This window comes from Schistocerca americana, chromosome 8 (genome assembly GCF_021461395.2).
Source record: "Schistocerca americana isolate TAMUIC-IGC-003095 chromosome 8, iqSchAmer2.1, whole genome shotgun sequence".
Lineage (NCBI taxonomy): Eukaryota > Metazoa > Arthropoda > Insecta > Orthoptera > Acrididae > Schistocerca > Schistocerca americana.
Window position 1 is genome coordinate 156,225,759 of NC_060126.1, and position 62,975 is coordinate 156,288,733.

General features: G+C 41.3%; 2 protein-coding genes across 2 annotated transcripts; both read right to left on the reverse strand.

The window, feature by feature from the left end:
- Positions 1 to 18,044: 18,044 nt before the first annotated feature.
- Positions 18,045 to 28,519, reverse strand: LOC124545649 (prisilkin-39-like). The gene is made up of 3 exons (XM_047124594.1): positions 28,499 to 28,519; positions 20,471 to 20,600; positions 18,045 to 18,238 (listed from the first exon to the last, which is right to left on the reverse strand). Exons 1-3 carry the CDS (start codon positions 28,517 to 28,519, stop codon positions 18,045 to 18,047), a joined length of 345 nt encoding a protein of 114 aa, XP_046980550.1.
- A 21,044-nt stretch (positions 28,520 to 49,563) lies between these two features.
- Positions 49,564 to 59,762, reverse strand: LOC124546016 (prisilkin-39-like). The gene is made up of 3 exons (XM_047124985.1): positions 59,730 to 59,762; positions 55,225 to 55,315; positions 49,564 to 50,047 (listed from the first exon to the last, which is right to left on the reverse strand). Exons 1-3 carry the CDS (start codon positions 59,748 to 59,750, stop codon positions 49,908 to 49,910), a joined length of 252 nt encoding a protein of 83 aa, XP_046980941.1. The 5' UTR covers positions 59,751 to 59,762; the 3' UTR covers positions 49,564 to 49,907.
- Positions 59,763 to 62,975: the final 3,213 nt, after the last annotated feature.

The following is a 62,975-nucleotide window of genomic DNA, read 5'->3' on the forward strand; positions in this document are numbered from 1 at the left end:
GTAATTTGTAGTTTAGTAATTGTAGTCTATATTGCATGTGTAGATTTGGTAATTGAACATTTGTAATTGTCTTGTCATTCTTCTAATGGTATTTTTGCAGAATTTAATTTTTGATGTCTTGTATACGCGTTTGACAATTTTGTGCAATTATGAAGATTTCAATTGTTCGTTAATCGTGTTGGAGGGAAGCATTTCGTGTGAATGGTATTGTTGGAGATAAAGTGTCATTGTGTGTAATTTTCGTATAGTGACGAGTTTTGTATGTTTTGTAAATGATTACGCGATCGATGAAAAAGGCAAAAATGATGGATAGTCAGAATGACGAAATTGTTGACATGGCGAACTCGCCAACACAGGAGAACAGTATTATGAATAATGAAGTTGAAAACAATTTAATAAGTCGGGATAATAGTCCGGAACCATTTCAAAACTTTTCACAATCAAAAAATTTTCAGAATACGAGATTAACGACAGAAGATTCTGGAATAGTATCGAACACAGATAGCTTTACAGCTATGACGAAGGAAGCTGGTTTTGCGGGAAATGTTAGGGGCGAAAAGAATTTGGAACCAGTTAATGTGGAGCAGTTGATGAGTGCAATATTAAATTTGGGATCTGAATTAAAAACAGTGGGATCACGGTTAGACTCACAAATAGGAACAATTAAAACTGAGATGGGAACAATGGAAACACGGTCAGACTCACTGGGATCACAGTTAGGATCTGAATTAAAAACAGAGATGGGAACATTGGCAACACGGTTAGAAACTGATATGGGAACAATGGAAACACGGTTAGACTCACGAATAGGAATATGTTTTAATAACATGAAAGATGAATTAAAAAAAGAAATTAGAGAAGAAGTACAACCGATTTTGAATGCTCACAATAATAGATTAACTTCAATAGAAATAAGACAAAAGGAACAGGATAGAGAGCAGGAAGAAAGAGATCGCGTGATAGTACAAAAATTTTCAGAGTTAAATTTACAATGTGCACACGATAAGGAAGAAATATTTGAAAGAATCGAGGAATCCGTACCAAATGACAGAATAAATAACCTAACACAACAGTACGAACAGTTAACTACTAAATGTGTCAATACTGAAAACCGCGTCGCGACACTTACGGAAGACTAAATAAACAGAAAGAAAAAATAGGTTACTTATCGGAAAGAGTTGAGGAGATTTCAGATAAATTGACAAATCTTAGTTTAAATGGGGACAGAGATTCAGATGATTCAGCTCCGTTGCAATTTGCAGAAACAGAAGAGTACCAGAACATATATAAACGTGTTGTAAATCAGGGAAAATTTAATGGAAGCATTAAAAGGGAATTTGAGGCGTTACGATAGCAAGTCAAACAAATTGAAAGCGAAATCGTAGGAAAGGACAGTAGAAGAAAATTAGAATCACAGATAGCAGAGGGCTTTAAAGAAAATAATTTATTTCATTTACGAGAAGTAACAAGAGAGCGCCAGGCGCGTGAACTTGACAATAATCGACATTGGGAATGGGACAGACGCGGTAGGTCTTTGTCGCCACGAGGCGAAAACTTTGACTATAAACACTTTTTAACTGTTCTGAAATTTAAGATCTTTCGCAATTCTAAGAATGACATACATCCATGTTCATGGTTAGATCAATTTATGTACGCACTTCCACCAAATTGGTCACTAAGTCACAAACTGGAATTTATGTGTGGATATTTAGAAAACGAACCGGCGACGCGGATGCGCGCACTTATTAAAGATTGTAATAATTTAAATGATTTTTATCATGCATTTCTATCGGCATATTGGTCCGAAAACACGCAAGACAGAGTCAAACACAGTCTTACTATGCAGCGTAATTTTAAACAGTCTGAGTTCCGCACGCCAGCAGAATACTTTGAAGACATGATTCGAAAGAATCAGTCCCTTTCCAACCCTTATAGCCCGACTGAATTAATTCGCATTTGCTTAACTAAGCTGCCACAATCGATAAGACAAATTGCTTTAGCCGGAAGATGTAAAGACGACATTGAAACTTTTAAGACTTAGCTACAGGAACTTGAGTATGACAACAACGAAGGAATTTCTTGTAATTTTTTCAGTAACGGTAATCACAATATATTTTCAGAGAAAAGGGATAATGACCGGAACGGACGTTATAGCGCTAATTTTGAAAATGACAGACGAAACAGACAGGACAACAGATACCAGCCTTATGACAAAGGAAAGCGTAGCGATTAGACAGTATTATTCAGTTCGCATTGATATTATTTTTAAACGAAAATCGGTTGACAACTCTGTTTGGTTAGTTTGCATTCCTGATGAGTGGGTTAATAAATTGATTTGGTATACACATTTCAGTTATGCACACTTTGGTCCCAGAAGATGCTTTCATAAATTACGAGAAAATTGCTACTTCAGTAATATGGAAAAACGTATTCGATTTGTTCTTGCCAAATGCAAATTATGTCAAAAGGCTAAGCCGCCAACTATTTCTCACAGAGCACCGTTGTTTCCTATCATTCCAGCGAAATTAAAGGAGATGGCTGCAGTCGATTTGTTCGGTCCAGTGGTTCGTTCTACTAATGGTTTTGCATACATTTTGGTAGCAGTGAAATTGACATCAAAATACGTGTGTTTTACACCTTTACGCGAAGCAACAGCTCGTTCAGTATGTAACGCTTTCATCAAACATTTTCTTAAAGAAGTGGGTCATGTTGATAAGGTTGTATCAGATAATGGATCACAGTTTCGCTCTAAAATTTGGCTTCGTACTCTACGGCGTCGTAAGATTAAACCAATTTTCATTTCACTTTTTCATCCTCAATCTAACGCTTCAGAGAGATGGATGAAGGAAATCAATAAATTGTGTCGACTTTATTGTCATCAGAATCACAGAACTTGGGATCAGTATCTTCATATTTTTCAAAACATTCTGAATGAACTCCCTAATGATTCAACTTCTTTACCGTCTATATTGATATTAAAAAATAAAGCACCGACAAATCGCATTTCTGAAATCGTTCCTTTTCCGCCTTCACGGAAACTGCGGCATTCTGAAGTTGTCAACCTGGCTCTACAAAATATTGCATCTGCGGCTACTAGAAGAGAGAAATCAGCTAAACGTCCTGGTCGTTTAAAAACCTTGTCAGTTGGTCAAAAGGTGTTAATTAAGTCTCATCGTTTGTCTCACAAATGAAAGGGCTTGTGTCGCAAATTTTTTCTGCTTTATAACGGTCCATATAGAGTTTGCAAAATTATTCATGATAACACTGTCGAAGTAGAAACTCTTAAATTCCGACGCTCTAAGGGAATACATCATATATCGAACGTTAAAATTTTTGTGGAATGACATACTTTTGAGAAATTAACAGTTATACGTAAACACACGAAGAATGCAAGGATACCGCGCCGTGTTCTGGCGGCGGCACATACACAAAGCAACAGTCAAGTCTGCGCGCCGCATAAGGCAGTCGTTGACCGCAAACGATTACTTCCTACGTCACGCGTACCTACAGCTGATTGAGAGCTCAGTGCGAATGCACTGACAGCCGTAAACAAATACACAGTCTAATTTCTCCGAATAAATTCAGTATAAAGCTATAGTGACTTGATAAATTATGTTATTAACGTTCAGCATTTTTCAGGATACGGTTGTATAAAATATTTAAGAACTGCAGGTAAATTCTGTGTGTGTCCTACGTTAAGAGGACTTGCTATCGAGAAATTTTCAGGAAGAATGTAATTTCGAAGAAGAAACTAATAAACTAAAAAGGTAACTATTAATTGAGTTTATTTTTCAGGTAACATATTTCCACTTAGGTACGTACTTTAGACGTAATTTGCTGCTCGCAGTTACGTGATTCATACTTTGTGCTAAATTTCATGTTCTATGAATTTACTTGTGAAGCGACGTGTTTGCGTCCATTAACTGATTCTGACAATGATTGATTAATGAACAGGGTCGTTACTTGTGTATATTATGCATCGTTTGGCTGCACTGCTTTTTCACTGATGTCACATTTTTTTTATTACGTGCCTGCTGTGCTTATTTTTTTAAATTATAATTGTCACCTGATTAGTCGTGCTGATATGGTTATGTATTTAGGTTATATTTTGTGGTGTATCTGCTTGCGCCTTCATGTTTACTTATTAAGATTACATATGAACATTTATTTGCTTATGCTGATATGATGCTAATGACCTGTTTATTATGTAAGATATATATTTGCTGCTTTGCGTATGGATTGCATATTTACACATTTCTGTTTTATTGTCATAACTACTCTTTTTTTGGTATATAGAAATGCTGATATACTGTGTACGAACATGGAGTTTAGGTCACACTATGGTATTAATTATAGATTGTTCGCTTGGCAGAGCCTGGCTGTAGGGATTGTGCTGCATCCACTTGTTGACATTCTATTCTCTACTGGTATATTTACTCGCTATTGCATGTTTTGCTTACGCTCAGTGCTTTACATTTTAAGATAAGAAAATGAACTGCTATAATTCTACGAACGACATTGGTACAAGAAACTTCACTGAAGTCACATGAGCTGGAGGTTTTATAGAAGTTGTATAAATTTGTGCTAATGGAAAGGAAGCTAACGACATTACATACCAACACTAGGTTTAAACCATTGACAGTTATTACATTGCATTCTTCGTGAGCAATTGAAATAGCAAGTGTCACTTGACACAAGAAATACTCCACATGTCTGCTTCTGTTTTGCCATGATTCTTGAAGTTGTGTACACACTGTGAAATATTACGATCATTCACACTCCGTACTCGTACCTACTTACTGAAAGTTATTCAAATTAAAGGTTGTTAGAGGTTATGTATGCATTTCTTTTATTTAATGGTGGGCAAGGTAACCAAAATGTATTTTATAATTCATAATGAGTAGAAGATTTGGGTCAGATGGATTACACAGAGGTTGTGTGTGGACATTGTGTCTTCGGATTGCATGGGATGATGAATTGAAGTTTGCACTAGGATTTTCTCTGTACTTGTTCGAGGAGACTGACTAGAGGAAAGAGTTGTTATGGAAGTGAAATGATATTGACGATAAGTTTTATATGTGTCGGCGTATTGAAGAGGTATTATTGAGGTATTGAGATTGTGTGAAGTTGATGATTATTGGAGTTTTGGTGGACAAGAGGTAAGGTAAATGATATTGATGATAAGGTTTATATGTATCGACGTAAGAGGTATTATTGAAGTATTACGTTTATGTGATGCTGATGATTATTGGAGTTTTGGTGGATAAGAGGTAAAGTAAGTGAGGAGCATATTTTTTTGTTGGTATATATGGAACAAGGAGGATGAAGATGCCAGACTAGAACACTCAAGTGGAAGGAAGATTGTCTACACACACACTTTGTTAAATCACTAAGCAGTATATACTTTCTTTTTGGAGAGAGGAAGCATTTGCATATCTTGGCACACTGACAGTTGTTCAGCAACCGTACATTTTGATTTGGCTTGGCAAACATTGGTCTTGACATGATGACTATGACATTGACTAACTATTATCGACTGTTATACATTGCTGCCACTACTACTTGATACACATGTTGAACATCAAATTTTGACAGAATTGCATTTACACAGTTAACACTATTCAATTACACAGTAGTACTTAATGTGGATGAAAGATGAGTGAGTGTGTTTTGTGTGTTTTCCTTTCCTAATCCCAAATAATTGGTACCGACCTATTTCCTAAATATTATTTTACTTGTTTGTTGTGGCTTGCACTGACACCCATAAATATTATAGGTTTACTGATATTTGTGTATTTGTAATAGTTAATATGACAATTATCTGATATCATTTATGTGTTTATTATAATTTGTATGTTTAGTGTAAGAGCATTGATAATAATTTTGTAAAAGCAATTGTGTGTGCGTTCAAACTGTTGTTCGTGCTTACACGTATTAACATTGGTGGGTGCCACTTGGAAATGTTTCATTACTGCTGATGAACTGTCTAATTAGTGATAGTGAGTATTATGGACTGTTACCTGCACTTGTTCAACATGATGGGTGCCACTGGGAAATGTTTAATTTCTGCAGATGAACTCTGATGAACTGTTTAATTAGTGATAGTGAATATTATGGACTGTTACCTGCACTTGTTCAACATTGATGGGTGCCAATTGGAAATGTTTAATTACTGGTGATGAACTCTGATGAACTGTCTAATTAGTGATAGTGAATATTTTGGACTGTTACCTGCACTTGCTTAACATTGCTGGGTGCCACTGATGGAACTGCTTCTACTGAAATAATGTCACTTGTTGGTGTCTGCACCTGATCAACATTGGTGGGTGCCACTGATGGAACCACTTCTACTGGCATAATGTCACTTGTTGCTGTCTGCACCTGCTCAACATTGCTGGGTGCCACTGATGCAACTGCTTCTACTGAGATAATGGCACTTGATGGTGTCTGCACCTGCTCAACATTGCTGGATGCCACTGATGGAACTGCTTCTACTGAAATAATGTCACTTGTTGCTGTCCACCTGTTCAACATTGCTGGGTGCCACTGATGCAACTGCTTCTACTGAGATAATGGCACTTGATGGTGTCTGCACCTGTTCAACATTGCTGGGTGCCACTGATGGAACTGCTTCTACTGAAATAATGTCACTTGTTGCTGTCCACCTGTTCAACATTGCTGGGTGCCACTGATGCAACTGCTGCTACTGAGATAATGGCACTTGATGGTGTCTGCACCTGCTCAACATTGCTGGATGCCACTGATGGAACTGCTTCTAGTGAAATGATGTCACTTGTTGGTGTCTGCACCTGTTCAACATTGCTGGGTGCCACTGATGGAACTGCTGCTACTGAGATAATGTCACTTGTTGGTGTCTGTGCCTGCTCGCCATTTCTGGGTGCCACTTTTGGAGCTGTTTAAATACTGGTGATGAAATGTTATGAGACTGCTATTTGCACCTGTTGACCATTTCTGGGTGGTACTGTTGGAACTGTCAACTACTCTGAGAAGTACTACTTGTTTATTGAACTATTGAAAAGATTTTATATGAACATTTGTATAAACTGATTTTTTGTGTATTTACTGTTTATGAAATGTTATGTGACGCTTACCTACACCTATTCGTCATTGCTGGTGCCATTGATTGAATGATAGTTGTGTAAACTATTATGTAAAATCACATGTATGCAAGCATTTGTATTCCTTACTGTATTTTATATATTAGGTTATTGAAGGGTCAGTGCAAAGCCAAAATTTATCTAGTTATGTGATATTTACTTATTAATATTGTCTTTTATTTTTGTCTGTATTTTTTTTTGACGAATTTGGTGGTATTTTCACCACCAATGCTGGCAAAAATACCATCAAATTCTAGCTGCACCAATATACAGTCGTAGTGGATATCATGTAACAGGGGCCGATGCGAACGCAAATTCGGTAATTTGGCACAGCAGAACGACAATGGAACGTGGTGTAATCCTACAAGACTTAAACTGAAGACTATACCAGACAGTGATCAAGAAAGAAGGGCAGACTAGTTCATTTGCTAGTGCCGCTGCACAGACAAATATAAAGATTACACTGACAAATCGGGCATTTGTTACTACTTTATATACTGAAGCTCCAAAGAAACTGGTATAGGCATTCGTATTCGAATACAGAGATATGTAAACAGGCGGAATACGGTGCTGCGGTTGGCAACGCCTGTATGAGACAGCCAGTGTCTGGCGCAGCTGTCAGATCGGTTACTACTGCTACAATGGCAGGTTATCAAGATTTAAGTGAGTTTCAACATGATGTTATAGTCGGCGCACGAGCAATGGAACACAGCAACTCCGAGGTAACGATGAAGCGGGAATTTTCCCGTACGACCATTTCACTTGTGTAGCGTGAATATCAGGAATCCGCTACGACATTAAAGCTTCGAGGCCGCTGCGGCCGGAAAAAGATCCTGCAAGAACGGGACCAACGACCACTGAAGAGAATCGTTTGACGTTACAGAAGTGCAACCCTTCCGCAAATTCATGCGGTTTTCGGTGTTGGGCCACCAACAAGTGTCGGCGTGCGAAACATTCAGCGGAACATCATCGATATGGGCTTTCGAAGCAGAAGGCCCACTCGTGTACACTTGATGACCGCACGACACAAAGCTTTACGCCTCGCCTGGGCCCGTCAACACCGACATTCGACTGTTGATGACTGGAAACATGTTGCTGGTCGGATGAGTCTCGTTTCAAATTGTATCAAGCGGATGGACTTGTACGGGTATGGAGACAACCTCGTGAATCCATGAACCCTGCATGTCAGCAGGGGGCTGTTCAAGCTGGTGGAGGTTCTATAATGGCGTGGGTCGTATGCGATTGGAGTGATATGAGGCTCCTGATACGTCTAGATACGACTCTGACAGGTGATACGTATTTAAGCATCCTGTCTGATCACCTACATCGATCCATGTCTATTGTGCATTCCGACGGACTTGAGCAAGTCCAGCAGGAAATTGTGACACTCCACAATTCCAGAATGGCGACATAATCGCTCCAGGGACACTCTTCAGAGTCTAAACCCTTCTGCTGGCCATCAAACTCCCCAGATATGAACAACTATTGAGCATATCTTGGATGCAACTTGCGGTTCAGAAGAGATCTCCACCCCCTGGTACTCTTACCGATTTATAGACAGCCCTGCAGGATTCATGGTGTCAGTCCCGTCCAGCACTACTTCAGACATTAGTGGAGTTCATGTTGCGGCACTTCTGCGTACTCGCGGGGGTCCTACGTGATATTAGACAGGTATACCACTTTCTTTGGCTCTTCAGTATATCTTAGGAGGTAAAAAACACATGACTTTTAACGACCACAGTCTCATAATCTCCGATACCCAAACAGTAACTAAAAATTCTAGAAATAGTAAAGGCCATATAAAATTGGAACGCTTGGTTTGAAGAGAGCAAATTCTAACGTACATATTGGTGACAGAGTTTCTTTCAACCTAGACCATTTACCTGGAAATTCTGACCTTCAGGCGCCTGATATTACCGAACATCTTTAGAAGGAGCAAGGAAAGCACAGCCCGGAAAAGGGCTGTTCTTAAGACAACTTGGAACAGATATCTGACACAGTTGCGCACAATTGTTCGTAACGCAAGGAGGAAAGGGACAGGCGTCAGAGATAGATGGCTAAATATGTACCAACATATTGAGACTAGATTTGAGACACTAAGAAGGATTACTGGGTGCGCTTAATATATTAACAACTGACGTGAGACTTTTGAGGTCAGCCGTAAGAGCTTCGTCCACCCTTCTGAAGACCGATGGAAAAATGACAAATGGCTGGAGGGCCTTCGTTAAATATTTACTAAACACACTTTTGACAGATAACTCTGCAAATGCAGACAACAACCATCAATCGGTGCTCTGTTGCCACATGAATTTTGAACATACTGAGAACCGTGTCCTGCTCTCGTTTGCAGCAGCGATAGCCATGGTAAAACGTGGAAAAGCACTGGGTGCAGATTGTATCTGTTCGGAGGTGATACAGGAAGTAGATCCAAACATAGTGGCATGTTTAACACGTTTGCTGAACGAGGCACTGAGAGAGGGTAGGATATCGAGAACTTGGAAATCTGAACTTGTAGATCCCGCGGACCCAAAGAGCTTGTAACCTCCCAACAGTAAAATTGTTTCCGTAACCTCGGAATAAAAATGTGACTATCCTTCCAATAAAATTGTGACTCATATATAACCTTCCAATAATTAGCTGACTGTGAATCTAAACTGGTAAATCTGGACGTCAGCAATGCTGCGTCATTCCCCTGAAAAGTCATTCTGAATAAACTGAAAATTCTTACCTCAATGAAGTCGCCGGATAACGCGTATATATCTGCTCCTATAAGAAATTTTTCTGGCACAGCCCAGTGCAATGCTGGCCACTAGATTTTGTTATGTATAAAAAAACAACTGATTTTATTTACGATAATTGGCATGACTATGTATAGGAGAAATTACTAAAAACTTTAAATTGAGATTAATGACTGTCAAAAGTTATCTTTATAGGAAAGATTATAATTGAAAAATTATTGAAAAATATTTACATGTGTCTTTGATATGACAATAGCACAAAATGAGTTGTTCCAAATTTAATATGCGAGCGGCAATAAATAATAATAATTTTTGCTTTTACCTTATATTATATCGCTCAGGCACCGTCATCGTTCTCCACGACCGGCCTTGGTAATTCCATATAGGATATAAGTGCTCTCTGTGAGCTATACTACTAGACAAATGCTCTTTAAGAGTGACCTGAGCCAACCGCCCGACTGGTCTGTGATTCTATTGTAGTTTACGTATCACAGGCAGCGCGAGAGCAATCCGTCGATGTTACATCTGCACGAGTGCGCTAGCAATCAATTCCTTAGTCATGGACTTCTTACAAACTGTAGAGCTATATATATTTAAAGAACAAGTTAGCAGAACTTCAGAAATGGGTACTCTGTAAGTGTCTTCAAGAGCACAGAGGACCTGAGGGTCTCAGCACATATTAGTTTGACTTCCGCAAACGAAAATCGATAGATGACGCCACTAATCCGGCTTTCCAAATAGTGGACAGGCTAAACAATAAATGTTGTGGCTTTCCAGCATGCTGGGATGACGGCTAGTTTCGGGTTTTTATTCATAACCCATTCTCTAATCTCCTTGACTCATCCCATTCTTAAATCATCGTGAGGAAACTTGGAAGGATTGTAGCTCTTCCACTGTAGGCCTATACGTGTGTTTTACGGGGGTTATTAGTTGCTGCTCACGAGGACAATTACTATTAATAAATTAAATTTATTTCCGAATATTTATTTCCGAGTACGAGTATGATTTTAGATTGGTTTTAGTTGACTGGTGTTTGTGATACAGCATTTTAGGGGAAATCACATTCTTGACGAACTACCAGCGCAGATAACGAGGTTCAAAAAATGGCTCTGAGCACTATGGGACTCAACTGCTGCGGTCATTAGTCCCCTAGAACTTAGAACTAGTTAAACCTAACTAACCTAAGGACATCACAAACATCCATGCCCGAAGCAGGATTCGAACCTGCGACCGTAGCGGTCTTGCGGTTCCAGACTGCAGCGCCTTTAACCGCACGGCCACTTCGGCCGGCGCAGATAACGAGGAGTATTTTTGAGTTAGTAACCTTTACGTATTTGTGCTGCAGTATACCGCCTAACTATTCTAGCTGTATCCGTTTCTCTCTTCTCTTCCCTCCTATTGTCATACCACTTTAGTACGTGGGGTAGCACCCCTACGTAATGATACGTGGTGACAGAGTAAAAAATTGTCTTCTTTTAGATATAGGCCAAAAGGATGCGACTAGGGGTGGAAAAATGTGTTAATTAATACGTTATAAGCCATGAAGAATTCAATATTTGTTAATGTTGTTAATGGTTCTTACTGTCATTTTCATTTTCAAACACAACGTCTTCTTCATTATGAAAAAATTAAATTTGGATTCATTAAAAAAAATCTGTTTTCAGACTACTTGTAATTTGTGATTCATTTTAAAACTTGTCGTGTTTTCATTGTAAAAGATTAAACTGGTTATATTATAAGGTTTTGTTTTATATATTTGTTTGGTCTGGCCTAACCTTGCTTGTAAAACATGGTTCATGTACTGCTTCGGTACACCAAGTGTGCCACTGTGCTTATTGTCTTATTCATAAATTAACTTCTTGTTTCGATTTAAGGAACTCTATATTAAGGGGTTCACCACCCTGGTGGAGCAAATGTAATCTCGATGTATTGCTCGCTTGTTAAAATGCCAATTCACAGGTAGTGCCTGAGACATAAAATATGTTTGCCCCTGGCAAAAGAGAGCTGCAATAGAGGCGCAGTTAAGAGCAGTCTCTGCGGCAGTTGCAGTCGCTCGCTACTACAGTGTAGTTGTAGTCTGTCGCTGGCACAGCGCAGTTTACAGTTAGTAGTTGTTAAGTCGCAGTGCAGAACAAATGTGTTTATGTGATTGCGGGAATTGGCGTCGGAATTTGCGGGCCACGGAGCCTGCAGCTCAATAACTTTTGTATGCGTAAGTAACAGAAGAAATATTGAGGACAATATTTTAAGATGATTCTCAAAAATTGTGCAACCAACGTGATTGCAGAACAGCACCGAAATCGGCGCCGCATCTAGGAATAAGGATAATTTCCCGTTAGCAGCGTGGCAACCAAAAGAATCCATGACATACAGTCGTTGTTAAATTTACAATATTTCTTGTCGGGCTCAGCAGGTTTAAACCTGTAGTTCCGTGGAGTAACTGATAATCACTCCTAGAAATGTGTGAGGAAACTACAGTGAATAAAAAGCCTATATACAAACTCCAGGAGGGGGCAAGTCCACACTCTTGCCCCGCCCCCCGACCTTGACCCTTGAGGAAGTCTGTGGTTCTATTTCAGAGTTCACTAGTTTTGTTGTCTAGTTTATATCCACTATCAGCAATTTTTTAATTACCTATGTGTTTCATTTTACCATTATTAACTGGCTGATGTTCTCCTGATTGGTACTAAGAATAAAAAATACGGGTGTAGAATAAAAAATATGGGTGTTAATAACGATAATGGAACGAATCAAGCTCCAAACATGCCACAGACACAGAGAAAGTTAAGCAAAGGAACTGCATAAAGGCAGAAATTTCAACCTAGCTGAATATCCAGCGTTCCCCAGGTATGTATTTCTACCAGTCTTCTAGTACTCTGTCTCTACTACCCCCTGTCTCTGTCCATGTCCTCCACCCCGCAGTTTCTGTCCATGTGGGCTGCATTTCCTGTTCCCACCTCCATCTGTCAAACTGCTCCCGCCCGCTCTGTCAATCTGCTCCCTTCCCCTCTGCCCATCTGCTCTCCTCCCTCTAATTTCATCCCCTCCTTCCCTTCTCTTTATCGGTCTCCTCCTCCAATCCACCTTCCCCTCTCCTGTGTCCACCTCCTTTCCCCCTTCCCTTTTCATCTGCTCCCCTTTCCTTTCTGTGTTCCTCCAAACTTCTCCCCTCTCTCTGTCCATCTTCTCCTCTTCCCTCCTCTGTTCTTTTCCCCCTCCCCTGACTCTATCTATCACCTTCTCCACCTATCTGTGCCTATTTCCTCCATCTCCCTAGCTGTCTGTTCACCTCCTCGTCCTCCTTTCTCTGTTCACGTTTCCTCACTTACCCCAACAGAAAGCTGGTGGTTGTTACCCCAACAGTATATCTTTCCAGATTGTAAAATCTACACCAGATTTGTTGAAATTGTTTCCGACGAGCTTCTTATCCGTGGCATTAATCCCATACGCACATGTCAAATGTACAGGCTATATGAAAAGAATCATCCGATTTACAGAAAATCATAACTATTATTTTATTTGAGATATGTGTGCGAACAATGTACTGTTGGAAAGAGCAAACTCTCGAGTTTTACATGGTTCCCGCATGTCACTGTATGTGACTATTTGTTGTGGGGACTTATAAAACACTCTGTATATGTGCCTCCATTATCAACAACGTTTGCAGCTCTTGGTCTAGGGGTTAGCATTGCTGCCTCTGGATCACGGGGTCCCGGGTTCGATTCCCGGCCGGGTTGGAGATTTTCTCGGCCCGGGGACAGGGTGTTTGTGTTGTCCTCATCATTTCATCATCATCATCATTTGTGAAAGTGACTAGATTGGATTGTGAAAAGAAAATGCACTCCGTAAAAATTGGGACTTCGTACGGGCGCTGACAAAAAAATGGTTCAAATGGCTCTGAGCACTATGGGACTTAACATCTGAGGTCATCAGTTCCCTAGAACTTAGAACTACTTCAGCCTAACTAACCTAAGGACATCACACACATCCATGCTCGAGGCAGGATTCGAACCTGCGACCGTAGCGGTCGCGCGGTTCCAGACTGAAGCGCCTAGAACCGCTCGGCCACGCTGGCCGGCGGGCGCTGACGACCGCGCATTTAAGCACCCCACAAATCAAACATCATCACCAACAATAATGAATGAAATGAGACATCGCATAGCGTCAGCTGTGAAAGCTGTAACCCAAGACATCCTGCAGTAATTTGAATACCGCTTGACATATGCCATGCACCTCAAAGGGGGCCTATTGGACACTTGTAAAAAGGTAAGAAAAAAATCTTTTGGAGTTTCCTGTTCACCAAAACACAAAATTCATTGTACATGTTTATTAGTTTCAGAAATATACAGTTCGAAATCCGATAATTCTTTTTGATACACCCTGTGTTTCACGCATGGCGTCGTATCTCCTGAACTGTACGTTGTACAATGATATAATTTTGCAGGTATATTCAGTGGTATATGAGCGTACTGTTGGCGAAATGTGTTATGAATAGAATTAGTAGCAACGAAGGAATAAATTAAACCATTACGCAAGATTCACTAGTTTCTCGCCGATCTCACTGATTATGCCGTAACATCTCCTGAGATAAGTGTCGGGAATGATATATTTTTCTAGGAAAAGTCAGCAGAATATGTGTATACTGTCCGTGTGCGTATTGTGTTGAGAATAGTTAGTACCAAAGAAGTAACAAATTAAGACGTCATGTATGATGCGGCAGTTTTTCAGCAGCTGAGAACTTGACGTCGTATCTCCTGACTATGTGTCATAGAATGATGTATTTTTGTAGGTACCTTCAGTGGAAAATGTGGATAGTGTCTGCGAAAAATATTGCCAATGGCGGCGGCAGCAAAGAGGTAATAAATTTAAGGATGCTGCATGATGGATAAATTTTTAAAGCATTCAGCGTCTATGACGTCATACTTCCTGAAGTGTCATGCTTCATGTGGCATTTTTACTGCATGAACATTGAAAATCTAGTAAGCAATAATTTTTTAGCTTTCATCTTTCAGCTTACTAAAGATCTGAAATTATGTGTAAAGTTTGTGACAGGTCTAAGTGCTCTCATTCTCAAACGCTGGGTGACCTGATTATGGGTATTCTCATGCTGTGGGTTACGTTGTTTGTTCACCCCCGCACTCACCCCTTTGATAGGTGGATGGTTCTTATCCCCACAGTGATTTTTTACAGACAGTAAATGATGTGTGTACCAAGTTTGTTTGAAATAGGTCCAATGGCTTTGGAGGAGACGCGCACCATTCCTACATACGTGCATCCACTTTTATAATTTGTGCGCACTATGGTGAACTGAGCAAGTTAAAATTTGTGTCAGTTGTGCACACACTATGTGATCAAAAGTATCCGGACACACCAAAAAACATACTTTTTTCATATCATGTGCATTGTGCTGCCACCTGCTGCCAGGTACTCCATATCAGCGACCTCAGTAGTCTTTAGACATCGTGAGAGAGCAGAATGGGACACTACACGGAACTCACGGACTTCGAATGTAGTCAGGTGATTGGGTATCACTTGTGTCATACGTCTGTACGAGAGATTTCCACACCCCTAAACATCCCTAGGTCCACTGTTTACGATGTGATGAGTGGAAACATGAAGGGACACGTAGAGCACAAAAGCATACAAGCTGACCTCGTCTGTTGACTGACAGAGAGCGCCGACAGTTGAAGAGGGTCGTAATGTGTAATAAGCAGACATCTATTCAGACAATCACACAGAAATTCCAAACTGCATCACGATCCACTGTAAGCACTATGACAGGTGGGAGGTGAGAAAACTTGGATTTCATGGTCGAGCGGCTGTTCATAAGCCTCACATCACGCCGGTAAATGCCAAACGACGCCTCGCTTGGTGTAAGGAGCGAAAACCTTGGACGATTGAACTGCGGAGAAACGTTGTGTGGAGTGACGAATCACGTTACACAATGTGGCGATCCGATGACAGGGTATGGGTAAGGCGAATGCCCGGTGAACGCCATCTGCCAACGTGTAGTGCCAAGAGTAAAATTCGGAGGCGGTGGTGTTATGGTGTGGTCATGTTTTTCATAGAGGGGGTTTGCACCACCTGTTGTTATGCGCGGCTCTATCACAGCACAGGCCTCCTACTACACTGATGTTTTAAGCATCTTCTTGCTTTCTGCTGTTGAAGAGGAATTCGGGGATGGCGACTGCATCTTTCAACACGATCGAACACTTGTTCATAATGCACGGCCTGTGGCTGAGTCGTTACACGATAATAACATCCCTGTAATGGTCTGGCGTGCACAGAGTCCTGACCTGAATCCTATAGAACACCTTTGCGATGTTTTGGAACGCCGACTTCGTGCCAGGCCTCACCGACCGACACCGATACCTCCCCTCAGTGCAGCACTCCGTGAAGAATGGGCTGTCATTCCCCAAGAAACCTTCCAGCACCTGACTGAACGGATGCTTGCGAGAGTGGAAGCTGTCATCAAGGTTAAGTGTGGGCCAACACCATATTGAATTCCAGTATTACCGATGGAGGCCGCAACGAACTTATAAGTCATTTTCAGCCAGGTATCCGGATACTTCTGATCACATAGTGTATATGTTTGAAAACACATAATAAAAGGAGAAGCTGGTTGCAGAGATGATGTACGAGGCGTGTTTTCTAAGTAAGGTGCGTTTGAACATAAGTACACAACGAAAGGTTATTTCAAAAAAGTAATTTTTTTTTTCAGAAAGAAAATACTTCACTCTCTTTTTCGACACAGTTGCCAAGTTTGTTGAAACACGTATCACCCCTGTCAACCAATTTTAAAATACCCTCTTCATAAAAATTTGCCGCCTGCTCCGATAACCAAGACTTCACTGCCGTTTTCACATCGTCGTCATCATTATAACGGCTGACATTGAGGTGCTGTTTGAGGTGGAGAGGTGGTCTAAAACTTCACAGCTAAGACTGTCCAATAAATCGCGGGTCTGACTTGCAGTGTGAGGTCTTGCATTGTCATGGAGAAGAACAATTCCCTTCGTCAGCATGCCGCGTCTTTTGTTTTGAATCGCTCTGTGCAGCTTTCTCAGGGTTTGGCAGTATGCATCTGCGTTGATAGCGGTTCCTCTTTGCATGATGTCGACCAACGAAACACCATACCTATCCCAAAATCACCGACGCCATGATTTTGCGCTGTAACAGAGTCTGTTTGGGCTTCACATTTACAGGCGAGTGTGTGTGTCTCCATTCCATACTCTGTTGCTTCGATTCTGGAGTGATATGCGATTTACGATCTGACTCAAGAAGCTGTCACCTTCTTCATGATAACGAGTCAAGAACTTCATCACACACTCAAATCTTTGGTTTTTGTTGTCCTCTGTAAGGGGTTTCTCGACCCAATGGGAGCACAGTTTCCTAAACTTTAGGTGTTCAGAAACAATGTTGTAAGCACTGATCTCGACATGTCAGGAAATTCGTTTTAGAGACCTGTTATTGTGAACCGCCTGTTCTCACGAATCCTCGCTTCAAATGAAGCCACCAAATCGTCTGTAATCAAAGAAGGGCCACCAAAGGGGTCCTCATCATGGACGTTGACACGGCCATCTTTGAATTCTCGTACCCCCTTACACACTTTACTTTCACTCATAACAGTATCACCATACACTTCGCAAATCTGTCGATGAATTTCTGCAGCAGACAGATTCCTTGCTGGCAAAAACTGTATCACTGAGCGAACCTCGCATGCGGCAAGCGAGTTGATAGTCTTAAACATTTTGAAAGAACAGAACAGAACCGTACAAGTTAGTAACATAGCTGAAACTGAGCACAGTTGTTCCTGAGGCATGCCAGTACACGACGCACGCGCTCGTTGCGGTATGTGCGCGATTTACTAGTGTCTACAACAGAACGGACCTTACTTGAAAAGCACCCCTCGTAGTAGAAGAGCAGAAAGTCATGTGGAGTGAATGGGGGACCAACGGAAGGAATAATAAAGGTAAATGACGAACATTAAAAATTAAAAACAAGCATTTCTTTGGACTTCAAGCATTTATTGAATGATTTAAGGTAGATGAACCAAATTACTGTCACTGTGAGTATAATGTGTCGGTTTCAGAACAACAAAAAGAGAGCTTCGCAGCAGTGTTGATTTGGTAATTCAGCAGTCATAGACGCAGTAATCATGAGTGGTGGACGCGGGATGAGACGCTTATCTTCACCAATGGCTGTGGCCATGGCCGTATCCAAGGCTATACCCGTGGTTGTAGCCATATCCATATCCTTGATGGCTGTACACGGGGTAACTGTAGTGACTACCATAGCCGTGAGCTGGGTAACTGTAGTGGCTATTATAGCCACGAACAGGGTATCCATGGCCAGCGTAACCATAGGAACCATAGCCATGTTTACCTGAAACACAATTCATATGAATGATTTATTTATCATAAATAGCCGTTAGTGCATCATTTTGGAATGACGCATTATGTTAAAAAATGGTTCAAATGGCTCTGAGCACTATGGGACTTAACTTCTATGGTCAGCAGTCCCCTAGAACTTAGAACTACTTAAACCTAACTAACCTAAGGACATCACACAACACCCAGCCATCACGAGGCAGAGAAAATCCCTGACCCCGCCGGGAATCGAACCCGGGAACCCGGGAAGCGAGAACGCTACCACACGACCACGAGACGCGGGCACGCATTATGTTACGTGAATATAGTAGGCAACTGTAAATTTACTTCCAGAACTGTTTTGAAGAACACAGAATCATTGACCAGTAACACAGAAGCAAAAATTCGAACCTAAGGCTGCTAACACGTTTCACATACATTATTCAAAGCATGTACTTCATGAGAAAAGTAGAGTTATGAAACATTACATGCATGCAGTTGTATCCTTGATTCCAAGGACTTGTGTGATACAGATCTCTTCACTAGTCTGTTCTGTGCAAATCTCTTTATCGTTCTATAAGTACTGTGACCTACATTCAATTTCACCTATTTCTGTCTCCAAGCGTTGGTTTTCTTCCTTTTACAGCCCTCTTCACGCCTCTTCATATCTTCCTCCATTCCCATTCCATTTTCACTATGCTTAATCAAGTTATCCCGTTCAAATTGCAATTCTCCCCCCCCCCCCCCTCCCCCCTGTTAGATTCAGTACATCTTCATTAGACATATTCTATCATCCGTCAAGCCTGTATTAGTCTTTTTAGTTACCGGTTTCGGTTCACCTGAACAATTCTCAGGACTGTAGACAACAATAAAATAACTAACCAACATATGCTATGAGATGTACAACGTTGTTGTTTCATCAGATCTAAAATCAAAAGCACTATTTCGCACATAATTGTGTCAATTGAGGGAGTACATGAAGGCAGCGTGTACATATTGTAGATCTTTTAATATCAATAACAGCTGCAAATTTGTTGAGGATATCAATGATATACTCGTCGTAATACCAGGGAGGGACCACTGGCGTCATTGGACTACCAATTCATATACATATAATCCCGTGAGAGAGGAAACACAAACCAGGAAAAATAATCTCCTTACTAACAAAAAATAGCTACAGGTGAAGTTACTAAACTACTGTAAGTATTGGAACTATAGTTGTCTTTGCGTTTTAGGTCAAGGTATTTCGGAGTTTCTCCGAAGACAGTATGTCAAGTTTTGCACATCTTCATTAGTATTCCGATTTGCTCGTCTAAAATTCAACTTTTTTTTGTCACACTGAATCTCAACAGCTTATGTTCTCTCTTTGTCTCGACTGGCTATCTTCCACGTTTCACTTACGTGCAACGCAGCACTCCAGACGAATATCTTTAGAAAAAAACTTTCTAACACCTAAATTTACATTAGATATTAAGTGATTTCTATTTTTGAGAACTGCTTTTCTTTCTATTGCCAGTTCGTATTTTCTATTCTCTCTACTTCAATCATCATTAACTCTCTTGTTGCTAAATATAACAAAAGTCATCTACCGCTTTTAAAGTCACGTCTCTTTTGTGTTACCTGATTTGAATCGACTACTTTCCACCATCATTTTTATTACTAACGTTGAAGTTCAGTTTCCTACTACTCAAGACGCTATCCATTTCCTTCAACTGCTCTTCAAGATCATCTGCTTCTCTGACAAAATTACAATGTCATCATCAAATCTTAAAATTTTTATTTCGCCTCATTGAACGCTAATTCCCTTCAAAATTTACTTTTGGCTTTCTTTACTGCTTGCTCAGTGTACAGACGAATAACATTCGGAATGTACTACAGCCCCGTCTCACGCGATTTTAAAGCACTGCTGCCCCCCTCCCCCCCCCCCCCCCTCCCACACACACACACATATTCTTCGGCTCTTATAACAAGCAGTCTGTTCTTTGTACACCTTGACTTTTCGCTCCCAGTATTTTATCCCGCTACCTTCAGAGTTTTAGAGAGTGGATTCCGATCATCATCGTTAGAAGTTATCTCTAAATCTACAAGTGCTACAATTGTAGTGCGGATTTATTTTTCTATAGTCAATCCTCTAAGATGAATCATAGGGTCACCATTGCCTCGCATGTTTTTACATTTCTCCGGATCGCGCACAGATCTTCTTCCAGCTCGTAACAAGACTATATGGTGAAGAACAAGGGCTACTTACCAGTGTTGTATCCGTAGCCAGGGTACTTGTAGCTGTGCGGGTAGTACCCGTGTCCGTGTGAGACGGCCAGGGGGTAGGAGGCCTCACAGCCACACAGCAGGGCCAGGCAGGCCACCGCCAGAAGGCACACCTGTAAAACAATGAGATACACGAACATGTAGGTCTCCAAAGGCACGTGTGTCTCAGGATCGCCTGTGAGTCCTCTAACGTCGTCTGAAATACACGTTACCAAATTTGTAGATTATTTTGGAACACCCTTTATGGGGGATTTCGCATGGTCTCATTATCCACCTTGATAATGCAGGCAAGACTTAAGAAAAATACGAACACCATCATAGGATCTGTCAACCCAGAAACAGGGTTCTATAACATACACTGTAGAGCCGAAGAAACTGATACAATTACCTAATATCGTGTAGGGCACCCAGGAGCACGCAGAAGTGCCGCGCAAAGACGTGGTATGGACTCCACTAATGTCTGAAGTAGTGCTGGAGGGAACTGACACCATGAATCCGGCAAGGCCACCCATAAATCCGTAAGAGTACGAGGGGCTGGATATCTCTTCTGAACAGTACGTTGCAAGGCATCCCAGATATGCTCAATAATATTCATGAATGGAGAGTTTGGTGGCCAGTGGAAATGTTTAAACTCAGAATACTCCGGGAACCACTCTGTCGCTATTGTGGGGTGTCGCATTGTCCTGCTGAATTTGCCTAAGTCCGTCGTAATGCACAATGAACATGAGTGGCTGCAGGTGATCAGACAGGATGCTTAGGTACGTGTCACCTGTCAGAGTCGTATCTAGAGCTGTCAGGGGTCCAATATCACTCCAACTGCATACAGCTCCGCACCGTTTCAGAGCGTGCACCAGCTTAGTCCCCTTTTTGGGGACACTGACTCTTGTAGAAGGCTCAGCACTGAAATCTGCAGTAGTGTGGCAATGGTCGCATTTCTGTCACGTTGAACGACTCTCTTCATTCGTCGGTGGTCTCACTCTTGCAGCATGTTTTTCCGGCCGTAGCGATGTCGGAGATTTGATGTTTTATCTGATTCCTAATATTCACGGTACGCTCTAAGGGGAAATCTCTACTTCATCGCTACCTTGGAGATGCTGTGTATCACTGCTCGTGCGCTGGCTATAACACCACGTTCAAATTCACTTAAATCTTGATAACCTACCATTTTAGCAACAGTAACCGATCTAACAACTGCACCTGGAACTTCTTGTCTTATGTAGGCCGCAGCACAGAATTCTTTGTGTTTACATATCTCTGTATTTTAAAACGCATATCTATAGCAGTTTCTTTGGCGCTTCAATGTAAAATAGTGCAAAATATTTGAAATTTTCCGAAAAAAGGGGAAACTATGTGAGAAACATGAGTAATGCACAATATTTACGAGAAGCAATACGGAATAATGAGACTGGAAGCCATGGATGAAATCTTCCCCCTTTACTGTTCAGACCGTACATCGAGGAGCAATGAAGCTCTAGAATCTGAAATAATAATTGGGGTGAAAGGACATCAATGATTAGTTTCACTGTTGACATTTCTGCCCTCTGAAAAACTGACGATGAATTACAGCACTTATTGATGAGATGAATAGCGTTGTGAGCACTGAATATGTGCTTGCTGAGATAATGTCGCAGAAATAAAAGCAGTGAGGAATAGCAGAAATTAGACTGACAACAAATTTAACATGAAAACGATTGGACATGTAGTAGACGATGTGAAGGAATTCGGTTACCTTAGAAGAAAAATAACGTTTGAGCATTGACACGTGTGACTCAGATGTGAGGTTCAGGGCTAAGTTAGAATTTAACCTTAGACTCCAGTGGAGCGATGGAACCTGGTGAGAAAATGTCCACTTATTCTAAATATAGGTTATAAGGGGTAGATATGGTTCGCTCCTTGTATAAAGAACTCAAGACATCTATGCCGATGCATATGTTGTAAATTGTTACACCTATCGAAGTCATAGTCTAGTCAACGAAGGAAAATTAGGGGAAACAATCGTTTAGTCGCAAATTTTTGCACGGTGTTAGGAGGGGGTGCCATGAATGACATGCTAAATTCTTATTCGTGGTGTGTTGTTGCTTCTTGTGACGTAGTGGGGTATATAATAGGTAGTCACCTGCTCGCTCTGCAGTTTGGAGCCCTATGGAGGAGGGAATTGCATGAACATAATCCGGCGACCTATCTTCCCACGGACTTTTGACCGACACATCTCCACCCTTCACCCTGTTACGCTCCCAGAACACAATTTATCCTTTAATGCGGCTGTACTGCACTTAGATATGATACAGAAATTTATTATTTATTTTTAACCCACTTATTTAGAGATGAACAATAATTTGATACCGTCAGAACAACATTTTTAATAATCTGCGATATTTGCATCCCCGGAAAGCGGAAACTATTAGTGCTTTAAAACATGTGTAGAACTTTTTTGTAAAAAATGTAATGTACATTAATTTCGTAGAGGGAAACATTTTCTCTAGAAACCACAACTTTCGATGTTAATCCAGAAAAACATTAAAAATACCATATAGACTCACAATACCAACGCTCACACCCCACCGATCAGAGTTTTTAGTATATTGTTCACGACACTCCCACCTAGTAGTGTGTGGACATTTGCGACTACACGATTTTTTTCTCAAGTCGAGCTGTGTTGGTCTCTGTTGACTAGGCTATGACTACATAAGGAAAAGGGCAGGAATTTTCCATAGCTCAACTGGAGCAAATCGGATATGCGTGCATGAAAAAGAATGTGAAAACTTGATGACTTGAAGCAGGTTGTGAGGCGCTGAATAGTGAGGCGTATTTCTGTACTCGATATTTTTGTAAGGTGTTGGCATTGAAGTAGGTTACCTTAAGAGTATCATCTTGTGAGCACCTCTGCTAAAGCCGACCACTTCAAAGTAAGTCTGCCTTGGAAGAAGAGAAAGTTTTTCTTATATACGACACTGACATTTGAAACCGCCTCGCAGACCAAAACTATGCACTGGTACTCGAACCTGGAACAGCCGCCCTACAACCGAACCATCCAAGCACGACTGACGACGCGCCCTCACAGGCCTTCCTTCCCCTCCCCACGGGTCGCGAGTCGTGGTTTGGTGGGTCGGTTAGTGGAGGACTTGCCCGCGGAGCGCATGGGTCCCAGGTTCGACTCCCGGTACGGCAAACTGTGTTTGTCTGGCACGAAGTTTCAGATAAGCGCGCACTCCGAAGCAAAGTTGAAATTCATTCTGGGAAATGAAATTAACTCTATCGTAACACTCAGTTTCAAAACTTATATCATTCTAGGTTCTGCACTCTATCGACCAGCACGATAATGTATTTTTATTAAAGCGTATTTTGATCTAAGCAAGATTCCTATTAAATACAGAATATATAAATTTGGACTACATAAAGTAATATTAATTATTTTGAATTATTTGGTAAGACCATATGTTAGAAAAGCGTTTTGCCGGTTGTTTCAGTTTTGAAGGAAACTTGTGTTAATGACAACAAACGAATAACCTGGATGTAATATAATGAGATTGTGGTGACAGTAATAGGGGGTTAAAATTCTCTTTCATCATGACAAATTCTTCATCACCTACACGGGCGGAAAAGTACGTAGTGCCACTCTTTCAGACCAACTTCTAGCAAAGTGGGTGATATTTTTGTAACAGGTTGCGATTTTCTCAAAAATAGGCTGTCTTACACTGTGTAGTTGGAATACGACGACTTAAAGTGATACGTACTATTTGCCTAGCACAGTTGGTATTCCTTTATGATTTTCATCGACAACTGTGGTAATCACTACAAATGTTATATTTCACATTTATTTCATTGTTTTTTCAGAAAAAAATGTAGTTTTCGGTGCTGACGCAGGTTACTGAGTCGCAGTGCATTGTTCTACAGATAGGGTGGTTATTGGGTGCCTTATATTTATATGTTACTATTTCAGACTGGGTCCACATGCCCGTTTTACACTGCAAATGACTATAAGTCGCGTTACATAAACACTTTTATCCTTGGTGAGATTTTTGGTACGGTTAGTTAAATTCAGTTTTCCTTTTTTTACGCCCACTGTTAAGTGGTGCGTTAAAAAATTAAGTCTTCACCGCGTAGGTTATTTTGTACCATCACTTTTCAGTCAAACTAAGCTACTAATTTGATTCGTAATCCGAAACCTTGTATATGAGAGGCCGTTTTTATAATTCCGTGCCTCAATCGGTGAAAATGGGTACCGTATAGGATCACTTCGTGGTAAATCATTAGCCCCAGACTGAGGTAATTACCCCCTGAGGAGTAAATTTAAATTTTCTGAGGGTAAAAAGTAAACAATTTGTTTCTGATTCAGTAATGAAATTAAATTATTTTCAAACGATCATTACTATTATCACTATTTTCGTAAAATCTAACACTGATTATGTAAGTTATCAACACTTGCTTTTTCTCAGTTAGCAGCATTAATGCGGTGGAAGTTACACGTTCGTCACATAGTCCAGCAAGAACACACATATGTTGTGCTTTGTCTAGTACATCGCTGATGATAAAAATTACACGTATACGTAACAAATGGTTAATACCTAAGAAAATGTCTTCCCCAAATTGTAGATAGTACCTGCAGTACTCCAGAAATTGCTTCATTATTCGTTTCGGAAATGTAAATGTCGTGTGACTAGGGCCTCCCGTCGGGTAAACCGTTCGCCGGGAGCAGGTCAGCAGGTCTTACAATCTGAAGCCACTTCGGCGACTTGCGCGGCGATAGGGATTAAATGATGATGATTAGAACAACACGCAGTCCCTGAGCGGAGAAAGCGATGTACACAGTATCACTATTATTATTATTATTACTATTACTACTAGTGTTTGGTCAGACAGAAAGCATTAACTGCCTGAAGTTTCCAATTTCTCCTAGTTTTGAAGTAAGGAGTGCAGCAGTCAAATGATTTACGAAGAGTAAGTATAGTACACATATTTTAATTTGGTTGATGTTAAATGGGGTTGCAGTGTGCAGGTCAAGAAAGTGCCGCAATGGAAAGTAATACTAGGGAAGTATGTTTTGTACGAAGTGTCTACACTCACTGTGGAACTTTCATGTCTGGGAAGGAGTTATGGGTAGCACTTGCGATGCACTATGAATTCCTCTGGCATTCATTCTAACCTCTCCCCCCCCCCTCCCCCCCCCCCCCACCAACACACACACACACACACACACACACACACACACACACACACACACACACACACACACACACACAAACTAAATAGCATTCATCAATTTAAAAACAAAAGTACTCCAAGGAAAGTCTTTCATTATACAGTTTAGGCGCTAAAGTTGATGATATGTGGAGGAGGAGGATGCAACAGACGGGGGTGGGGGGTGGGGTGATGGTCGGGCGTACTTGTTAATATCTGATTGAACTCAGGGGTAACTGTCTAAGAAAGGTTAGGAACCACTGGTGTAGAGGAAGTTGAAATTTACATCAAATACTAAGGTCTACGATTCCTTGGAGGCGTAAAAGATTTAACCTTCTAAGTCAATGTAATCAAAAGATACGGCCATTTACGTCACGTATTGTGATACTCGTAAACTCACTCATCAAAACTTGTAGATGAACTGTTTATACGCATAATTAAGTTCGTTTGGAACCTTCAGAGCGTGAGTCCTACTCGGACTTGACCGGTTCTTTTCTGTTCGGATCCGCTTCCATTGGTAATCCAATTTTTAAATTTAGCAGAAACCCTGAAACGGAAAAGGGTGTTAGCTACGGGTGATTTATTAGTTAAAGGGAAGATAAACTGTATTCAATATTAGTCCAGAAGAATAACATAGCTCTAGCGTGAGATCGAAGCTTGCCTGCGACACTGAAAGTCCTCTTTCGACTTGGTAGTTGATTATGAGAGAATCAATATTAGTCCAGAAGAATAACATAGCTCTAGCGTGAGATCGAAGCTTGCCTGCGACACTGAAAGTCCTCTTTCGACTTGGTAGTTGATTATGAGAGGATTGGAAGAAAATTTTCAAGTTATTTCAGATATATACACTTTTTGAAGACGTAGTTATAAATTACGTATGGACACTTTACACAATCTGACGAACGCCTTTGTATCCCTGATGATTATGATGTTGGTTTGTGGCGAGCTCAACATCGTGATCATCAGCACCCGTACAAGTTCCCAGTCTTTCCAGTGCCAATCTCGCCACTTCCAGAATGATAAGGAGATGATGGGTACCATATAAACACACAGTACTCCGGCGGAGAAAATACCCAACCCGGCCGGGAATCGCACCCGGGACCCCATTAACCAGAAGTAGCAACGATAAATATGTATCTGTGTGAGTAGCAGCTTCTGTGGGAATTCTTTTAAGGCTTTTGTGGTCGTGTTAATTACTTTTTACTTAAAGTTAATTAACAGAGTTCCATAGAAGTGTGCCACGTGTGGCTACGTAGTCACCTAATGAGAAACTACATAATTCACAGAACGCTCATAAGAGAAATTCAAATCGGAAAAAGAATTTAGAACCTCGTTTGTTTGTTCAAACTTCTAAACAGCATTTTTAAAAGGCCGCTGCTCGTCACAATTTTTTGTAACCTCATAAGGCAAAGAAAGACGTTACAAAGATATTTAACATAGTTCTACATAGATCTTAAAGTAGTTTTATGGCAAGACAGAATACAACTACTTTAAGGTCTTCGTACATGAATGTCATAAGTTTTTGTATTGTCTTTTTTGTCTGATGATGTTATACCTCCAAACTTGTTCGAAGATTAAATAATTCGAGCAAGTTGATGAATAATTTTTACTGGCAGTGGGCTCTTAGAAACCAATTCTAAATAAAGAAGATTATAAAAATTAAAAAGATCTAAAGAAACATTTACGAACGGACATATAATAAATAATGCAGAGCACTGCAAATCTCATCGGATTCTCCAGGAAGCCTATTGATAATGAAACCTGCATACTAGTGTACGTCTTTCTTTATAATGGCTAAAGAAATGTTATCCAACTGCAAATCGGATTCCCGTCCAGTGTCCACTTCCTGATCACCTTTTCAATGAGCACATATTATTCACGACAACTACTCTTAGAGGATAAATCTACATGGATCACAGAGAACCTGGATGCACTTGAACAACTGTCTGCTCGAAACCCGTGAACAAACACCATAGATACTACTCATCTTCATTTTTTTGAGGGCGGGGATTGAGGATACTATTTGTACGTCCACAGAGTAGCAACAAATTATGATTCCAGATGGTATAATACAGTGGAATCATGGAAATCAAACAAGTATCCGTAATACTGAAGAACGTTCTGCGTAGTTAAAAACATTAAATTGAAGAAAACAAAGAATCAGGGGCATTCCTGCATTCATTTTTGCACAAAAAGTTATACAGATCTTGGCCGTTCTGTTATCGAATATAACATATGGCAGTTTGGTGACAGAGAGAAACAACTGCTAGTATGGATTAATTAACATATTTAAATCTATTCTAAAGAAACGTAAAGAGCTTATTTTGGATGATCGCCGCAGCCTATATAAGTTCGAAGCAATACCTCATTTCCACCGGTCTTTCAGGCTATGTTAACCTAACAAATGGTTCAAATGGCTCTAAGCACTATGGGACTTAACATCTGAGGTCACCAGTCCCCTGGACTTAAAACTACTTAAATCTAACTAACCTAAGGACATCACACATATCCATGCCCGAGGCAGGATTCGAACCTGCGACCGTAGCAGCAGCGCGGTTCTGAAGCGCCTAGAACAGCTCGGCCACAGTGTCCGGCGTTAACCTAACAGCTTGGTGGAAATTATGTCTTTCTTTGAATGTGAAAAACGTTTGATGTCATTTTCAATGGGGAATATCTGTCGAGAATCTAATAAATAACACATTTAGCCGAATCATTCGTTATGACAAGTGGCTTCAGAGTGAAATATAAGACCGGCACCTTGCTATGACCTGTGAATGACTTCACAGAGTCGACCTTGAGGAGAGAGACAAGGCGGTATTGAGTCGGTACTTACCAGTGAGAGAACGCGAGCCATTGTTCTTGTGGACTGAAATTTGAGGTCTGACAGTGAACCGTGCGTGTTGGTGGCTACTTTATACTCAGCAGGGCTGCCGACGTTCGCAATTCACGAGCGGCTCGCGGCTCCAACGTTAAACAAGTGTGTGGCCTTGGTAATGCTGTAACCCTCTCTTCAAAAAAATGAATGAACGCAACGTGTGCATATGTCGGTACAGTCTTACGGCTTGTTGTACGATGCATTTAGCTTGTTCTGATAACAGACTCGTCACAGCTCGCTACTGCATTCCTTACTGCGTTTACTGAAAAGCTTGAACAGGGGCGCAGCACAGATGGCAATTTCACGCTATTCTTAAAGCTAGAGAACGGAATATAATGCTTTAATTAAAGCCCAAAATATTTAAACCGCCGACTTTGACAAGAAGAAGAATCACGTAAAATATCTCTTTTAAATGATAGATAATAATTCACTCTTTTAACGTTATAGTAAATAGTCACCGCGAGATTTTACTGGTTGAAAATGAAGTACAGAAAAATATATTATATAAAATATAATTTTCTCTATAAAGTTAACTTTACGTGCTACTTTCTATCTCAGTATATGACGTGGAAAAGAAGTAATCGACACCATAAGAAGAATCGCCATGGCCAAACACGCCATCAGAATGAACGTGATTATTTAACAAAGTAAATGTGTTACTATTAATTTTTCCCAAGCCTCATTACATAGAACTCAGTACTTTTTATAGAACTCCGAACGCTTTAAAAATAGTCTACTCAAACAAGAGAAGACAGGAAGTAAAAAGTATGAGCAACAACCAAGCACGCAGGTATGTGATCAGCACATCTAATATTAATCCTTCGCAATAAGAGTATCTACGTGAGACAATTATGACTGAAAACAAATACTATAATTGTGGTGTCACCGCCAGACACCACACTTGCTAGGTGGTAGCCTTTAAATCGGCCGCGGTCCATTAGTATACGCCGGACCCGCGTGTCGCCACTGTCAGTGATTGCAGACCGAGCGCCACCACACGGCAGGTCTAGAGAGACTTACTAGCACTCGCCCCAGTTGTACAGCCGACTTTGCCAGCAAGGGGTCACTGACAAATACGCTCTCATTTGCCGAGACGATAGTTAGCATAGCCTTCAGCTACGTTATTTGCTACGACCTAGCAAGGCGCCATTACCAGTTTATATATACTTTTGTATCATCAAGAGCGATGTTCTCCAATTGTGGATTAAAGTTAAGTATTATATCAACTACGTACTTTATTTGCTACTATAATTTCCCTTGTAATGTTCCAGACCTCACGCCAGCCTGCGTGAGCTTAAGCGCGTGCCTTTCGGCTTCCTCTCATTGTGACTTGGCTGTCTTGCCAAGTCACAACAATAATAATGTAATATTATAATGTTTCACGATATTTGGTTTTAGGTTACCTGCAAATGCGGGTATTATTGTCACTCCTTGTCAACGGAACTAGTCGTTCAGTCAAGTCTCTGAATTACGTACCGGATCACAGCGGCCTATGGTGTGACTTAGTAATGTATTATTTGTATCAAGACATTCTACACGGAATAAATTGGTTTTCTTTCAGCATCTCCAAACACTCTCTTTGGTACTTAGCCCTTTCTGAATTTCTAGTCTTCAGCTACATAACTGATATTTATAATGGCCAAAGTTGCAAGCCAAAAAGGCAGTGCTGGTTTCGGCGGTTAGGTGTCATCTTCAAACCTTTTCCACTTAGCTGCGAAGTGGTAACCGTTGTCGTCGTGTTAAAATGTAACTTAGTTTAAAGGACGGAAGATGAACCAGGACGACAAGAACCACCAATTGCCTACATTAAATCGCAACAGTTCCTGTAATATTTAATCATGGAGCAAAGGGATATTTAACTTTTGCAGATATAAGAGCCTAAGGACATGAAAAGAGGGCAGTGGGTAGAAGGGAGTGAGACAGAGTGAGTAACCTCTATCTAATAAGTACATTGAGAAAAATTTGAATGATACCAAAGAGAAATTTGGAAAGAGGATTTAGTGGTTAGGGAGAAGAAATAAAAACTTTTTGGTTTACTGATGACATTGTAATTGTGTCAGAGACGGCAAAAGACTTAAGAGAGCTGTTGAATGAAATGGATAGTGTCCTGGAAAGAGATTATAAGACGAACATCTACAAAACCAAATCAAGACTAACAGAATGTAGTCAAAATAAATCAGGTAATGCTGAGAGAATTAGATTATGAAATGAGACACTACAAGTGATAGATCAGTAACACTATTTGGGCAGCAAAATAACTGATGATGACAAAAGTAGAGAGAATGTAAACTGCAGACTGACGATTGCACGAAACTTGAAAAAAGGATTTTTTTTACCCCTAGTACAAATTTAAATGTTAGAATGTCGTATCTAAAAGTGTTTTTCTGGAGCATAGCCTTGTGTGAAAGTGAAACGTGGACGATTAGCAGTTGTCATAAGTAGATTGGTTGGTTGGTTTGGGGAAGGAGACCAGACAGCGTGGTCATCGGTCTCATCGGATTAGGGAAGGATGGGGAAGGAAGTCGGCCGTGCCCTTTCAGAGGAACCATCCCGGCATTTGCCTGGAGTGATTCAGGAAAATCACGGAAAACCTAAATCAGGATGGCCGGACGCGGGATTGAACCGTCGTCCTTCCGAATGCGAGTCCAGTGTGTAACCACTGCGCCACCTCGCTCGGTGTCATAAGTAGACAACAGAAGCTTTTGAAATATGGTGCTACAGAGGTATGTTGAAAATTGGATGAGTAGATCGAATAACTAATGCAGAAATACTGAATATAACTGGGGAATAAAGAAATTTATGGCACACTTGATTATAAAAAGAGATGGGATGATACGGCACATTCTAAGGCTTGAAGCAATAGGCGATTTGGTAATGAAGGATAATGTGAGGGATCAAAATTGTAGACGGATACGTAACCACGAATACAGTAAGCAGGTTCAATTGTATGTAGACTGGAACAGTTATTTGGATGAAGAGGCTTGAGTGAAGACCAGCAGATCAACAAGAACAACAACAACAGCAGCAGCAACGACGCGCCTGATTTATTATTTTTTATTATCTTTAACATTTCACTACACATACGTACAATGCCGGCACTGAAATGTTGCATATTACTTTTCAAATACCGCCGAAATGTTCTGCCTGTCTTCAAATGGTTTCCAATAACGAAGCTTCCTGGCAGATTAAACCTATGTGCCGGATCGAGATTCGAACTCGAGACATTTGCCTTTCGCGGGCAAGTGCTCCACCATCTGAGCTACCCAAGCACGACTCCTCACAGCTTCAATTCTGCCAGTACCTCATCTCCTACTTACCAAACTTCACAGGAGTTCTCCTGCGAACCTTGCAGAACTAGCACTCCTGAAAGAAAGGATATTGAGGAGACATGGCTAGGCCACAGCCTGGGGGATGTTTCCAGAATGAGATTTTCGCTCTGCAGCGGAGTTTGAGCACACTCCGCTGCAGAGTGAAAATCTCATTCCAGTTCCCAATAACGTTCAGCAAGCACTTCTATTACAGTTTCGTGCAGTCTTGACGAACATGTTACGATTCCAGCTCCTCAGTTCTGTTCTTTCAAGGCCTACCGCCATGTCAATTGCCAAAGAACTCAACAGAAGTAGTAACGCACCTGAATGACGTTACAAATCCCACCAGAGCACCAATAAAGATGTAATCGTACCAGCATTGCATGCAGTAATTTCATAGACCCACAGGCCGTTCACATTCCAACCAATCCAGTTTTCTCCTTTCCTCTGACTGACTTCACTTCATTACTCCGTTTCACTTTTTCAGATCTGAAAAGCTATTCTAGGATTTCAAACAATGTCAGCGACTCCATAAGATTGCTACTAATTATATCGAGTTCGTGTTCTTGATTGTACGCTTTACTAGCTCCTTGTATTTGTAAATATTTAAAGTGATCTTGTCTACACCTAGACAAAATACCGTGTTATTCGTCTGAAGCAACCAGGATGAAAGTATTGTATCCTTATGTGTGGTATGAATGATTTTGAGTAGAAATTTTTAGCACCCATCGAGTGATGGGTCTACGTGATAACTTTAGCTGTCATACAAGCTTATTCACTGGACTCGACATAATCTTCCCAGATATGGTTGACATAGTTAATTATTTTGAAGGGATTCAAAATTATACAATCATTTGCACAATCATCATGTACTCTGACGTTACAGAAAATTGATCACATCACATAATAAAAAAGCAACCTCTCTCTCTCTCTGTCTGTCCGTCTTCTGTCTCTCTGTCTCTCTCTCCATCTGTGCTATCACACGGATATCGTTACATTAAGATCCTCCAACTAAAATAGGTACCTGATGACCATAACGACACTAAAATGTATGTACAAGGCAAATCTGATAATCTTTCAGAACGATAATGAGTCACGGTCAGTCGTTGTTTCCGTTCAAGCGTTATTAAAGCAGGTCCAGATTTCAGCTAGTAATTAGCCACTATCAGTGCAGTATTTCGGAGTTGTTATACGTGCCCTAGTACGTCTGCACCTGTTGTTCGGGCTTCAGTCATGATTTCGTTTGCAATAACAATAAAGAAGGCGCAACGTAAGAGAGAGAGAGAGAGAGGAGAATAGGAAATAGACAAAGACGAGAGGGGAGGAAACGGGCAGAGGCAGGGGGAAGGAGAAGATTGACAGAGAGAGGAAAGTGGAGGAGACAGAGAGGGAGGTGGGGAGAGGAACAGATGGACAGAGATAGGGGGAGGAGTTGACGCACAGAGAGGCGGGGGAGCACGAGGACAAAGACAGGTGGAGGAGGAAATGGACTGAGTGTAGAGGAGAAGGAGCTTAGGAAGTACATTCTATTTCCATACATATTTAGCAATCACGAAGCATCGCCAGGTTGGTTAGTATAATTACAAAATGCACCTCGAAGTTTTACGTGCACGCACTTAAAACATTTAACACTAGTAGAATCAGATGGCTGTTTTGAAAACAAAAACTCTGTGTTTCTATGCGTACGATAAAATCTACCCCAAGTTTCTCCCTTCATTCATGTATAAACGGGATGAATCGTTTTCAAAGAGACGGTATTTTCACAAAGCGGTCACAGAGTTGTTCGAGAGTACTTTCTGGAAGGCATGAATCAAGGTTATCAGGTAGCTGCAGTAAATCTTGACTTCCTGAAAGCATTTATTAACAAACTAACGATGATTATCGAAAGTACGATAATATTCACGCGATGCCAGAGAATTTGTCACAGCACTGACGATTTCGTGGTGGGGAGCACGTAGCACATTACCTTGGAAGGAGTGATCGACTGATGGAAGTCACATCAGGTGTGGCTAAGGGACTTTTATCGGGACCTTTGATGTTCATGTTGTATGTTACTGATCTTGCAGACAATATTAATAGTAACCTCAGAGTTTTCGCAGATAATGTGGTTATCTACAATGAAGCACTGACTGAAAGAAAGCTGCACAAATATTTAGTCAGATCTTTACGAGTTTGCAAAGTGGTGCAAATATTGGCAACTTGGTTTAAATGTTCAGAAAGGTGAAATGTTGCACTTCACATAACGAGAAATAGTTTTCTCTTATGTATACAGTCTTTATGAGCTATAATTGGAATCGTTCTGCTCGTACAAAATACTGAATGTAAAAATTTAAAGGAAGACGAAATCTAACTATCAAAGAGGCACAGCCGTGGGTGAAGGAGGTGGCGGACTTCGGTTCCTTGACAGAATGCTAGGAAAATGGAAAATTCAATCACTCTAGGAAGGCAATTGCTCACGAAACACTGGCGCGACCCATGTTAGAATATTGCTCAAGAGTGTGAGATCTATACCAAATAGGACTGACAGGGGATACTGAATGGATACAAAGAAGAGTAGCACGAACGGTCACAGGTCTATTTGACGCGTAAGAGGGCGGCTTGGAGATGCTGGAGAAACTTTATTTAAGGACGCTTGAAGACAGACGCCAAATATCGCATGAAAGTCTTCTTATAAAGTTTCGAAAACCACCTTTAAGTGATGACTGCAGAATCCAATATGTATCCCTCCCGTTGGGATCGCGAAGAGTAGAATAATTACACCGTGCACCAATCATTCCCCCCGCTCCATACATGAGTGGCTCAAGAAGAAGGCTGAATAAGTATATCTTGGAGGGTCTCTATGCCACGCACTTCACAACTGTTTGCGGAGCTGTAGATATAGATACAAACCCCAGTGCGCATACTGGGAATTACCGCGACTCGTTAACCAAGGAGACAGCGATAAGTCGTCAGTGCCCTAAAAGTCTGAATTCACAGCGCTTGTAGAGGGTGGTTCTAATTAAACTTTCATTGCTTTAAAGGGTCTCCATGAAAAATGAGTTATCGTACCACAATAAAACGTTTTAGAAACGTTTGTAAGGAAATTCGAAAGAAAAGTAAAGAATAACCATTGAAAAAAATACATTTTAATTTCCACATCAGAGGGTGACATTTGTTAATGTGGTACCATGTTTACGTTCCACGGTACCCATATTGTTCAGTGTGACGACCATTTACATCCACGGAAACCTGGAAAAAGACTAGATTCCATTTCATAGTTGTTCGCAGCACTTTTCGAACGGTGGGCAGTGGAATGTCCAGCCTGGTGACACAGCTCGTGAAATGCTTGACGACCGCACACTGCGTCGAGCATTGTCGGCCATGGCAGCAGTAACTGCTTCACAATTTGTGGCGTAATTGGCCGACGACCTCTCCTAGGAGCAGTTCCAAAATACCAGTACCGAATACGGAATGCCCTATGCTTACAATGTTAAACAGAGTCAAAAGTTCGGAACATCTTCTCATGATTTATTGGGACAATACTCTCGATTTTTTCACTGGATGCCGACATGGGTTCTGATTTTGTACTGAATTGATCATTTTGGGAGAAGAAAGTTTAGTTTTTGAGACATCTGATTTTTTCTAAATGTTAAAAAAGTTATAAATTTTAACAAGAGTTTTGAAATACAAATCCCTTAATACTAAATAATTTCTCAAATCTTTTATTTCGGATATGTTAGAGTGTATTAAGGAACAAGTCCTGAAAATTTCATCTTCCTACTGTAAATAGACTCTGAGGAACTGTAATTTATACAGAAAAAATTGAAGTTACCGGAAATGAGCTTAAAAGTTCTTACTTCAGTGTATGCCTGCTCCATAGATAATGTCATCAGAATTGCCCAAGAGCTTCCTCTTGATGGATTTCCTATGTTCTCTTGCCATCTTTGCATAGATTTTACTATATAGTCTGAAGACCTTAGCCGTTCATTATCTAAACAAAGTATAGCTGCTGGAGTTCGTTATCATGCTCAGAGCACCATTTGATGGAAAACTTTACACTCTGTTGAGTGGCAGGTAGTCTCTTTCGTATCACATGGTTCACATCCTCGTCTGGATTTTAACTCAAACCGTGAAGACATTTATTTAGTAGCCGGCCGCTGTGGCCGAGCGGTTCTGGCGCTCCAGGTCGGAACCGCGCGACTGCTACGGTCGCAGGTTCAAATCCTACCTCGGGCATGCACCAATTATCTTCTCCTTTTGGACATAGCCCCCGTTGGGGATTCATATTACTTGAAGGTGTATGAAAAAACAGAGGCGAGACTGCTCCTTTCTTCATTCAGTATCTGTTGTATTCTGTCTAATTGCTAGACCATAGCACTTCTAAATATGGTCTGTAGCAGCGTTTGTCAGTCTGCTTTTCCCATCTAAAGTTTCTCCATACCTCAATTTCTTGCCTGTCATACTAGCCTTGAGCCGTTGAAGTCTTGATTCCATTTTTTTCTGAACGTGGCCAGCACACTCTAGTTTGAAACTGTTCATATTTTTCCACTGGGCCTCAGTTTCTCAACTTCTTCGAATGCTTTTGAGTCAACATCTTCAAGATAATTTATGTATTTAACGCTGTACCATTTTTATGAGCGTTGAAAAATACTTCTTACTCCTGAAACTTCCATATCACCACCTGAACCTGTGGTGTCACCGCCAGACACCACACTTGCTAGGTGGTAGCTTTAAATCGGCCGCGGTCCATTAGTACATGTCGGACCCGCGTGTCGCCACTGTGTGATCGCAGACCGAGCGCCACCACACGGCAGGTCTCGAGATACGGACTAGCACTCGCCCCAGTTGTACGGACGGCGTAGCTAGCGACTATACTGACGAAGCCTCGCTCCTTTGCCGAGCCAATAGTTAGAATAGCCTTCAGCTAAGTCAATGGCGACGACCTAGCAAGGCGCCATTAGTAACATTGCATGTATCTAAAGAGTCTCACTTGTATCGCCACAATCTCCAGATGTACCAAAAGGATGAATTAAAGTTAAGTATTCCAGAAGCTACGTACTTTTCCTTATAGCTTTCATTACGTATCCTGTTTCAGATCTCACGCCCTCCTGCTTTAACTTAGCGCGTGCCTTTCGGCTTCCTCTCATTGTGTCTAGGCTGTCTTGTCTAGACACAACAGAACCATACTAGTTTGCTATGCACTCTTCTTCATGTTTATTTTTCTTTTTATCCTTGCATCTGCAATGCTTGAAAGGTATTGCCACACCAACTATCTTGCCAGTGTCCATCTGTTGTATCTGTTACAATACCATTCAGATCAATGTGTCCTCTCTGCTGCCAGCTCCCATCAACATCCATGTACAAGTCCCTGTTATAATTATTTTCAACAACAATTTCCCCAGCAGCGTCTTTCATTTTTTCCTGTGCTACATCTTCAACAGTAGAGCCTATTTCAATTATATGTTTGCAAATTTTGAAGGTGGAGCAGGGAGTTCATCGCACCACATAACATGGTATCTGCAGCCCTGCCCTTACCTGTCTACCGTAATCCACAAACCAGTCTAATGTTTATATCGCATAGTTTACCTGTATCTACAGTAGCGTGTGGGGAACTGAAAAAATGTGACACTGTGTTTGCAATAATTGCACATCAACTAGAATTCACAAGCAATTCCTATATTATGTTCGTTTTCAGTTAAAAATCAGGTCTTCAAAAATGGCTCTGAGAACTATGGGACTTAACATCTGTGGTCATCAGTCCCCTAGAACTTAGAACTACTTAAACCTAACTAACCTAAGGACATCACACACATCCACGCCCGAGGCAGGATTCGAACCTGCGACCGTAGCAGTCGCGCGGTTCCGGACTGAGCGCCTAGAACCGCTAGACCACCGCGGCCGGCAAAATCAAGTCTTCCATATTGTTTTGTAGACTTTGTTCCTCGTATTATTCTTCGCTTCCTGGTACTTTTCTTTTTGAAGTACTTTCAGGTGTAGTGGCAACAGAAATACTCAGTGTACCACTACCACTGCAGAGATTAGACGCTGCTGGGACGTCAAATAATGGTTTAGGGGATGAATGAGACTAATTCTGGGCACCCTTTACATTCCTCCACTAAGGTACACGCTTTTTAAATGCCTTGAGACTAGGCCTTGGCTTGCTGAAGGGAAGAATACTCGATGATTTCATCAAATAAAGCTTTCACAAGAAGCACATGAATTTACTCACAAAGGGAACATTGCAAATGGTGCGAAATCGATTGTCAACTGTCTTGCAGTATAGCCAACAGGAAAAGTAACTCTCATGCTCAATTATATCTCTGGCAAGGCAGGCTAATCAGGCATGTTTCGCGTCTCACAAACACCGTGGAGAACATCGTATGCCGTAATTTAAAAAAAAAAAACGACTGAAAATAGTTTTATACGCATTACCTCAATTTTTATACACAATATTAAACGACAAACTCTGAATTTTTCTAAATGCATTTTCCCAAAACTCGACGTTGTTGTCGAAACACTCATTCCACATACCTTTAATCCGAACTTTCGAATTATGTTCCTGAGCCCGGGTATGGAAAGATAAACTCTCGGTATTTTTTTAATGCGTCAGTATTGTCGAAGAGGAACAGCACTATTGGTGTTGTTTTAATTGATGTGTTGGCAGAAGAGCCAACACCGTGTAGCTAGAGGAGGCCGAAATGCACGCGTTAAGCTCACGCAGACTGGCGTGAGGTCTGGAACAGTTAAAGGAGTTGAGTCTAATAAATAAAGTACGAAGCTCTTGGAATACTCAACTTTATTCCATAATTGGAATAAAGTCTTGATGATACATAAGTGCAATCTCAATATACTGGTAATGGCGCCTTGCTAGGTCGTAGCAAATGACGTAGCTGAAGGCTATGCTAACTATCGTCTCGGCAAATGAGAGCGTAGTTGTCAGTGTAGCATCGCTAGCAAAGTCGTCTGTACAACTGGGGCGAGTGCTAAGAAGTGTCTCTAGACCTGCCGTGTGGCGGCGCTCGGTCTGCAATCACTGACAGTGGCGACATGCGGGTCCGACGTATACTAACGGACCGCGGCCGATTTAAAGGCTACCACCTAGCAAGTGTGGTGTCTGGCGGTGACACCACATTAATAAAACAGCTTTACAAGTAGAGCCCTCCTCACACTGTACAGATTCATGTTGCCTGTATGCAACTGTAATGTGTACTGACGCTTGTGTTTCAATCCTATGTTGCTGTAGCAGCACCGGCGCCTAGCTCCATGTCATGCAACCAACATTGCGGCGCAGTTTGAACATCATTGCTGTAATATGGCATTGCAGTGCCTGTGTTATTCTGAATTACGATGCAAAGGTCTTTTGGACACTCATCGTAGTTCAAAATGACACAGGCGCTGCAATATGGTATTTATACGCCGAAACTTGGCATTCGACTTTCAAGTAAAATGTCTTACATGTACGGAAATATACAGAGTGATTATAATTAAAGTTAAACGTTCGAAACGCTGTAGAAATAAATGCACTGGTCAAACTGACGTCAAATTGCAACGGAATATTATCGAAGAAGGGGAAAAAATTATAGCAGAAAAAAAATAATGTGAAAATTGATCAGTAGATGGCGCTTTATGCATCATAATACGTAAATGAAAGAACCTGTCATGCGCACGACCCACTGAAGTTGGTATAAACACGCCGGGTACACGGCTTTTCCTCCTTTCGAGTCTGCGATGTTAGCCATGGCTGTCTCAATGTAGGATCGCGCTCTGCTTGTAAATCTGTATTACAAGAATGATGACTCTGCACACGTCGCTCTGCAGAACTTCCAGACACTGAAAGGTTTGAAAAACGACGTTGGTCCGATGACTACCGTGGGTGTGGAGAAAATGATACGGAAATTCGAAAAGACGGGTTCTTTTGGTGTGCAACCTGGTAGAGGGAGGAAACGAATTAATTCGACGTCAGTGGAAGCAGTGGCCACAGCAGTGCAGGGGGAGACGAGTGGTGGTGTGCGTACATGTAGTACACGGAGAATTGCCCGAACATTGGACAATCCCCTTGAGGACGGTGCGTAAAATCCTACGAAACATCCTTCTTTGCTACCCATTCAAAGTTACCCATGTGCACGAGTTGCTTCCTGTTGACCTGCCAGCCAGAGAGACCTTTGTTTTAGAATTTCTTGCTCCCATGGAAGAGGATAATGATTGGCCTTGAAAGATTTTATGGACAGACGAATCCCACTTTCATCTGACAGGATATGTCAATACACAGAATTGTCGAATATAGGCAACAGAAAATTCACACGCAAATCAACCAGTACCATTTCATCCTGAAAAGATTACTGTGTGGTGCTGGTTTATGACCATTTATCATAGGGCCATATGTCAATCCTAAGGGCCCGGTTCGATTTCTGGCTAGGTCGGGGATATTCTCCACTCAGGGACTGGGTGTTGTGTTGTCCTAATCATCATTATTTCATCCCCATCGACGCCCAAGTCGCCAAAGTGGCGTCAAATCGAAAGACTTGCACCTGGCGAACGGTCTACACGATGGGAGGCCCTAGTCACACGACATTTACATTTTTTTATAGGGCCATATTTTTTCCGAGAGACAGGAGCTTCCGGTCCTGTTACTTGTACCGTCACTGGTAAGCGCTATGAGTGTCTTTTGTGCAACCACGTCATTCCAGTTCATCAAAAGCCTGGATATGTGGATGGGAACATACCTTTTTCCAAGATGGCGCACCTCCACACATCGCAAGTCCAGTTAAGTAGCTGCTGAAGCGCCATTTCGGAAATGCTAGAATTATCAGCCTCCGTTTCCCTACAGCTTGTCCATCCCTATTACCTGATCTTAATCAAATGGTTCAAATGGCTCTGAGCACTATGGGACTTAACATCTGAGGTCATCAGTCCCCAAGAACTTAGATCTACTTAAACCTAGCTAACCTAAAGACATCACACACATCCATGTCCGAGGCAGGATTCAAACCTGCGACCGTAGCGATCGCGCGGTTCCAGACTGAAGCGCCTAGAACCGCTCGGTCACAACGGCCGGTGATCTTACTCTGTGTGACTTCTGGCTGTGGTGCTACCTGAAAGATGTTGTGTTTAGTGTTCCGATTGCAAACTTAGCTGCATTGAAGCCACGCATTGCGTAGCACATTATGAACGTGATCTCGGAAACACTTCGATCAGTTGTGGAACATGCTGTTTCTCGATTTCAACTTGTTGCAGAAAACGGTGGACAGCGTACTGAACACGTTTTGTGCCAGTCACACGGTAATTAATAATCCGATTTGATTTTGATTGGTGCTTTTTATACTGGTTTTGACCTTAGGACAATTAAAAACCGATGTGACTGATGCTTTTTATGCGGCTTTTGGCCTCAGCACAGTTAAAAATTGATTTTTCCCATCCTATACGAAATGGCCTTGCCGTATTGGATGGGCTTACGTAACTAACAGTATATCACATGTACACCCATGCACATTAAGTAGTATTGTTTGCTTGATGTCAAACGTACACCTTATGCATTGTTGTATGATCCATTTCTTATTTTTAGTGGCCGACTATTACATTATGATGCTTACAGCGCCATTTATTGATACATTTTGTAACTATTTATTTTTTTCTGCCACACGTTTTCCTCCTTCTCCGATAATATTCCGTTGGAATGTGATGTCATTCTGAGCAGTGGTGATATTTCTACAGCGGGTTGAAAGTTTAATTATAATCACCCCGTACATAATGGATGTACGAGTAAAGGTTGTAGACGCATGCTTGATAACATATGGAAGTTTCGGTCTGGCCGTGAGTAGTACACTTATAGCCAAAGGCGACCGCTCGTGATAAGCGAGAAATCCGGATTCGAGTCAAGACCCGACATAAATTTTCATTGTCGTCATTTCATTCTACAGGCTATGGCTGCCCATATTCGCAATTGCGAATACATTTAATGTATTGTGTTGCTATAAAGTTGGGTACCCATTCCGTAAATAGTTTTGTATCTACACTGGCTAAAGTTTCAAAAGTTTAATTATGACCAACCTGCGTACTGCGCAGAAGGGAACTTAAAACACTGGAATCATAGCGGTCGGGATGCCCGGTCTGCTCTCCCTATCCTGGTTACTCCAGTAGGTATAGGCTAGATGCAGGGAGGGGGCGCAGCTGCTCATCGCTGGTTCGCTCACACATTTTATAAAAGCTAGTTCCTTTGTTCATTGTAGAACGGCTACAAGTACTTCTCTTGAAGTCTTAATTGTGTAGCACAGGAACGCGGATAAGCTGCTATGAACAGCACAGTGAACGTATTATTGTAGCCAAGACAGACACGAAGCCCACACCCACCACAGTAGTACAAATTGATATGCCAACTACCTTCGCAGATGATGAAGAGACTGAAGAAATGTGTAATGAAATAAAAGAAATTACTCAGATAGTTAAGGGATGTATTTGAGGACAATACTATGGAAATGATAGAGAACGTAGGTGAAGATGAGATGGGAGGCAAGACACTGCGTGAAGAATTTGACAGAGCACTGGAAGACCTAAGTCGCAATAAGGCCTCAGTAGACAATATTCCGTTAGAACTTCTGATAGCCTTGGAAGAGCCAACTATGACAAAACTCTTGGATCTAATGTACAAGGTATATGAGACAGGCGAAATACCCTCAGACTTCAAGAATAATATAATAACTCCAATTCTAGAGAAAGCAGGAGCAGACAGGCGTGAAAATTACCAAACTATCAATTTAGTTTGTCCCGGTTGCTAAATACTAGCAAGAATTCTTTACAGAAGAAAGGGGAAACTGGTAGAAGCTGATCTCGAGAAATATTAGTTAGGATTTGGGAGAAATCTAGGAACAGATGAGGCAAAACTGATCATACGACTTCTCACAGAAGATAGCTTAAGGAAAGGCAAACCTACGTTTATAGCATTTGTAGACTTGGAGACAGCTGTTGACAATGTTGATTGGAATACTCTCTTTCAAATTCTAAAGGTGGCCGAGGTAAAATAGAGAAAGCAGATGGCAGTTATAAGAGTCGAGGGACACGAAAGGGTAACAGTGATTGAGAAGGGAGTGAGACACCGTTATAGCCTATCCCTGATGTTATTCAGTCTGTATACCGAGCAAACAAAAGAAAAATTTGGAGCAGAAATTAAAGTACAGAGAGAAGAAAAACAAAAACTTCGAGGTTTGCCGATCACATTATAATTCTGTTAGAGACAGCAAAGGACTTGAAACAGCAGTTGAACAGAATAGACAATGTCTTGAAAAGAGGATATAAGATGAACATCAACAAAAGAAAAACGAGGATAATGGAAAATTAGTCGAATTCAAGCGGGTGGTGCTGAGGGAACTTGATTAGGAAATGATACACTTAAAGTAGTAGATGAGTTTTGCTATTTGGGCAGCAAATTAACTCATGATGGTCGAAGTAGGGAGGATATAAAATGTAGACTGGCAATGGCAAGAAATGCGTGTCTGAAGAAGAGAAATTTGTTAATATCGAGTCTCAGGAAGTCCTTTCTGAAAGTACCTGTGTGGAGTGTAGCCGTGTATGGAAGTGAATCATGGACGATAAACAGTTTAGACAACAAGAGAATAGGAGCCTTTGAAATGTGGTGCTACAGAAGAATGCTGAAGATCGGATGGGTAGATCATATAACTAATGAGGAAGTACTGAATAGTATTGGCGAGAAAATAAATTTGTGGCACAACCTGACTAGAAGAAGGGATCAGTTGGTTGGACACATTCTGAGACATCAAGGTCTCACTAATTTAGTACTGGAGGGCAGCAAGGGTGGGGGGTGGGGGGGTGGAGAGAGGGGTAAAAATTGCAGAGAGAGACCAAGAGATGAATACAGTAAGCAGGGAAATGTAGGTTGCAGTAGATACTCGGAGGTGAAGAGACTTGCACAGGATAGAGTAGCTTGGGCAGCTGCATCAAACCAGTCTTCGGACTGAAGATTACAACAGCAAGAATATGAAAGACTGCCGCACAGTGATTTATTTCAGATCATCATTGTGTCCGTGCTGCCAGAGCAGAGTCAAGTTATCCACTGCAAGGAAAGGATTTGTTGTTGGGCCTAAATGAACATTTCTGACAGAATATTAGGAACAATTTTCAATTAGTTAAATGTGATGTAAATTCAACATGTGCGTTTTTCTAACAGGGTACATTTAAATTACATAAGTTGTTCATAATGAACATTCTTGTGAATCGTTCTTTTATTGAATGTAATTTACAGACAGTCAAATGTATTTCAAATTAACTAAAATGGCATTCGTAAAAGGTAATCTGAATAAATAAGTACATGTACAAAAGTGGGGTAACTACGCCGATTCTATATCTGAATCTGTAATCGGAATTTAGAAATCAGATAGTTTTCAGATTGTTAGCAAGAAATTGAGTTACACACAGTTTTCGCGTACAACCAACTACAAATGGACAACTTTCACAGTCTACTATTGACAGTTAGGTTGAGGCGGCTAAGGCAACCGCTGGCGTTAACCGGGAAATCCAGGTTCGAGTCCTGGTCCGGCACAAATTACGTTGCCGTCATTCCCCTGTACAGCTGATGGTTGTTCGTATTCTGATTAGTCTAGGTAAAAGACGAGAATATTGGAAGTCTGCCTTGATGTGGCACACACTGAATTAATAAAAGCGTAGCAATTTTCCTTGTTTTCCACTTACTGCGTGCGCTGGAATCGTTTATGAAATATTCGAATAAATGGTTATGAGGATACTATAGTTCAGCCTTCTTGTTCCGAGGCTCAATGAGAAAGCCTCAGAACAGCGTCGGACATGGAAAACGACCAGGCATGAATTAGGTCATTAAAAAGCTGTTAACGGTCATACTAAATGTGGCCACATGGAATGAAGTGGGACTAGAATAAAATAGAACATAACAGAATTCTCAAAGAAAATAAAATAAATACTTCCATGATCACAGAAACCAAGAAGAAGCTCGAAGGAACAAAAGACCTGTAGGACCATATCATTCTTTACATTGGAACACGTTGTGCTATAGCAATACAGGATTATTCAATATTATCTCGACACATCCAAGTGATAGAGGAGAATGTCTGTATTGATGTTAGGTGTTGTCTGATTATATGTTTGGAAACAGCAACTCAAGAAGTTTTTTGTGATGTGTTTGCAGTCCAGTGTGTGAACCGTTGGTCCCCAATTCTTTCCACACTCGCCCCAAAGTGTACGCGTCGTTGCCAGTCACAATTGTCCTGATGTGTTCTCACAAGTCAATGACGTTGTGAGAAGTGGAAGCTTGAAAACAATGTCTTTGATGTAATCGCACAGGTATTAGGTCCGGACAATGTTGGGGTCATGCCAGCAACTGGAGGCTGCCATCTGTTTCACAAGCGATCCATCGTCGCAGTAGCTTAGTATCCAAGAACTCAATAACATCGTTGTGGAGATGCAGTGGAGCACCACCCTTGCAGGAATGTAACTGCCAGAAATGTTCATTTAGGCCCTAAAACAAATTCTTTCCTTGCAATGGATAACAAACCATACATCTTGAATTCCTGTTTCCATACAAACATCAAGTAATATTTGTTTTGTAAATAAAAAACGCCTTATCTCGCTGCGCTCTATTTCTTTCTCCCAGACGCGTTTCACCTGTTTTCAAGCACAAGATAGTTCCTAGAACATGCTGTGGAGAGGCACGTCTGTCCGTTTTTTGCTACGATTTGTCTAATTTTGTTTGTTTGTTGCACACAACACTGTGATACTTCTTCTGAAATATTAAATCTGTATTATTTACGAGCATTTTCGTTCTTTGCTGTTGCGACCATACACTACAAATTAACGTCAGCGTACTTCTACGATTCTCCTGTAGCTACAACTCAGATTAGATATATTCTCTCTCTTTGTGTTAGTGTGCAAGGGCGGGTGGAGTGGGGGAAGGAGTGGGTGCTTAGTTCTTGCGTTTCCTTTATGATTGTGTGGTGTGCATTCTTCCTCCGTGCGAAAAACAGAGATGCAGACTGAAATCTTCTTTTCTTGACAGTTCTACCAGTGGAACGTGAAACAAAACTACATATCTACATATCGCCGTGCTGAAAACAGAAACGAACCTGGCGTTCTACGGATCGGAGCAGAGCCTACTGCTTTGTTTCATTACTGAGTACTGCCAGAAATACCGACTCTTAGACAATGTGTCTAATAGTGTATTTTAATACGACAGCATGCAATCTTAGGCAATTTGTAACACTTAAAACACTTGATAATGGCACTTTGAAGCCGAAATCATGATTGTGTAAGTGTAAATGTAACACTGTAAATAAACAATAGTCTAATGGCGGTACTGACTTTGAGGAAAAATATATTATGACTGTGGCTCCGCATTATCAAAAAAATTATTAGATTTTATTTTGCTCTAATGTTAGAATTTTCCATAATTGTTCCTATATGTACGTTACAGTCATTTCAAGTTAATGTAACGGTCGACAAAATGGACTGTCTCCGTAAAAAGAATGTTCTATACGGACGATCTGGATATAGCACTTTCATTTCGCTGAAACTATTAACTACTGTGTATCTTTATGCGCTCTGGATGAATAAACTTCTGTAATTAGGACTGAACAGTGTTTAGACTCTGAAAGGTTGCCGTGATTCATCTGCTGCTGCACACAGCTTTTCTCACTAAAAGCGTACAATAATTGTAAACCCGGATCGACTAAATAATCGATGGCTTTGGGTTCCTTTTTACGCTCCACTATATTTGCAATAAGCTATTAATGCCGTAACTTTTACAATGAAGAGCCACATCCAATGCTCACTATTCGTCGACGGTTTCTCCATTTTATTCTCTACATCCTGCCTTATAACAACCGCTTGCTAGGCACAGCTCAGAAAGTTCGCTTAAGAGAAAACTGTTCGCTTAAGGGAAAACTGTAACGATTTTAACAGTTCTCGTTACATTTCTGATGTATTTGAACTCTGTATTAGGGATTTTAAAAGTATATGACGTTTCCCCACTGTTAGAGAATGTACTAACATCGGTTTAGGACTTTAGAAACCGAGAGACAAAATCATAAGGTCACTGAATATTTTAGACCCAAAGTCCACTCTATAGACAAAGAACTGCGCAACAGAATATTTTGTGCATGTGGAATTGTGCATGTGCAATTGGAAAAAGAGTTAATACCCTAAAATCATTGTCGTTGCTCACCATGAGGGATTAGACGGATGACAGGCGCACCTGCGACCAGGCTTCCAATCTCCCACCGTTCTGAGACTTATGAGCCATAACTTGCGATCCAGTGGCAGCTCTTCCTGGTCATCCCACATTTACCTGCATCTTGTTAGCTCTGCAATGGATCACATCTTCGCAAATCGACCTCTAGTAACGCGGCCACCGCGCAAAGTAAGAACTAATGGCAATTGCTGCAACCGAATGTATGTCTGAAACTAAAAACGGAGTCCTCACCTGCGTGGTTACTCAGGAGGGACAATGTAAATCAAATAGTTGAGATACTGCAAGAAATGTACCCACACAGACTTCTCAAAATCAATATTTTACATTACTTTAGTTCAAAATGGTTCAAATGGCTCTGAGCACTATGGGACTCAACTGCTGAGGTCATTAGTCCCCTAGAACTTAGAACTAGTTAAACCTAACTAACCTAAGGACATCACAAACATCCATGCCCGAGGCAGGATTCTAACCTGCGACCGTAGCGGTCTTGCGGTTCCAGACTGCAGCGCCTTTAACCGCACGGCCACTTCGGCCGGCATTACTTTAGTGAAACGCTGCACAAACTTAATAGCACATACGGATGGTTACTCTTCAGTACTCCCTGAATCTGACCTCAAGAGTCGCATTCGTTCTGACTAAGTACCGTTCAGTCTATTTAGCTCTTGAACCCAAAAGATATGCGCACGCAGATCGTCGTGGACTTCCCTCCCCACCTCATGGAAAGAGCAATTAACAGAAATTGTACTGGGTACCAGGACAGGAGGGAATAAACAAAATGGAGCAGAAGAAAAAGCAGTAAAGATGACACACTATGGAAGAATGTACCGTCCCAGTAAATGCATTCATCTCGTTGGTGAAGCGTAGGGTCACGCGCCACTGAAAGGAAGAATGGCTGGATGTAAGGGGCAGAGATCTGTGGTCAATCTAGCCAATAGCATGGCCTATTGAGGCTACAGGAAGCAATTTTTACATGACACCTTGTAAGTCAGTATTCTACAACACAGATGCTCCTCATGCTGACAGAAGAGTCATCAGTGCGTGATGGTTATGACAAACATTACAACTAAACATCATTTATATCATGAAAAGACGGCAGCAACTAGTTTACCAGCTGACCTTTCAATTTTAAGTCCCTATGAGAGGAATGTTTTAGATTATTTAAGGTTTTGTGTTTTGTATGGCCTTCTGCCTAAATTGTTATATGGGGGAATTTAGTTTGTTCTTAGGGTGGCTTGGCGACCTCTAACATAAGTGACCTGTCAACCACAACTTCTTAACTTACTACTTATAAATTTTTAGAACATATTCGATACGAAATTGCAAGATCTAATGAACACTCTATGGAGAGCTCTAAATTTATAATCGTCTCTTCATGTTGGTACAACTTGCCATATACTTCGTAAATCTAATGGTCTGGTAAGTATCTTTAAGGGTGCTGTGCTGTTGCTAATAACTGCATCAATGTTTTATTTCACGAATGGCTGCTGAAAGTTACGTGGAGATGCAGTGAAGATACCTTTTGCGTCAGTCTTTGTAGGAGGTTTAGGCTAAACCATAAATGTAACCAAATATAATACCAGAATAGACACAAATTAGGAGGAATAAATCATCACTTACTTACAAACCGTAGAAGTGTTTCCTTGTTTCCTCTTTGTTTCTCCTGAAAGTAACTACGAAAGGACACAATTTCGATAGGGATCTATATCAGCGTTTGTGGCATACTTTATAACTCTGTATAGAATCGAACTTCACAGTTTATGTGGTACGCATTTCTTAAAGGAGCGGAGTTCCATGTTACAGTCCTTTTTTTCTTTTTTTGCGTCAACAACGATTCAAATCAACGATATCTGAGACAAGAACTGTTTTTGTGTTATACGGTAGTCCTGTGCTCCCAAACCATCTCAGCTACGTACAATAAGGTACAGAACCAAGAAGGAAGGACAACTTATTTCCCATCTTCATAGTGTGATTCATCGAAATCGCTCATATCGTGCATGATAATGTCCTCTTTTTCTTCTACCTTTCTGCATAGTCTAACAAGTTTTATCCTTCGATAATTTTTTTTTTACATTCTACTGTACTCATCGTTGTCAGATGAGACTAATGGTAAACGTAAGATATTCTTCATCATATAGCCTATCTAGTAATGATTCAGTGTAAGCATTTATCCTCAACTAGCGCATCAACTGTTAATTACTCATTTTCCTATTTATTTTTCGATATTATTTGCTCAATTCCTTTTGAATGTTCGAGACCATTAGATTTTCTTCTTATGATTTCATTTTCTATCTATTTTCCAGTCCTTTTTCATTAAGAGTAATAGAATTGTCTTATTATATTGTCAGTGCCATTTAAAAATGAGATCATAATGCACGGTTATGATACGTGGAAAGAGATGGAAGTGGAAACAAAAATAAAAAGATGGCTTGTTTTTAAATCTTACGTTTTTATTCAATAAATTTGGAAATCTTGATCAAATTAATCAATTGCTGCTATTTTCATCCGCAGGTTGTGGAACAGGGTTGAAGGTAGGTACGTCATAGTTCAGTGCTGAAGCCATTAGAGCAGTAACTCAGCTGAAGGGCAAATTGGGAATGTGCAAGCCGTGGCCATTGGAGAGGAACCATCCTGGCATTCGCCTGAAGCGATTTGGGAAAACCACGGAAAACCCAAATCAGGATGGCCGGACGGAGATATGTGCTGCACACCTTCCTGTAAGAGTTTTCTTTCCTTATTACTGCACCACCTTCATAGAGTAAGGAACAGGTAATTTGGACGCAGTGGTGTGGCGGAAAGGAAAGTATTCGTCAGGTGGGCAGCCATGCACAGGAGGTGGGTCACCAACCGCTGCTCTTCAGTTGTAGACGCCGTGGGAGCCATACGCGGGATAGCCGTACTGGCTGCCGTAGCCGTAGGCGGGGTGGTCATAGCCGTGGCTACCGTGTGCTGGGTAGCCATACGAAGGGTAGCCGCCGTAGCCGAACCTGGCGTAGCCTGAAACACAGTTCACATATTTTTAACGATTTATCTGACATATAATACCAGCTAGAAGGTTGAAACTAATTATCACTGTAAAAAAGACGTAAAAATTATTTTCTCTTAAACTTACTGATGGATATTAAATCAAGAAGCGCACCACAGAAACTGGTTTCTTTCCCAACACTATTTTATTATTTTTCTTGTCAATTATCTGCCACCTTCGCTTACTTTTCGATAACGTGGGAGCAGATGACAAAATAATCCAAGGCACAGCAGCACGAAGTAAGACAAGTCCTGCATTTTTGCATTTTACATTAGACACTTCTGATATAGCTGGTATAGAAAAGGCTTCGTGTTGTTCTATAGCCAAAAGTTCACACCATTCCTTTAATACAGTGGTAGGATCCCTAGAAATGTTTACGCAACACTATGTTCGCCCTTGTCCTAATTCTCATATCACTCTTCGTATTGTATGTATGCTTTAAATCTATTAGAAGTAATACACCGCATTAGCTTGTACTGTTCCATTGGCCTATGGACAAGGGAAACAGGACGAAGTGCCACGTTACTCCCTCTAACCTATGTTATGTTATTTTCGCTCTTCCTGCGTAATACACCCAATAAAGGCAGTTGACTTGTTTTACTATCTTCTTGGAATACCGGATCACTAGTACTCAACGCGATTTCCCAAAGGCAGAAGTATGTTTAGAAGATAAGGGCTCCAAACGCAAGGACAATACTCTAGAAATAACCACAATAATGTCTCGATAGCGGTTCCCTGTAAAGTTGTACCGTACTTTTCCAGAATATTTGCAATTGCCAACCCAGCAGCTTCGTATTATTATTATTATTAACCCTACACAAATATTACAGGCTCTAGAAGTTTATTTATGATCTTGTATAGTATTATGTTCTCTTTGTTACACACATTACCTTGCATATATGCGAAGTTATAGACGGAAAGCAGTGCCTACGCCGTTCTGCATATCTTTACGATAGTCCAGACACAATACTTTCCTACAGACAATAATATCGTCAGCAAACAATGTGAAAGTGTTGCTGACTATATGAAAAATCATGCAACGAGAACTCCTATGACGCATCCCTGGTGAACATTCAACATTAGTTTTGTTTCGGTTAAACGTACCCAGTCCAGGATAACACAGATTACATCGATCAAAAATTCATCGAGAGAGTCACAAATTCATGAGCACGCGCCGTATGATATTTTCTTCGTTATTAGTAGACAATGTGGAACAGTGTCGAATGCCTTTCTGTACCCATACCCGCAAAAGTCGAGAAGGATTGATGCTTCTGTGATCTACAGGTCGGTGACCTGTTTTGGTTCACTAATTAGGCCTAAGGTAATTTCTCAACATGAAAACTGATTCACATACTACAGTGCTTTACTAGGCGTGGGCCTATTGGATGTTCTATGTCATTGTCTATCTTCCAACCTTCCGTTTGTTCTGACTCATCCAGCCTGTCATAGACAAAAAATTTAAGGTAGATTCCACACTCCGGTGCAACTTGCAGTGACAAATACTGCCAGGTATCATAGAAACGATAAATGAGTCTTTCTAAAAGCTACTGAAGATGGAATCCTGGACCTCTGGCTTTTGTTCTGCCATCATCCACGGCTCTGAGCCACACTTCTTAGGCCTGCCAAAGAGGTTTTTCGTTAAGAGTAGATGTAACTTCTACAAAATATCTGTGATGCTTGTGACTGAACCCGCTTAATGTTCTCATTTGACAAGCATGTGACGTAAAGGCACTTTTATACCACATTTAAAGCTTCTACAGGAAGCTGTACCTCACACCCAATCTACTTGACTTTTTTTATACACGCAGTACAGCAGTGTGTGCGCGCAAGATATTAACTAAAATTGTCACCAACAGTTTACAAAAGGGAACTTTAGTTAATCACGCAAATGATCAGTTTCACCTTGGAAGTTGATATAGCACATTGGGCCATCCATTTACACGTTGTGGACGAGATTATCCTCTGCCAAGCACGTGCTCGTGAATGTCGATATAGATTACAGAACGGAGCAATGAAAAGGAATTATTTTATCTGGGCTTCAACTACTGCGGGAAAATTTTTGATTAATTTTCAATAAAGTGAGTACTAACTGGACTTCAATAACAAGGCAACGGAACACGTTAGTACACTGAAGAATATATATCGGCATTAGACTTAATCATGAAAGTGAGACATTGAAATCTAAATACAACTCAAGCGATGAGTTTTCTTATTACCGAACCGATTCTCAGCAGTCACAGACGACATTTTGAGGTCCTTAAAATGGGAAAATTAAGAAGTAGCAGGTGTTAACGTAACATATCTGAGACACATTCGTCTTTGTGATAACATTCTGTTATTTGCCTATTTGGAGAAACTCCAGTAACAACTGGAAAAATTTGATAGTGCTAGTTTTAAACTAATCTTGAAAAATCAGTTGCACTATGATGAAAAAATGTATAACTGATGTGTTGTTACTTCAGTGCGATGAGTGGTCTAATGCATCTCCCCATGCTAGCCCATGGTGTGCCAGCCTCTTCATCTGGAACCTACACCCATCTGAACCTACTGACTAGATCATGTCCGTTTCCCTCTACAACTTTTACCCCCCCCCCCCCTACACTTTTTTTCTCATTCTCATCCATAACCAAACTGGCGATTTGTTTATGCCTCAGGATGTGTCACGCCAACCAATCCCTTCTGTAAGTTAAGCCATAAATTCATTTTTTCCTCAGTTTGACTCAGTACATCCTTATTAGTTATTCTGTCCATCATTTAATTTCCAAATTTCTTCTGTAGCATCCATATTTGCAAACCTATTCTCTTCTTGAAACTTCCTGGCAGATTAAAACTGTGTGCCCGACCGAGACTCGAACTCGGGACCTTTGCCTTTCGCGGGCAAGTGCTCTACCATCTGAGCTACCGAAGCACGACTCACGCCCGGTACTCACAGCTTTACTTCTGACAGTATCCGTCTCCTACCTTCCAAACTTTACAGACGCTCTCCTGCGAACCTTGCAGAACTAGCACTCCTGAAAGAAAGGATACTGCGGAGACATGGCTTAGCCACAGCCTGGGGGATGTTTCCAGAATGAGATTTTCACTCTGCAGCGGAGTGTGCGCTGATATGAAACTTCCTGGCAGATTAAAACTGTGTGCCCGACCGAGACTCGAACTCGGGACCTTTGCCTTTCGCGGGCAAGTGCTCTACCATCTGAGCTGCCGAAGCACAAGGAAGGTAGGAGACGGATACTGGCAGAATTAAAGCTGTGAGTACCGGGCGTGAGTCGTGCTTCGGTAGCTCAGATGGTAGAGCACTTGCCCGTGAAAGGCAAAGGTCCCGAGTTCGAGTCTCGGTCGGGCACACAGTTTTAATCTGCCAGGAAGTTTCATATCGCCGCACACTCCGCTGCAGAGTGAAAATCTCATTCTATTCTCTTCTTGTCTGGACTGGATATCATCCACGTTTCACTTCCATAGGGGGACTGATGACCTTAGCTGTTTGTCCCCCTTAAACATCCCAACAACCACCACCACCACCATCACTTCGATACAAAAGACCTTCAGGAAAGACTTCCTACCACTTCAATTGATATTAGATATGAACAAATTCCTCCTTTCATAAATACTTGTCTTGCTTAGCGTGCATTTTATATCTCCTCTGCTTCGGACATCAGCTATTTTACTAGACAAATAACAGAAAAGTTCTGTCACTTAGTCTCACGTTCTCCGAATTCTCTCCGCATCGCCCAACTCGAATACATCCGTCAACTCTTGTTTTGGTTTTGTTGATATTCATCTTATAGCCTCTTTTCAAGACACTAGCCATTGTGTTCAGTTATTCTTACGAGTACTTTGCTGTGTGACAAAATTACGGTGTCATCCGCAAATCTCAAGATTTTTATTTCTTCTCCCTGAACTCTAATCCATTTCCAAAGGTCACCTTGAATTCCTCTACTGATACATGTAAACTATAATAGTACAAATTAAAAAGGGCGAATGGATGGACAAAGGAAGAAATAAGCGGTGGCAGCGTAGCGTGTTCAAAACAAAGCAAGCAACGTGTCTTGAAATAGAAGCTTACAATGCGCGTATTTGCAGTTTTGACTTAACGGCAGAACTTTAAATGCAAACATCACTCTAAAAGTGAACAACGGACAGTTTTATTTTGGGAATTACCAGGAGAGACGGGAAAACAAAAATCTGTACTGGAAGCGGTTATGGCTGTAGTGAAAACAAAATCGACTTGGGTGGGATACAAATGGATAATAGGCGTACCAAGGAACTACTACGCCATATTTATATTTTATTGTATTGCATTAAACCGGTGACCTGAAACCGACGGAGAGGCTTCGTCCCGCCGTAGCCCTCAGTGATTCACAACCCCACAACAGGGCACAGCAGTCCACCCACCCCATTGCCGCCCCACACCAAACCCAGGGTTATTGTGCGGTTCGGCCCCCAGTGGACCCCTCGGGAATGTCTCATACCAGAAGAGTGTAATCCTAAATGTTTGCATGGTAGAATAATATTGGTGTACGCGTACGTGGAAACTGTGTTTGAGCAGCAATCGCCGACACAGTGTAACTGAGGTGGAATAAGGGGAAGCAGCCCGCATTCGTCGAGGTAGGTGGAAAACCGCCTGAAAAACCACCCACAAGGCTGGCCAGCATACCGAATCTCGACACGAATCCACCAGGTAAGAAAAGGTCGAGAGAGGACCTAACGAAAGGCTGCGGATGGATATCTGAAAACATGCAGCAGCAGCTTGCTTGTGTATAGCTGAACTTTGTAATAAACTGAGGAGTATGGAGGCACTTTTTCGGCTGGATGTGAAACGGCTGCTACTCCTCATGATAATGACAATGATAGTGATGAGTGCACCTGTATCTTAGAAACTGTACACCACGAGCCTTACGTTACACATTATCGCTTCAGAACAGTCCACCTCGTAACTTTTAGAGCAGTGTTTTACAGGAAGAAACAGAAGTATCTAATCCATCAAATGACTAAAACGTGACTCAAACGTGACTCAAACGTGACTCAAACGTGATTCAAACGAGACTCCAAGACTCAAAGGAGACTCAAAGGAGACTCAAACGTGACTCAAACGTGACTCAAATACTGGAGCTTCATTAGAATTTACTGCAACAGAATGAGATTTACTTACCGACATGAGCAGGGTAGCCGTGGTGGGCCGCAGGGTAGGCAGCCTCACAGGCACACAGCAGGGCCAGGCAGGCCACAGCGATCAGGCACACCTGTAACACAACAGCCACGCAAGTGTCACTCAGGTAGCATGGCGGTCAGCGTAAGGTGCTGTTGAACTAGCTGTGAGACTTCGTCACTAGACAGGTGGTCTTCATAAGCCGCTTATACTGTATGGACAAATTGAAACTGGCTGGGAAAATATTTCATCCACAGTAAGGTAGGCAAACCAACATAGATCATCCACATCCAACGCTGATTATGTAAGTATGGTTGCCTGTCTCAAAACGCATGAAATATTTTGCCGGTTGGTTTTACAGTGTGTCCACCGATGGAGTCCCTGATCTCAAAATTAAATACCTCTAAAACCAATATCAAGAGACGAGTGCAACAAAAGTTATTTTTACTGTGGAAGCTGTAAGAATTTTATACAGAAGTTTCGATACAGTTCGAAAAGCTGCCAACAGAATGCTCTCTGCGCTGTTCAGCTCGTACAGTATCAGTGTGCATAATTAAACTCCTCCACTGCAAGCAGTCTTCCCAGCCACATCACAGCGTTTCCGGAATGTGCACCACTCGCAACACGGAGTAGCGCAGACGAAAAATCAGTTTTTCCATCACATCCTGCAGTGTGTCAACGGAAATGGATTCAAACGCCACACAGATCGCCGATTACAGTTCGTCCAGCGTGGTGGGATGGTTCCCGTAGACAGCGTCCCTTAATATGCCCAACAGAAAGTAGTCGCAAGGATTCACATCGGGCGAATACGGACTCAAATCCATCACTTCGGAAGTTAATTTACAGTAATCGAGTGCACTGACTATTTCCGAAGTATTGATCAACATCTCTTTAATACGATCTGGTGTGGCCCACCTTGCATAAACCACTTGATGGCCGCCAGTCCATTTTTGTTTTGACGCAGCCATTGCAAATATTCGATCTCTTGTTCCTTTAGCATTAATTAAGCACTGGAAGAAAGGAACTGCACATTTAAAAATCACGACGCGTGTTGGATTCAGTACCACTACCACTACTTTGGAAAGCAACCATACGAAATCACAGGTCCCGTCATCTTACACATAAATCATGGCTGTCTCAACATTTAATTGCATCAAACATAAAATCCTAACTATAGATGTTTTAAGGGATTACTCATGCTGTCCTCACTATCCTCTAGTGAGCACAAAGCTAGGCAAAGAAGACTTCACAAGCTGTTTTCTATTAACCTTATGTGAAGCATTCTTTATACTGTTAGTGTTCTTGGGAGCGTATCACAGTAGATAGTAACCACTATATCGGAAGAATAGTTTCCAGTACATGGAACAGTGTAACACGGAAATCTCTGAGATTTTTAAGAAGTTGTTCAAGATACTGAAACAATGTTTTCATCAAGTACGCAAAGAAACATATCTTACTGTTTCGTTAGGACTAACTTCTTTATCTACAGACGTTTTGAAGTCCAACTGCAATTTTAAGGACTTATTTTCTTTAACGGTGTAAGGTATTCTGGAACAGTTCATTAACATTCAGTAGGAATACAGTAGCACCAACACTTCCCTGAAGTACGCCTGAAGTTAGTTACATCTCTTGTAAATAATTGTCGACGACAACAAAGTGCGCTCTCCGTACTAAGATATCCGCAATCAAGCCGTAAACTTCATCTGAATTCCGTACTACTGACATTACTGTGTTACTGATTCAAACGGTTTTCGGATGTCACGAGATACTGCTTCTACGAGGATAATCCCAAAAGTAAGTTCTCCAATTTTTTTATAAGTACATAGACCTGTTTATTTCTACAATGGTTTACATCAGCTTACAGCTTGAACATGTAGCTATTTTTCGACATAATCACCATTTCTGTCGATGCATTTTTGTAGGCGCTATGGCAGTTATGTATACCCACGGCGTACCAGCTCGCCACTATCCTGTTCAGAAAGTTATGAACTGGCGTGATTGTTGCTTGGTCTCAGGTGTAAAGTGGTATGCCCAGGTTTCGTCATCCGTGACAATTGAGTCCAGAAAGTTGTCCTGTTCGGCTGCCAGGCGGTGAAGAAATGCGCGGGAAGCATCAACTCGTTGCCGCATGTGGTCCTCAGTCAGCATGCGTGGCACCCATCTTGCGCATACCTTCAGCTAGTTCAATGTTTCTGTTAAAATTCTGTGAACGGTGCTTCGGGAAACCTCAGAAACTAACGTGCAGAGATCATCCAGGGTGATCCGCCGATCTTCACACATGCTTTGCTCAACCTTCAACACTGTCCCCTCAGAAACTGACGGTCTCCCGCTCCTTTGTTCGTCCTGAATTTCGATCCGACCAGCTGCAAACTCTCTACACCACTTACGAACATTTTTGACATCCATACACGACTCACCATACACTTCCGTCAATTGGCGATGGATTAGAATCGGCGCAGTGCCTTTTGCGTTCAAAAACCGAGTAACTGCGCTCAATTCGCACTTGGCGGTAATATCGAACGGGAGCTCCATTCTCAACGGCTGCCAAGCCAAGACTGAGCGCCTCAGAGCGGCGTGCGCATGTTTACACACAGCTCGTGAAGCACTCTTCGTAATAGTGTGAGCAACTGCCACACAAACAGAGTTCTGTACTTATAAAAAAAATAGGAGACCTTACTTTTGGGATTACCCTCGTACATGTACATGCACATTCGTACTCCGCAAACCACCGAATGATGCGTGGCGGAAAATACCTTTTGTCACTACTAGCCATATCCTTCCATGTTTCAGTCCTGAATGAAGCGAGACGAAAACAGACTGTCTATATCCGTCACTGCGAGGCATGATTTCTCTTAGGTCCGTGGTGGTAGTAGAAACGTTCCGCAGTCAGCTTCAAATGCTAGTTTTCTAAATTTTCTCAATAGCGTTCTTCGAAAATAAAGTCACCTTCCCTCCAGCGATTCCCATTCTGAATTCCAGAAGCAACTCCGTGATACCTGCGTGTTGTTCTAATCTACCTGTAACAGATCTATCAGACCTCCTCCCAACAACTTCGATGTGCCTTCAATCCGACCAGGTGGGGAGCCAAACAATCTAAGAGTAATCAAGAATGGGTCGCACTACTGTCCTATGCGTGGCCTCGTTCCCAGGTGAATCGCAGTTTCCTAAAATTCTCCCAATAAACCGAAGTCGACCATTCGCCTTCCTCTCTACAATCCTTACATGCTCGTTCCATTTTTATTACTTAGCAACGTTCTGCCAAGATGTTTAATCGCCGTGATTGTCAAACAGTACGCTACTAATGCTGCATTCGCACATTGCCGGATAGTTTTTCCTAGTCATCTTCATTATTGTATTGTATGCTAACCGGGGGCCTAGAAACGACGGAGAGGCTCCGTCCCCGCCGCAGCCGCAGTGGTCCACAACCCCACGACGTCTACCGCAGTCCACTTCACCCCTCCGCCGCCCCACATCGAACCCAGGGTTATTGTGCGGTTCGGCCTACGGTGGACCCCCCCCCCCCCCCCCCCCCCTCAGGGAACGTCTCAAACCAGACGAGTGTAACCCCTACGTTTGCATGGTAGAGTAATGGTAGTGTACAGGTACGTCGAGAACTTGTTTGCGCAGCAATCGCCGACATAGTGTAGCTGAGGCGGAATAACGGGAACCAGCCCGCATTCCCCGAGTCGGATGGAAAACCACCTAAAAACCATTCACAGACTGGCCGGCTCACCGGACCTCGACACAAGTCCGCCGGGAGGATTCGTGCTGGGGACCTGGCGCTCCTTCCCACTCCGGCGTCTTCATTAACTTACATTTTTTGCATTTAGAGGTAGCTGTCATTCATCATATGAGCTATAAATTTTGTCTAAGTCATTTTGTATCCTCCTACTCTCAACGATTTGACCTTCCGTACACTACATCATCAACAACGAACAGCCACAGACTGCTGTACACACTGTCCGACAGATCAATTGTGTACAGTATGTATGTAATAGTGCTATCACATTCCTAACGATACCCGTGTCTCAGATGAACACTCGCCATCAGAGACAACGTAGTAGGTCCCATTTCTTAAGAAGTATTCGAGCCACTCACGTTTGGGAACCTATTCCGTATGCTCGCACCTTCGTTAATAGTCTGCAGTGCGGCATTGTGTCAAAGCTTTTTCTTTTTTATTGGCTTTCAGGATGTGTCCATTCAGCCATCTCATTAGTGAAGCGTGAATGACGATACGAACGTTGTAAGAACGCAACATCCAGTCACCGAGCCAAGAAGATCTCCAACCCGGCCGAGAACCGAACCCGGGCCATTCGCTTGGCAATCCGCCGCGCTGACCCTTCAGCTATAGAGGCGGACGAAAGCTTTTCCTTAAATCTACGTATAGCAGGATGATGAAAATAACACGGAACACCCCTCTTCTAACCCTAATGTCATATACACAGTTTAGTGGGCAGTATCAGTCATCTAAGTCCAAACACACCCTGCAGAAGTGACGCAATACTCACCAGTGAGGAAACGCGAGCCATTGTTCTTGTGAACTGAGGGCTGACAGTGTGGAAGTGTGTGGCGGCGGCTGTTTTATACCCGCCGGGGATGCTGACGTCAGCGTCTGGGCAGATAGGCGCCTTGAACATCAAAACAAGAGCAGAAAGAGTGTTATGATCGCAATCACGCGCTTTCGTGCAGATACAAAGAATAGAGAAGCGGTTAAAGAAATGTCGTCTGAAGGCCAGGTGTGTGGACAGATGGAAACAGCCATATCACAGCTATTCTTCCCACACTTATCAGAATATCGTGACGGAATTTTCCCTTGCATTTTCCACTTCTCTCGCTGCACACCCGGCCTAATTATTTAGTTCTTTGCGTGTTCCATAGATCATTCGAGGGTATCACTTATCAAAATGATTTTACAGAATACATATACATGTTAACATTAATAAACATTTTTTAGTCCTGCTCATGCAACGAAGCTTAAAAACAAGGTGGCTTTTTTATTGATTTTACTGGTTAGTAGTCTTTATCTAGAAATTCGTCAATGGAACAAAAGGAGTCACCAGGAGAAACAATTTTTAAGTTAAATTTAAAACTTACTTTGCTAACCTTTGGACAATGTATGGTATTGGACAACCGATGAAAAATTTTTGTTGTGTACTGAAGTCATTTTTCAGCCACTGACAGCTATAACAATAGGTAAAAAGTCGTTTTTCCCTCTAGTATTGTAGATATGGGCGTCACTTTTCAAATTGTGATGGATTATTTATGATGAATTTATGTATTGTGAGGCGCAGTTTACACGCCCAGCTCCTTGAAGTGTTACCCAATAAAATTATTCCACAGGACATTAATCAATGGAAATGTATTAGGAGGTTGGTTCGTTTGTTTTCAAGATTAGCAATTTTACAAAGAGTGAAAGTAGATAAACTTAGGAGTAATTGTTTCAAAAGCTAATTAAGAAGCTTCTTCCAGTTCAAGTTTTCATCGATACGTACACCCAACAATTTTGAGCCTTCTACCCGATCTACACATTCATGCTACTGTGCTTCATCAATTGTTGATGTGACTATTTGTTGTACAGAACTGAATGCGTGATTTTTCAGAATTTTGGTATTCTGTTTGTTACGTGTGATTAAAACCAGGTGCGCGTAAAGCCATCAATTCCATAAAACTTCAGTTGTTCTAAGAGAGTAACACGACCGACACGATAAAAAGCCTTAGAAAGATCACAAATAATACCAACCAGCGAAATTTTATTACTTTTAGCGTTCGATGAGTATGTATAAATAGCATTCTCAATCGAGCAACCCTTTTGCAGACGAAACTGTAATATGCTAAATAAACTGAAGTGTAAAACTACTCTTTAGTACATTGCTGTCTCGAGTACTTTGCAGAAAGACGTTACTACAGTCAATCAGGGCAACTTTTTACCAATCATGGTATCGTTGTACCATTACTAATTTTGTTTCAAATGGCTGCTGGTCCGCTTACTTGCGTTATTTTGCACTAAATGTGACAGTTTTATTACCTCTCTGGTTTCTGGTTAGTACTTCAATTGTCTTTCCACCTTCCTGAAAGTTCTAAAGCTCGCGATTATCCTTTAATTACGCTGGCTGTTAAGAGAGCTTCTGGCGACAGCGATTTAAATTTAACAACGCCAGGGTCTATACAGACATCTAGACATTTAAAGGTAAACATGTAGTACTAAATTAAACTGCTTGTTTCTACTTCTTATTAACACCTGATTACCTTCTGGCATAATCTAAATTTACCCAGAGCATTAGATATAGGAAAAATACTATGCTTTGAAAACGTCCAAAATTACCCCAGCCGGCCGGAGTGGCCGTGCGATTCTAGGCGCTACCGTCAGGAACCGCGATGACGCTACGGTCGCAGGTTCGAATCCTGCCTCGGGCATGGATGTGTGTGATGTTCTTAGGTTAGTTAGGTTTAAGTAGTTCTGAGTTCTAGGGGACTGATGACCTTAGAAGTTGAGTCCCATAGTGCTCAGAGCCATTTAAACCATTTGAACCAAATTACCCCAAATGACTAACTTTATACCAGTGTTGATAGTTTGAGAAATTTTTTTCTAATACGGAAAAGTTAGTGCACAGTTTCATTTTCCCAACCACCGGTTAACTATAGATGTGAACTTTATAACATCTGTTGCGATACGTAATTTTTTAGTTCCCAGTATTTTCAAAAAATGTAAAAAAGTGGTACAAGGTTCCCAAATGAATAAAGAAATTGGACGATGATTGTTGAAGTCTATCTTGTCCCATTTTTTATGATTTTGACTTGTCTGGAAAAAGTACCTATGGCAGTGATCCATTGCACGTATCACTAGCGACATTACTTATTAATTTTGAAGAAATTTTCAGAATTCTGTTTAAAGTTCCATCAACACCACAAGAGCTTTCGCTTTTTAATTTTTTTTTAATTCTATTCATTTCAGTGAAGGATACTGGTGCTACTTCTAGTTGCTCAAAGTTTTGTGGATTGACATTTTAATATATTCTCTGATTTCTTCAAATGAACCATCTAATCATATTTTTGCTTCAATATTTAGCATACGACTGTTAATAGCTGTTGCAAGTTGTGAATTATGAGTCACAACATTGTCATTTAGTAGGCTGTTCTGTCTCCTGTTTCACTATATCCCATATAGCTTTAATATTATCTGCATTATTTCTGTAGGGATGTGCACATTGTTGAACATTGTAATGACTTTCCTTAAAATAGTACAGTGATTTTGCAGTATACAAGTAATACTCCAGCCTTTGTACAAATTTTCCTCTCTTTCTCATATGAGAATAATTACCTTGGTTATTCATGGCTTACTTGTTTTTAACGGATCTTCTGAACAATTTTTTCAGAAGCAACTTTCAAATATTAACAGACTTTCACTATGAATAAACTGAATTTGACATTAGCATATCTTTCTATATATACCTCATCCCTTTTGACTTACTCAAAGCATTGTATCCTGTTCTCACAAGTAAGCCTCACTCCACTGTATGAACCTGGCTTAGGGTTGTATTGAGCCATACTGTTTGTTTCCATTAAAAATATACGTCATGATCAGATAATCCATTAGCAGCTGGTTACGTAATTGTTTCAGTATAAGTACAGTCTATAAAAAAGGTTATCTATCAGTGTCCTACATTGCTGCACGTGAGTTAGAAAACTGACTACTGAAATTAGATTGAAACAATCTACACTGTAATCTCCACAAATTACTAACTGCTTCTTCGTAT

Coding starts and splice junctions, on each gene's coding strand:
- LOC124545649 (XM_047124594.1), bottom strand. CDS start 28,519: ATGGCTCGCGTTCTCTCACTG. Junction 20,601..28,498: donor TGGCTCGCGTTCTCTCACTG/GTAAGTACCGAC, acceptor ATTGTTTTACAG/GTGTGCCTTCTGGCGGTGGC. Junction 18,239..20,470: donor TGGCTACGGATACAACACTG/GTAAGTAGCCCT, acceptor ATTGTGTTTCAG/GTAAACATGGCTATGGTTCC.
- LOC124546016 (XM_047124985.1), bottom strand. CDS start 59,750: ATGGCTCGCGTTTCCTCACTG. Junction 55,316..59,729: donor TGGCTCGCGTTTCCTCACTG/GTGAGTATTGCG, acceptor GTTGTGTTACAG/GTGTGCCTGATCGCTGTGGC. Junction 50,048..55,224: donor CGGCTACCCTGCTCATGTCG/GTAAGTAAATCT, acceptor ACTGTGTTTCAG/GCTACGCCAGGTTCGGCTAC.